The 72,089-nt window shown below is 34.8% G+C and overlaps 1 protein-coding gene and 1 long non-coding RNA gene across 2 annotated transcripts; one reads left to right on the forward strand and one right to left on the reverse strand.

Annotated features, from left to right (window-relative positions):
* Positions 1–3,764: 3,764 nt before the first annotated feature.
* Positions 3,765–41,434, forward strand: LOC134855541 (uncharacterized). The gene is made up of 3 exons (XR_010164503.1): positions 3,765–4,463; positions 39,705–39,925; positions 40,526–41,434. It is a non-coding gene; the product is annotated as an uncharacterized LOC134855541 (long non-coding RNA).
* Positions 41,435–41,531: 97 nt separating this feature from the next.
* On the reverse strand, positions 41,532–56,326 carry LOC134855540 (coiled-coil domain-containing protein 42 homolog). Its single transcript, XM_063872082.1, has 5 exons — positions 56,009–56,326; positions 55,524–55,608; positions 42,758–42,955; positions 42,350–42,530; positions 41,532–41,948 (listed from the first exon to the last, which is right to left on the reverse strand). The coding sequence occupies exons 1-5, from the start codon at positions 56,122–56,124 to the stop codon at positions 41,572–41,574; spliced, it is 957 nt and encodes a 318-aa protein (XP_063728152.1). The 5' UTR covers positions 56,125–56,326; the 3' UTR covers positions 41,532–41,571.
* Between the last annotated feature and the right edge of the window lie 15,763 nt (positions 56,327–72,089).

Raw genomic sequence — 72,089 nt, forward strand, 5'->3', positions numbered from 1 at the left:
TGTATATTAATTGGAGCATGGGAATCAGAAGCTTTTCAAGCAACAAATCACTGGCTAGGGAAGGGAAAGGGCACTGTAAAGAACGTTTCCACCGCTTCGACACACATGAATTGCGCATTGTAGATTCAACTATTATCAAACAGACCGAAAAACTGTTGTCACCTGGTACGTTTCGTTGCTTTTATTGAAATATTTGATTTGTTTGTTTCGGACAATTAAATCGGAGAGGAACTTTAGATTGGGGTGTGTTTTAGTTTTTTTCCACGCGAAATCAGGAACCACGAATAATCTTTGGAATGGGAAGAGTATTATATCATATTACAGCCCATCCAGCCGTAATTGGAACCAATTATAAAAAAAATTTCTTACTTGTGTCGAGAAAGAAGTTTTTCAGTTTCAATTTATTTCGAGATTTTTAGGCTAGCAAAACTTGATTTTACTAAACCGTAAAGTTTATAGCGCTTCTTAGGCAATTTTACCAAAATATAGCGAGGCAAACAATGTTTTTTTTGGATAAATGATGTCGACTATGCCTAATTCACTATATTTTGTTACTTTTGTCTAGTTTTTTTTGTTTGTATCACATGGCGACCACACAATGGCGTCATTTTAAAAAAATACATTTTGTGTTTTTTGAATGAATATGATCAGAAGATTCTTTGCTAGTTGCTCAGCAACTGGTCATCCTTGTTTTATTTAGCATCTGCTTTTTTTTTCTTCCAGATGGTAGAAGTAGAATTTTTTGCTCAAAAATCTGTGTTCAGTAACAGGATGAACGTAGTTCAGTATCTTATATAGGTCGCTATATTTTTGATTTATTTTTCGTTTTAGCAAAACTGTTAAAACTTGTTCAGTCTGATTTTTTTGCGGTTCATTTTTGATTTCTTTATCAGATCAGCTCGAATCTGTTGTTAAAAGCAAGCCAAATTTAACTATCGAACTACAAAAGTGTTAAGTCACATAAAACGTGGTCTACTTCTAATTTCGAAAAAAAGTTAACTTTCAGATCTCCCAGCGAGTTGCTTATTTTACCTATTGATGCAGTTTTAAAATTGGGATAATTTTATCAAAAAAGAATCTGTCGTTTTTTGCTCTAAAAATTTCGAATTATTCTATGGCCACTTATTTTTTTTTTTGCACAACCGAAAGTTGAGGTTTTCCAACAAAAAACAAGTCAGTGTTCAGTGGTTTTTAAACTGTTTACTTGCGTTTATTGACTTGACTCCTTTTTTTTTACTTAGGTACAGTTATACTAAAATTTTTTTCAAATATTTAGCTGAGTTGTTCAAATCTCTCCAACTGTCTGTTGACAACGTTCAGTATATACAAATGTTAAGTCAGTGCTATTGAACTATGATTTCTTCTGATCGTTTTTTTTGTGTTTTCCAAATTTACCTCAAATTTAGGAGAAATGAGGATCCACAGTTCGGCATGTATAAATTTGGTATCTGTGTAAATGATGAACTATGCTTTTTTAATCGTTTTTTTTCTCGTTTTTTCAAATTTACATCAAAGCTAAGAGAATAACTTTTGAAAAACCAAAAAAAAACTGCACGACTTACAAATTGGACTACACAAAACTTTTTATTGCCCTGAATTTTTCAAGCGTCCACATACGGAAAAAAGAAACGCATTAATTCTTTTTTTCAGGTATAGGGAAAACGGTTCACGTTCAAGTTGATTTTTTGTGGTCTCAAATAGTTCATTTACTTGAAAACCCATCACGTTAAAATTCATTGTAATTAGTTAAATACCATGTAAATTACTTTACAAATGAAGAAATAGGATTATTTTATCTATAAATTTTTTTGAGAAATTTACTAAAATTTCCGTATTCCTCGCGGCCAGATCGAAATCCAAACAAATTTTGTTTTGTATAAAACAAGTTTTTACCCTACGCGCTCGTTCGTTCACATTCACCCTCCCCAAGTTTACTCCTCAGCCCTACAGTTCACCTTCACTCCATGCGCCCTGCAAAGGTGCGGAATGAAGGAGCAATTGTGCGGTAGAAAGGGTCAAACGTGCGGGGTGAAGGGTTCAATATCTTACCATATACCAATTTAAAAAATTTCAAGTTTAAATTTGCAGAAAAATTTTGTTTCTTTTGTGAAAAAAATTCAGCCTGTACTTTTCATAGACAAACTCACTACCTACTGCTTGCCATTTTTTTCTTTCAAAAAATAGTTTCTATACTTGAGAAAACATGTGTCTTGTATTCTGATTTTTACTAGATTTTTACACGTAAACAACGTTTCCTGTAAATTTTTCATTTGCTATATTTTTGAACCTTAACAATTATCAGGTTTTTTCGGACTTAACCCAGAGGTGACGCCGTCGCTTTTGCACCCTAAAGTCCGGGGGTCAAATCTCGGTCAGACCTTGTTTTTTAATGAGTATGCAATTGAAAAAAAAAATGTCCGGTAAAAGTTATTTTGTCGGGCTTTCGTTTATCTGCTCAAGTTTTGTCGGCTTAATTGTCCCTTCACGGATTTTTCCTAAACTGTAAGCAAGTATCATTGTAGTTGCTTTTGTTGTTCATTATAGTTTTAGGGGGAATTGAATAAAAGAAAATGAAAAATCTTTTTTTTTCGGCTCAACTGGTGTCAAAGATGGTCGTCTTTCTTTCTGCAACGTAGGTTTTGTCTAGTTGCTAATTTAAAATTCAATTGAACTGCATCGCAAGTTTGCCTAGAGTTTTGTTTGATAAACGTGTAATATGATAATGCTTGATATTAGATCTTGATATTTTATTTTATTTTTCTTGAGGCGCCCTGAAAACATTTATCAATTTTTCCAAAAGTTGAAGTTTTTCTGTAAAACTATTCTGCCAATTTCCAAAAACGTTTACAATTGGAATGACCGCCATGGCATACTCCTCTGTGTGCTTGCATAATCGCCTCGTCTCTTTTTACTTTACCCCTGTCTACAGTCTTCGAAAAATTCGGTGGGACAAATTTTCGACCCCTGTTTTTCATTTTTTCCTTTTCTAAAAAAACAACCTTCCCAAATGGGAGATTTTTTTTTTCAATAAGCAGAACGGATTCGGAAAACTCCCCTGCATAATCGGCTTTTTCCTTAAATTGTGCGTATTTAATTGTCTGATACGCATTTTTCTTGTATGGAATTGTATGCTTAGCTTTTTCTTGTATGGAGTTGTATGGGTAGCGTTTTTCGTAAACGGATGTCAATCCGAGTAAACTAACAGCATCATTGGGGCGAATCTGATCTGTAATTGTGTGCATTTTTTCCTCATATGAAATAAGATAAGATGAAAAATGGTTTTTCAATAAACGAGGCTGAAATTCGATCATGCGTACTTAAAGTATCAAAACACAAACAACATTGATGGAGTCAAACAAACATACTAAGCAAATGGATACTATATTTAGTCGAATAAACCATATTGGTCAAATAATTATTTTTAGATTGAAAAGAAGTTTTTAGTACGAAAAAAGGCGCAACGAAAGTACGAAAATGGACGAAAATGTGGTTTTCATTCGACATTTAATAAATAACTTATTTACATCGCGATTCCGCAAATTTTTCTTATTTTGCAATTCGAGAAACTTTTAAATTTAATCTTTAAGTCAATATCACTTTTCTTTTTGTAGCTTAGATTTGTGTTTCGGTTCGTCGCATAATTCCGATTCCTACTTAGTTGTAGAAAAAACAACACGGTTTAATGTTTTTACTTGTCGGATCAATGAGATAAACTGCGAAATAAACAATAGCCAAACATCTGGTACAACTTCAAAGCATTTTTTTAAACTTTTTTTCTAGTTTTATTAGTTTTTTTTATTTGTTTGCAACATCAGATATTTTAGAACAAGATATTCGACTCGTTGTTCGACTTTGAACTACAAGTTGATGTTTGAAGCACTTTTATTGGTTAACTATACCAAATGTACTTTCGACTAATTTCAATATTCGAAATAATGATTACTATTTTGGTTTCGATTAAAAATTAGACCCGAACTTCGCAGAGTCTCAGCTACTTTATTATTCTTATGCAAAGTTTGAAAATTATTTTTAAACAGAAACAAGTTATGCTACAAATGCAGCTGAAAAATAATTCAACTTTTAAAAAAAATAGCCATTTTTTAACTTTCAGTAAACTTGCATTCCACTAAAAAATTCAAAATAAGATTTGATTCGTGAAAACCGTGAAACAATTTTGCCACTCAAAATTTTTTTTCTTACCATTTCATCAATCTCAACGTTTTGAACCAGATGAACGGTTACGTCATATTCTTACGACATACAGTGTAGATTACATCATTATTCCTGATTGCATCATACAACAATGATAGTGAAATTTAGTAATGCGACTGTGGACGCCCACACACTCTCTCTAGTGGGTGCAGTGATTGAGGCTGTCAACCTGCTTTTACAGTTCATATCCCACAGAAGTATTTGGGGGGTGGGTAATGAGATGACTTTTGGACCCTGGAAAACATGTATAGGTAAAACGTTAAGTAGCAAGTTTATGAATTAGTTCAAAACCTAAAAATCGCGATTTCTTGAGTATTTCTTGAGATTAATTTTCGGGCTGAGGAGATCGACTCATAATTCGAACAAAACAATCCAATGATGTCTGATTTTCAACCCAAATTAGGGTTTTTGACTTTCAAAGCCAAAGTACCAAGTGAATGTTCTAGACGTAAAAAACGGCCTTGTGTCGCAAAAACAGAGCTTCCTTAACAAAAAATCTTGCATGTGGGCAGATAACACAAATGGAGAATCCTTCGGCAAAATTTTTAAAGCTCACTGATGGCTCCTCTGCGCTTTGATGGAATCACAGTTAAAACAGCCGATTTTATTCGACCCATGATTTTATTCGACCCATGATTTGGCCCTGTTTGACTTTTGTATCGAGTGCAAACCTAAAAATGCTTTTTTGATTTTGTCCACTAGTGTATTTGCCTAGCAGTATACTGGGTTATTTGGCTTTTTGCATGTTTTACTGCTTTGCAGGAAAAAAATCATGAAAATTGGTTTTCTAAACTACGGTTCGAAAGCTCGAAAGTCACTTTCGAATCCATAACCGAAATGCATAGTCGCAATCCAAATTCTAGTCGCACAAATCTGGACGCAATATTCGGTCGTTTTCAATGAAATGTAGTCTGAAATTGTTATTTGTTGATTTTTAGTTGCAAATATCTGTAAATTTAATTTCTGGTCCCAATAACAAATGAAAGCTACAGCAGTAAAATTGCAGTTTTAAAATACAAGAATTTAAAGCCGAACTCAAAGTTGATTTCAAATTGAGCGCCCTGAAAAATTTCTAAAAATGGACTCTGCCGGTGGTCAGGTGAAAGTCTAGACATACCTGGGTTTTTGGACCTCTAACCTAAAAAGTCGAACAATGTCAACCAGAATCGAACAATTTCCAGTAGATTTGAACAAAGTCTCAAAAAAGGCCGACAAAGAGGCAAACGTGAAACTCCTAAGAAAAAAATATGGCTCTTTTCCAGTTTCCCCCTTTCAAAATCAATTTTGAAAAGCTTAATTAACGTTGTCATGGTGCCGTGAATTTTGGCGTGGTGAACAAATCGACAACTGTGAACAGATTTGTCCATCATACTTTACAGCGTAACATCAAGCATTTAGCCGTAAAAACACGTAAAACAAACATAAATCTCGGTATTTTGAAAGGGGGGACTGGAAAAGAGCCAAAAATATTTTTAAATGAATTTCAAGTCGAAGGCCAGAATTAGTTCAAACCTTTAAGACTTTGTGTTCAATAATTATGTTAAAAGCTTCAAGAAGTCCGCATGAACAAAGAATAACGCTCATGTTTTTATAACTAGAAAAAATTCTGATTTTGAAAAAATCAGCGGTTGAAATATGTGGCCGGAATTTTTGACGAGTTTAAGTTTATTTCAATGCTAAAAAACAATGAAATAATTGAGATGCAAAGAGATAACAAAGAGAAATTACAAAAAGCAGTTCTGGCGACGTACACTTTCATTTTGATTTTTACTCTTACAAAACGAATTGCGTCCAAGCACTCTTTATGTTATCAAGCTGTAAAATAAACATTTCTCAAATTAAATAAATTTATGAACTTTGTTGTCGAATTTTAATAACTTTTTAATAAGTTAAATTATTATTTTGAAAATTTTCGCAATATTTTGCGCTTATTTTAACTTTAAAAAAGCATCAATCGTGTTTCCGTCGTTGTCAGCTCTGCTCTGTTCCAATTAAAAACGAATGCAAGATCTTGCGCACTTCCCGTAGGATGTGTATAGATTTTTCCTCGATACTCTAGGACACGCCCCCACTTCGCAAGTGTTTGTATCTGGTATGTATGACCAGTGATTGAAAGAATAGCATCTTCTCACATAGCCTGTGTAATATTGACAAGGTTCGTCAATTATCTCTTTCAGATGACTTCGAGTATCCACTAAGACGATGAGACAAAGCGCCGAAAAGGCAGTCAAGGCGAAAACAAAATATCGAGCCATTGGGTGAAATTTTCAGAAGTTTGAAGATCTTGTATTATGATTTTTTCAAAAATATTTTCTGTTGCCGAGACTTTTACCGATGAAACAAAAAAATGTTGATTTTTCGAGAAATCACATCTTATTATATATCAATTGCCGCCTTTTTTAAACCGCAAAACTGGCGCGGATGCTATCTTTTATAAACTATTTGCAAATTAAGTTCAACTTGTATCAACAAGCTTTTTCTAATTAGTCTAGCTAGCCAGATGCTGTTTTTAAAAAGTTTGTTGTTAATTAAGTTCAATCAGTAATAACATATACTTTTAGAAAAAATCTAGCGACAAGAAGTAGCCAGATGCTTTTCTAGTAGATTAGAATTTTTGACCACAGTAGCCTGTTAATAGGAAATCAATTTTTTCTACTATTGTTTGAAACTTTGAATTATTTTGGATCCTTGTCAGCTCCATGAACATTATGAGAAAGAATGTTAACATTGTTCAAAATTCTTGTTTTATATAAACAAGCATTATGGAGATGAAAGTAATTTGGTTTTTTCATTTTAACTAGTATTTTTTTCTCGAGACGCTGTGGATTTTTTTTGCTATTTTCGGGAAAAAAATCTCACAAACTACAGATATATTTTTAAAATAGATGAACCAAATGAAAAATTGACTACTCCCCTGCTATTCCCTTTTCACCTTACCGCACTCCCTACAACCTCGGAAAAATTTCAGAGTTTTTTTTGGCTCAAGGTCAATATTGACTTAAGGTTTCAATCGAGAGAATATGTTGTACTAATTTTCTATGCATCAACTGTTATGCTCCGAAATTTGTAGACGAAAGTTACTTTCTCAAAATACTGCCATTTGTTAAGATTTTGACCGTTTTGTGATACTTTCTGACTTTTTTGGGTTATTAGTCGACCAAATTTGAGATTATACTTTTAGTCAAAAAAAATTTCTAAAAATTTATTATGATTATGCGGCTAAATCCTAATTTCTTGAAGTTTTTAACCTTTACAAATTGAAGTTAGCATCTAGTAACGTATTAAAAACATCAAAAATCTTGCCTCAATTCATTTGTTTTTACTCTTGAGCGACTCTTAGAATAGCCGCTTACGCTTTCATAGCGCAAAACATCCCGCACTAGCAGAGTTGGCAGTTTTCAAACCCAAATGACTTTTCAAAAAATCACAGGTTTAAAATCTATTGAGTTTGAGCTGAATTCATCAATGGCTTTCAGATGGTATAAAAAGTCCGCCTAAAAAAGGTTTGTTAAAAAATTAGCCTGGAGGAAAAAAACGCCCTTTCGTCAAATATTACGTCATTTTTTGAAATTTTGAACAATGCCGGAATCGAAAGCGCAGTCCGACTCTCGTTAGTGAGTCAACCACAAACACAAAACAGCAATCATGTAACTTTGTGATTGCTAAGATGAAGTTAAAAGTGAAGAAGCCAAAAATATCATTTTGAAATATTTTGATTAAATAGGATAGGATAGGTACGTACAAAAACGGAAAATAAGCTGACAATTAGGTCTTACATAAGGTCTCAATCTAAATATAGAAAAAACACACCGGTTACTTTTCGATACAAGTAAATTTTTCTGTATCTAACCACACTATATACAGTAGCAAGGGTAATCGATCCGTTTTGAAGTTAAGCACCAAACACTATAAAAATTTAAAATTATTTTCGTTTTTTTTTGGGAAATCTGGCATCGCTTGGAAGGAACCCGTTTCCAGTGACTTCGTCCCTTTAATCTGATTTACGATTAATCGGTTGATCAACAAAAAACAAAACTGCTCGTATCAGGGCGAAGCCCTGAATGTTCCGACGGCCTTTTAAGATCTTTGGATCTAAGAAGCAGAAATGACATGAAAAAATTAAATGTAAAAAAAGATAAAAAATTAAGATTGAGGTTTTTTGTGAAAATCATTCCCCCACAGTCCATAAAAAGTACAAAGTGAAAAATTTTGGATCTAGTAAGAAATCAATTAAGGCGAAAAAACCTCCTTCAACCAAGTTGGAACGATTTTTAAGGCGGAAAAAATCTCCGCTTACGCGTTAATAGCGCATAATAGATTGCTCGTTTATTGTCGCAAATTGGCCAAAATTGCAATCTTTAAACGCCCATAATTTTGCAAAAAAAGATCACAGGTGAAATATTTTTTCAAACTTCCTAAGCTCAAGACAACACTATCTTTTGAATGATATATAAAATTTTGGTCAAAATGGCTAGTTAAAAAGTCGAACTTTGAAGAAAAAAACCACCCCTAGCAGAAACGTTCTGTTACTTTCGTTACGAAAGTCGTAACAACAAGGTATTAAAGTGGGCCATCCGGTTGTGTGGGCCGCACCCGTCACCTACTGTTATGATGCTTCTGCATCGCGTCTCAACGCTACGCTTTTCAGTACAACTCGAGAATAACTGAAAAGAAGTAGCTGAAGCAAAAAAATCTTCCAATACTCGAGCTAAAAATTGCTTTTGTCGAATGAAATTTGACCGAAACTTCATTCCACGCACTGCTGGACAGACAGCACTAGAGTAATTTTCTGTATTGTTACACCCGTTAAAAATGAAATTGCGCTCTGTTAGTAGAGTCAGTGGTTTATCGCTCTTATGCAACTCTGAAATATGAACAATTCTGCAAAATAAATCTTTTCAAAATAACTCTGCAAACAGCGCAACGCTGATCACCAAAACAACAATACTGCTCATATCAGGTCGAAGCCCTGAATGTTCGGATTGCCTTTTACGGTCTATGGAGCAGTAATAAGATGAAAAGTTCGAATGTAATAAAATGAAATTAAAAGTTTATTATAAAAAAATTTAGATTTTTGAAAACATCACCCCACACGCCATATTAAGTACAAAGTGATAGAATTTGCTCCTATTAACAAACTAATTTTTGCATGTAAACCTCCTTGAACCAATTTGTAATAATTTCTAAGACAGATTAAATCTCGCTTAGGCGTTAATTGTCCCAAAATGGCCAAAATGGCAATATTTAAACCCCCATAACTTAACAAAAAATGATCACAGGTGAAAGATATTTTCAAATTTAAGCTGAGGACAACATTAATTTTCGAATGATATCAAAAAAAATTTTGTCAAAAATAGTTAGTTTAAAAGTCGAAATTTGTCTGAAGAAAAAAAAACCACCCGAGCACAAATATTCCCTTACTTACGTTACGAAAGTCGGAACAATAACACTACAACAGTTAGCACCTCGATCTTTCTACTAATAATTTTGTGTTTTATAATGGCATAGCTTGAACACTAGGTTACTGCTTGTTTTTTTGCGTCAAAACTTCGAAGCGACTAAAACTTGGGTCTGATTCTATAGAATATCAGTGGAAACGGGCCACATTTTTTCTAAAAACTGCAGAGGGGTAATTTTGCTGATACCACCAAGCAACTACAATTTAGCAAAGCTTGATCACAACAAAGATGGGCTACTGCAACTCTTTCTATTTCTCGTTGTTGCTATCACTCGAGCTCAAAGACGACTACATAGCTCACCACAGACGCATTTTTATCGTCAGATAGTCATTAAAGCAAAAAAACATACCGTGACTGAGCACTCTTGTCCCCCCCCCCACCTTGCCGAAAGTCGTTTTTCTTAGTTGTGTTACGCGTTATTATTGGTGAAGCCGTGATGTTACGATCGAACAATCTAAATAGTCAGTTTGTTCAACATGCGAAATTTCATTACTTTTTGACAGCGTTGAAATAGTTTTTCAAAACTGAAATTCAAAAGTGGGCCGTAAAATTTGTTCACTTTGTCCTAAAAAGGGTCAAAACAATATCAGCGGTTAGTCTAATTAAATGTTTTCTGCAGAATTTTTCTGATTTCGTTTTTTTGAACTACTTCTAGTACTTTCCTGCGAGCTTTTGGAATGTTACTCATCAACAACGGTGGTATCTAATTTTTAAACAGTTTCCGTAAAAAATCTGTCAACTTCTTAAGTCGGGTTCTTCAATCCTCTCTCAGGAGTCATATGCATTGCTCATCGTTTTTCGCTACTTTTTTTGAAAAAAAAAATCAAAACTCAATATTAAGTTAATTTACTTAGTTGTCAAATAATCCAAAACAAGATGCATTTTTTATTTATTTATTAATAATAAAATTTGACGTTTCTGCGATTCGCAGTGGATCAATGAAAGGCACTGCGGCCTGTCTAAACCTTGTCCGTTTCTTCTTTTTCCTTACATTTCAGACTGAGTTCTTTTGATGAGCGGCGCTCTTTTTTAGCGACTCAAGGTCGCTTTTTTGCAAGTTCTCCATTTACATTGCAAGTTATCCTTTTTTCCTTTTTTCAAATTATCTTTCAGTAATGAATACATGCTTATTCTCATTTTTCATCTGACTTACTCTTTCTTGTCGGAAAAAGCACTGTTTCGATTGGCATTCGTTTGTTCTCTGGTGAAATTCCCATTTTTATTCTGAGAAACACGCTATTATAAATCCGCCATAAGTTGCAATTATCATCGAATTGTGCACTTCTTTGAGATCTTGACTCTTTTCAGAGAATCACCAAAACTATCGGAACAAAAAAATGTATCAGCAACCTGCAAGCCATAGTGAACCAGCATTTTCAAAACGAAAAAAAAACTCAATTTAATTTTTTTTCTAATAAAACTGGATGTAAAATTTATATCTAATTTTAAAAAACTATATTGTTTTGTATCCCATTCAAGAAAAAATTGTCAGTATTTTTGGATGAAAAACGCGACATTTTGTTTATTTTATTTATCAAAAGGGAGAAAAAGGGCTCTGTTTTCAAAATCGGTGGATCATTATTTTCACTGGTCCAAATAAAAAACAACGACAAAAAACTACTTAACTGAATGTGAAAGCCCTTTTACATTCCCCCAAATTTTTCTGGTAAAAATTGAGGTTGACCTCCAAAAATTTATTATGCAACTTATTTGCAGTTGTTGGTTTAGAAAAAGAGCTTAATTTAAGAGTCCACCCAGCACATTTGGTTCTTACAAACTTTGAGGGGGAGCGCGCGCCAAAAAAAAACGCGATTTTTTTATCAACATTTTTCAAAAAATGCCCAAAAACGGCTTTTTTGACTGTTTTTTCAAAAATTTGCCTGCCACGCAGAAAATTTAACAAAAATAGGGGCAAAACAGTGCTTTGGGAGCGCTCGAAAAATCAATTTGGTCGACCTAAAAAAAAAGTCGTCAAATATTTGGATTGTTTTTCGAAAATCCGCCCCCCCTCGAGAAAATCCTAGATCCGCCCCTGGTTAGCATGCTAGCTAAATTCAAAAGCATGCTACCCGTGTAAAAAATGAAAATGCAGTCAGTTAATGTTACAAGCATCACTGTCGATTTTTTTTGCTAAGACTTGCATCATAATTTATTGTATCATGAGCCTGCATCCAAGTATAGTTTCAGGTATTCGATTTTAAGGGATTTTTATGCAGATTTTGTGATGGTTATAATTGACTTTGATTACCAAATTTGGGTGTTTAAAAGATTTATAATTGATTGTAGTCGACATAAATATATATTTTAAAAACAATCAACATCTTTTGTTACTTCCAAGCTCTCTCCCACTTGGCCTGGAGGCAACGCAGTTGTTTTGCATACTAAAATTTGGAGTTCAATTTCCAGCAGGACTATTTTCAGTATGTAGAAAATTGAAAATTTCTTACACTAGAAAAATGAGCTCTTTTCCAGTTCCCCCCTTTCAAATTACCGAGTTTTATGTTTGTTTTACGTGTTATTACGGCTAAATGCGTGATGTTACGCTGTTAAGTAACAAGAACAAATCTGTTCAGAATTGTTGATTTGTTCACCACGCCAATTTTCATTGCATTATGACAACGTTAAATAAGTTTTTCAAAATTGAATTTGAAAGGTGGCGGGAAACTGGAAAAGAGCCGAAAAATGAATGGTCGGATTTCGAATTTTCTAGGAAACTGCGCTCCCAAATCTAAGATTTTAGGTTCAGTGGAGAGATCAGGTAGCGGAAAGCTCCCTTGCATAGGAGGCTACGTCTACATTTTTCTAACACAAAAATCAAGTGTTTATTTTCTGACCAATTTTTGAATTTTTTTTGACTTTTTCAAAAAAGACCTTCCTCAATCTGAGATTTTGGGTTCATTTAAAAGAACCTTTTGTGGGAAGCTCCCCATGCATATGCGGCTATGCCCAAAATTTTTATTACAAAAAACTGAAAAAATTTGATTTTTGACGATTCAAAAAACGACAGCAAAATATGAGATTTTGTGAATCCAGAGAAGGAGTTGTGGGAAATTTTCTCGCGTAAGCTTCTACCCTCAACTTTTTAACACAAAAAATCGGCTCTCAGAAAAACTCAAACTTCTGAGTTTTTATTGTTTTTGAAATTTTTTGACGTTTCTCGTGAACTGACTTCACAAATATCAGACTTGATTTCAATAAAAAAGAGTTGTGGGAAATGAAAATGCCTCTGCATGATTGACTATGCCCTGTATTTTTTACTCAAAACTTTTGGCGCTCGGAAAATTCAATCACCGTTTTTTTGAAATAGTTTGACATTTTCGTTTTTGCATTCAATCTAAGTAACAGGTTATTTGAATCTCTTCTACTTGAGCGAATGGTCCAAAATTTTTTGGAGAAAGCTATGATTGAGTAGCAAAATTATCGATTACTAATTGATTACTATTTGATTTTCAGATACTGTTCCTCAATTAAAGAAAAACTGGCTGGAAAATCATAATGTAATTGATAACTAACGCTTGAAACTGGTTGCAGGCATCTCAAAAAAATCAGAAAAGTTCTTCTAAAAAAATCTCAATTGAAAGTTTTCTTAGGATGTAAAATGACCCTTTTTGCAGTGCCTAACAAAATATCTGATGGTATATTTCACAAAAATGGAACGTCTTTTTGTTACGGATTTTTATTGCGGTTTATTGAGTTTCACTGCTAACAAGCTAAACAAAAATATAACAGCCTCGACATAAAATACAGTAAAGCAGTTTTTTCAAAATTGAATTTCTTTCATTTTCGGTAAAAGTCGAGCTAGAAATGGCAAGGACAACTTTCACAATTTTCTGGGCTCTTTTACAGTTTTCTGGCATCTTTCACTCAGAACGAGCAAAAACATACTCTTCAACAGTAAAATCATAGTTGAAGATGGCCTCGGGCAAAAGAGTTGCAATCGGGCACTTCGTACCTTCAGGTCGGGCTCTTTTTACCTCGGGCATCTTTCAATTGTTTTCTATCTAACTACTAACAAGAGCCCTCTGTATAAATTAATAGCCGCCACACAAAAACGGCTACATTTTTCGAAGGGGTGGGTGGGTGGAATGGTAGAAAATTGACTGCATTTGGGGCTATTTTTCCTTTTCAACCCACCTCACTCAAACATGAACTTTATGGTCTAACAAGTGGTTTTACGAGGTTTATTATGAAGACCAAATATGTTTGTCATGGCCTAGTTAGTCTGCATGTCAATTTTCATGACAATCGGAAAAAAGTGAACAGTAACTTCATATATAAAAAATTGCAGGTGGGGGAAAAGGAAAAAGAGCCGCATTTGGAATGTTGACATTACTGGGGAATTTGGAAAGGAACCATATTTTGGAGCAGCAAAGGAAATCAAACCATGTACTTCTGATGCAAACTCGCAATACATTAAATATAAGTACCGCTAAATTAAATTGCTCGATGTTAGGTTGGATTTGTGCGAGAAAAATGTTTTCAGACATCAAGCTAGAATATCAAAAACGTTCATGCTCATTCAAACAAACGGCTCTTTTTCCTCCCCCCCACCTCACACGAGCTTCAATATATTAGTGTAACGAGTAGGTTTACGAGGTTGAGTATGAAGACCGTATGTATTGGTCGACCGTAGGTAGAGTATGAAAATATGTTTGTCGTGGCCTTATTAGTCTGTATGTAATTTTGCATAACAATCGGACAATGACGTGAACAAATTTACATGTAAAAAATTGCAAGTGGGTGGAAAAGGAAAAAGAGCGAAGCAAACTTAACCACAAACTTTTTAGATACGTTTAAAACATCAAAGGATCAATTCGTACCATTAAAGCACAAACCCACCCACCAACCTATAATAGCCCCTACACTCTGATTTTACTATTATAATTAGTTATAAAATGCTGGATGGGAGGAGGGGCATTTATGGGGAAAAACCGCAAAGTTTGACGTCACTCTTTTGATCATTCTTTGCTCTCTGTCAGTCGATTATCGGTTTTCGTTGATAGATGTGCGCCCCCATTTTTTATAAGACGTGTACAAGATCTTTCTCTGCGATGTTCCACAAAATCCATCAGTGCATGTGTTTGTTTCTGGAACATAAGACCAGTAGTAAGGGTCCCGACACCAACAGCTTAACTCGCCAGTGTATTTTTGGCATGGCTCATCGATGATTGGGCTCTTTTTCCTTCCCCCCCACCCACCTCACGCCAGTTTCAACTTATTAGTGTAACGAGTGGTTTTACGAGGTTCAGTATGAAGACCAAATATGTTTGTCGTGGCCTTATTGGTCTGTATGTAAATTTTCATAACAATCGGACAATGTGGTCAACAAATTTACAACTAAAAACTTGCAGGTGGGGGGGGGGAAGGAAAAAGAGCCGATGATTGTTGGCTCAGTTGACCCAGTTGAATCATAGTATTTGATGAAATATGCAAATAAAAAGGAAGCAAAAAGAAAAAAAGCAAGCATTTTTCTTTATGTCAATTGGTTTCGATATAATAACTGGTCTCTTTTTCCTCCCCCTCACCCCCCACCTGCAAATTTTTACATGAAAGGGAAAAAGAGCCAATAACTGAAGTAAATATTGGTCGTGTCAGTATTTTTAGCTGCAACCGTTTTTTTTCAGAGTTTTAAATCTCAGTTTTTGGCTCGTTTCCCATCCCCAAATATCGCTTTACTTCGAAGTATAAAACAACGCAGACGAAATATTTTGGAAAATTGCAACATCAAAAGCAAAACTAATCGGAACACATTATATTGCATTTTTTTACTGAATGATTACGCAATAGGCGAAAACATGCAAAACAAACGGATTCAATCTGCCTCCAACTTTGAAAATTGTAGATCCACCACCTATATCAGTTTTGTAAAAACCACTCGTTTCATTCTAAATTTAATGCTCATGGGGAGGGGCGTGGAAAAAAATGAAAGTGAGTCCTGTTCATGTTAATAACCCCCGCACAAAAATCGATGCATGTGGAAAGTTGACCTTATTGGGAAAGCTGATTGCGCTTATATAAGCAGCTTTGTTATAATTTTTTTTTTTGCTTTTGTCTTATCGCTAGGTTTTTTGTCTTATCAAGCAGAAACTTGAAATGTTACACTGCAAATAGCTTGAAATCTAATTTTGAAATCGAAATCCAAAGAATGGGCGTGGTTTCGAGCCGACGTGTAATAGTTAGAGACCCTCGTTACACCATAAACTGAAGGGTTATTCTTGAAAAACGCCTGAGAATATTGATTGCAGGCCAATGATTTTGTCGAAATCTTGCACTATCAACTCAGTGCAACTTGAAGATTTGCTCTAATTTTCACATACATGCGCAAAACCGAATTCACTTGAATGTTTTTTTTTCTAAATTTTATCGCTTTGATTTATTTTTCGGAATGAAACATCAATCAAGTTGTTGAAGTTTCTTTGTTTTTTTTGAAAAACTGAAGGACAGTCAATTTTTCTGGAAAAAATGGATATCATCTGTGCCTTTTAACCTACTCTCATAGGATTTAGCCGTAAGTTTAATTCTCAAAAATATAATATTTGCTAGGCTTTAAACGAAAACTATTCATTTAGATCTGAGAAAATCGGGAAAATGGGTGCAATTCATTAAGTTATGCCAAATCGGATGTTAAAAAAATTCAAGACAGCGGCGTATCTAGGGTTTTCTCGAGGAGGGGGCGGATTTTCAAAAAAAAACTGAAAATTTTGTTGGTCTTTTTTTTGAGCTCTCCCAAATCAATTTGAAGACCCCGTTTTGACCAAATTTTTTGCACCACAGGCAAATTTTTGAAAAAAAAACGGGCCAAAAAGTCACAATTAGGACTAATTAATTGGTGTCTTGACGACCTTAAGGCAAATTGGAACATACATTACAAAGAGCTTGAACAGTTTTCTAGTTTAGGTGAACCAATTGATCGTACAATTGGGTTGATTGTTATTTTCTGCTTTCACTTTTTAAATTTTTTCTCGAATTCAAAAAACGAAAATCCATCAATTTATGATGAATTTTATGATGATTTGAACCATTTTAAAATATTTTTAGCGAGAGCAATTGAACAGATTTTTTTACTCTTTTTTGCTTTTACCCCAGCCGCGAAGTTTTTATCATTTTTTTTGTCTATTTTATCCGATTGTTACAAGACGTCACATGCGCACTAATTAGTTTCTTTTAAATTTGCTTGAATTTTATATTTAACCCTGTAAGTACCTCCTTTCACCACAAAGCTAATTAGTTTTTCAGATGGAGGAAAATCTGATTTTTTTATTTTTCATAAGCAAAGCATCCTTTAATCCCCAATTAATATAAAGTTATTTTGCAACAATACAAGTTAGATGGAAAAAAGGAACAAGCCAAAATCATATGCCCGCCTTGATCAAAAATGCTACTAATAGGCAGTTTTCAAAATGAAAATTGCTAGTCTTACACTTTTCTTGCATTTCCATAAGGACATTAATTTGCATGAAAGGTCTATGATGAGTGATTTTTCATATACGGAAATTTTATGAATAGGAGTTTTCCACAAACCAAAAAAAAATGATTTGAAAAAAAATTAAATTCTCAAAAGTTTTGGGTTGTGTTTGCAACCAAACACAAGTGGCAAACATCTGGGTCACTCAAGAGTAGATTTAACAAAACTGTAACTATCTTACAATTACAAGGAATGAAAAATCTGCCGTAAGTTTCATAGTTTTGTCTTAAACAGATCTTATAAAGATAGAAGGAAAGTATCGAGCTTTTATAATTTGGCAATTTTTTCAAATTTAAATTCTTAATTAAACATGCATTGATCAAAGCATACAAACACATGCCATGCAAAATGAATACAAAACGGATACAAATTTGATACATTTGAACGTTTTTGAAAAAAAAATATCCTGAGAAACGGAAAAAAATCAACTTTTTTTCTCAAAAAAACATATATTTTTTTTTCAGAAAATATTTGTTTGAGTAAATTCATTACTTTTTTTTGTTGCTTTTTTGATGTTTTTCTTTTCAATATATGAAAATGCAACGAATGGTGTGCGATAACAAAAGAAAGTTTTTTGAAAATTTGAGGACTTCATTTAGCAAAATATTTGAAACTTGTATTATTAGTTTTTTCTTCGTAGACTTAGTTTATGGAATTGTATAGTTAGCCTTTTGGTCTATGGAGGTCAGCACGGGTGATATTATTTTCTAACTAACCAATCAAGGGTCTACACTGAAACCCAAGTATGATCAGCACATTGCAATGCGAACAAGTATTTCAACGCGGCCCATTGTATTGAAATTTTCTTATGCTGAAGTATTTAACTTTTGTAAGCTGATTTGCGCTGATATAAGCAGCTTTGTTATATATTTTTTGCTTTTGTCTTATTGCTAGGTTTTTTGTCTTATCGAGCAGAAATTTGAATTGTTACACTGCAAATAGCTTGAAACCTAATTTTGAAATCGAAATCCAAAGAATGGGCGTGGTTTCCAGCCGACGTGTAATTGTTAGAGACCCTCGTTACACCATAAACTGAAGGGTTATTCTTGAAAAATGCCTGAAAACATTGATCGCAGGCCATTGTTTTTGCCGAGATCTTGCACAATCAACTCAGTGCAACTTGAAAATTTGCTCTATTTTTCACGTACATGCGCAAAACCGAGTTTACTTAACTGTTTTTTTTTCTAAATTTCATTGCTTGGATTTATTTTTCGGAATGAAACATCAATCAAGTTGTTGAAGTTTCTTTGTTTTTTGGAAAACTGATGGATAGTCAATTTTTCTGGAAAAAATGGATATCATCTGTGTCTTTTAACGTACTCTCATAAGATTTAGCCGTAAGCTTAGTTCTCAATATTATAATATTTGCTAGGCTTTAAACGAAAATTATTCATTTAGAGCTGAGAAAATCGAGAAAATGGGTGCAATTCATTAAATTATGCCAAATCGGATGTTAAAAAAAATCAAGACAGCGGAGTATCTAGGGTTTTCTCGAGGAGGGGGCGGATTTTCAAAAAAAATTGAAAATTTTTTTGGTCTTTTTTGAGCTCTCCCAAGTCACTTGAAGACCCCATTTTGACCAAATTTTTTTGCGCCACAGGCAATTTGTTGAAAAAAAAACGGGCCCAAAAGTCCGTTTTTAAGAACTTTTGGAAAATGTTGACCAAAAGTTGCGTTTTTCGGAGCGCGCTCCCCCTCAAATTTTTTATTTTTTGGCGCCGAAGGCGCCTTTAGAAAAACTTTTGGGTCATTCGGCCAAAACGGGATGTATCAAAATTGTACAAAGGGGGGCCCTTTGGGTCGGTATGGGGTCGTAATAATCCCTGAGGGAGGTTTCCGCCCCCTCCCCTAAATCCGCCCCTGCATCAAGACTACTATTTTTTCGCAATATTCCAAAGTAGAAGGCGTCGATTTTTATTTGGAATAGTTTTTCAATTTAACTTTTTAATTCATAATCCATAACTTGCGTAACATGCGGTTATCAATTTTGATTTTTTAAAAAATATATGCGAAAATTTTTTTTTAGTGTTTTTAATTGTTTCGACAATTACACCCTGGAAAAGTCATTAAGAATTTTGGTCTCAAATGTATCAATATTGTAGAATCTTTCCTCAGTTTCCTTCCTTTTTTTCGGGCTGTCTTCATCAAGGAGCGGAAGTCTTTTTGCAGCTTTGGTACCAGTCGTATAGATTTTTTCAGTTGTTTTCAACAAATGTTGGTACAATTATTTATTTCATGAGCTTCCGTCATGTGCTTTCATCCATTTGTCAAAAAGTCAAAAGGAAATTAGGAAGTTGTCCAGTCGATATAGTTAGATCGTTTGGCCACCGACAAAAACCCATACAAAAAACAGCACTATCTCTGTCTTGTTTTACCAGCACCGAAGTTTCTTCGACTGTTTTTTAAAAAGTTACAATTAATGTTCATAAATTATTAAAGATGATACGCTCAAATTGTTTTTCAAAATTTTTTAAAATTTTTTAAAAAAGATTCTTTAATATTTGAAAAAAAAAATTATAGAAGCTGTTGTGTCTAATTTTTTGTTTTTAATAAAACTTCGTGGGTCATGTTTTTAAATGGACTTTCTAGGAATCCTATGGAAATAAAATTAGTTTTGGATCAACCGACTAATCCCGCCCCGGTATAATCCCGCCCAGGATTGCTCATTTGGATTAGAAAACCAGATTCATGGTCACAGTTGAAAGTTACTTGTCCAATTTCGCAAATATTGGCTGCTATGTTCCTTTTTCGTGATGTCATCAGGTAAAGCTTCAAAAAATGGGTCTGTCATCTTTAATAAAAGTCAATAATTGTAAAAACAAAGGATGACTTAATATGAAATAACTGTTTTTGCTATAGGTTTCTCGTATTTTTAAATAGTGCGAGTCAGTTTTAAATTATAGCTGGAAACTATTTAAAAAAACAGGTTCCTTTACGATATCTCTTCAGCTACTTTTGAATGACTAGATTGAAAAGAATTCCTCTACGAATGGAAAACCCATTCAATAGAAAAGCACAGCTTCGGCCAATGCATAAGTTGGAAGGTTTACTTAGTCGATGATTTTCAAAGGCAGTGATCTAAATGGAAAAATAATTTTGGTAATTTTTTTGTATCTAAGTCCGTTAGCAAAAGTTATATCGGAAAATACGTCAACTTGGTCCATATTTAAAATATTGATGCAAATCGATATGAATAAACAAAAATTCAATTCTCTTTTGATTTCAAGTTTGATCAGTTTATTTGAAGTTTTATTTTTGGTTAAAATGATTTGTTAGTTTGACTATAAATACTTTGATTGAAACAAACAATTTGACCGTTAGGACTTTGACTTATCTACCATTCAGAAACTAATGAAATTTTTTCTGGCATTAGGGTTTTTTATAGTTATTTTCACTGAAAATGAATCTGATAATGTTTTTTATCCAACAAATGGTACTACATGGTCGTCTGTTACGTTCGATATTCCAGTGGAAACAGCTGACATCAGTTTTTGGCCTATTTGTAGGAAAGAAAGTAAATTTTACTGTCTCTCCGACTTCAGAAGTGACAATGATGGTATGAATCCAGCTATCGATTTTCAACGTTTCAATAATTATGTGAATCGTGATATACACCGGAAGTATATAGTGTTCAAAGATAACGCGAAACTAGCTTCTGATGAAGCTTTCGAGCAAATGTATCGTCGACACAATTTTTTCGTTAAGTTTGAAGGATGTTGTTTCGGCCAATTTTACAGTTACCATGAACATGGACTACAAGGTTTGAAAATCACACCACAAGAATATTTATCTAACTTGACTGATTATTCTGAAGAAAACAAAAAACTGAATTTAATCTGGTCATATTATCTGGAAGATTGTGGCGTTAACATTATTACTAAGATAGGCTTCGGCAAAGGTCAATTGAAAAGATACCATCATAGAAGACAACTCATTTTGCATAGCATTGACGTTCCTTACCGTCTCAAAATTGGCAAAAAGTGGACTCCCGTTATCCCATATGAGAATCCTGAATTTTTATTGACTTTTCAGTGGTTCAAGAAGAAAGATTTGTGCAGAGAGCAGCCTTGGATCTGTTGGAAAAAATGATGGAAACCCTTGAACTGAATCGTAACTTGCTGTAAACTCTAACAACAAGGCCTTTAAGGAAGAATAGATATTTTTCTTTCGATTGTTATGCAAAATGAAGCCTCGTAATAAATTTTATTTTTTTTCCGGCGATTTGAATAACAAAATTGTACATTTCTGGTCTCATTTTTTTAAAATTGATTCGGCGACATGCGGGCGCATTTAACAAAATCACGTTTTGGAGTACTTTAAAATATAAGGTCTCATTAATCTGCTTTCCTACGACTACGGGAAAAACAAATTGATTTGATGAACAACAAATCAATTGAAAAATTATGCATAGAAAATTTTGTTTTTAGAATTTGGATTTTTTTGGAATTTTTATTACTACACATCAAGTCAACACAAGAAAATTAGGTTCTTCTGTTGTTTTAATAAAAATTTTCCAGTTTTAAAGAATATGAAAAGGCCGGCAAGAATAAGGAGACACTATTTTTTGGATCATGGATCATTTGTCAGTTAGCAAAAAACAAAAAAGTGTCAGTTGGCAAAAAATATCACGTCCTGGTCAGATGTTTATTCACTGGCCTAGGAGGTATGAACAAAATTTCCAATTCATTTAGAAGGAGATGTTCTTTTTACTATGTTGAACTTCTGAACGTGTTATTTTCTTATCGAATTTTTTATTTTGATTTGTTTGATAAGCGTTTTTCTGGTATGTGATTGTATAATAAGCAGTTTTTTTCATTGATTTGAATGATCAGCGATTTTTGAATGAAACTGTACAACAAACTGTCCCTGTATTAAACTGTTTGTTAATTTTTTTACGGAATTACTTATTTTACTTTGCGTGGAACAAAAAAACCTATTTTAGCAAGGAACTTCTTTTGCGTGAAACAAAAAATTGAACCTAATCCGCTCTAGTTATCTGGAAGTTTGTGATTAAATGTTTTCACTATATGCGGTAACTGTTATGTTACAAGTTACCATCATCAGGTGAGGACTCAGTTTTCACAGTATTGACGTAAGTTATTGTCTGAAATTTGAAATTCAAGGCTTACCCATATTCTGTCTAAGTATCCCGACCAAGTTTGGCGTTTTTTAAGCATTTTCTGATCCGATAGTAGAAAAAGCTTTTTCATGGGATCATATGATGAGCAGTTTTTTTGTATTAAATTTAAGTGGTTAAAGGCTACTAGCACTATAATAGACACTAGTTTGTCATTTTCATCGTATTCAGTATCCATAAGTTGGTCTGGGAAACTTGTTATGCACTGATTTCAGCAAAAAAAAATTCAAACCTGACTCTCTCAGAAATGCTGAAAATATTTTTAAAAATAAGATTGGCCTTATCTGGCCTAATTGTTGGGACATTTTTAATGAATTGGATCATATTTATTGAAGTAAAAATAATCAATTTTCTGAATCCAGCTGCACCAGAAAGATCAAAACAACGTATCAAATTTACTAAACTGCATTTTTTACAGACTGGGGCTGGGTTAAAATTTCTTGGACCAAAAACTGATTAAAGTCCTTTTGTATTTATTTGGCGATAATGCATAACCAAACTAACTGGGCTGAGAGATTATGAAAAAGTTCAAATTACAGGAAACGAACGTTCCATTGGGAGACCAGCTTCCTCATCAGTGAGGTTTCATTATTCGAATTTTACCAGGATTGACTCTAAGACTATTCGTTTTGAACCATCTGTCCACTTTATTTAACGAGCTATCAAAGTTATCCCAACAATTTTTTGTTTCAATAAAACTTCATGTTTTCAGTGAGTCATGTTTTTAAATGGATTTTCTGGGAATTCTATGGATATATAATTAGTTTTGGATCAACCGTTCAAACCCCCTCATGCTATTTGAGAAGAAAAATAATGGATTTTTATAAGTTAAATTTGAGTATGAAGCACAAAAGCTTCATTCTATTTAGGGCTTTTGTGTAACCAGCTTGGCTCATGCGTAGATTCTTGTTTGAAGATGATGGGCATGAAATTCAAATTATGCAAAATTATAGTCGAGTCTTATTCGCATTACTCTTTTGGGTTAAAAAATCCAAACTAAACTGCTAGTGGGAAAGGTGCTTCTCGGCATTTTAAAAACAAAACCGACGAGGACTATGTAATATTGTTTGAAAAAAATCGATTTGAAATTTTTTGATGCATAATACTCATTGTTCGTACCCGAACGTATAGATTTTCAGTTTTCACACCCGTTCTTTGAAATTTGGATGGAGTTCTAAGTTAAAGTGAAAAAAAACGGGTCTGTTTTTATACAAAACACTAGCCATTTATAAAAAATTCTCTAAATCAGCTCTCTATTTAAACTTGCGATGTTCATTTGGATTAGGATACCGGATTCATGGTCGCTGCTGAAAGTTATTTGTTCAAATTCGCAAATATTGGTTACCTTCCTTTTATGTGATGCTATCTGGAAAAACTTAAAAAATTGCGGCTGACAACTGTAATAAAAATCAATAGTTATAAAAAAAGCTGGTTATTTGATAATAAACAATTGGTTTTGCAAGAAAATAGATTATTTGTACTTAGAATATTACGAGTCAGTTTTAAATTTTAGCTTGAACACCAAAAATTATCAAAAATCCCGTATCCAAGTGGGTTTTTTTAATTTTTAGATCGGGAATAGGTTGTGAAATGCTTAAATAACGCTTGGATACTTTAAGGATTGGTTATTTCACATCTAATTTCAGATCTGAAACTTTGTTTTTCTTGGTTATTTCAGATCTGAAATTTCCTTGATTCTGACACAATTTTTGCTTTTTTTTTGTATCTGATAGCTTCTGCTAGCTACTTGCAGGAACTCAGCGGTATCTCAAAAGAGAGACTGTCAAAAAAGGTTTCCTCGAGCATGAGATTAATATTGGAAACGCTTAAGTAGAGAATGAGAATATAAATTTGATAGGCTTTCAAACAGTTTTCTAAAGTTGAACAAGAAATTTAGTTCAAAAAGAAACTGTTTGTGTTGTGAAGCTGTTGGTTTGTTTTCTAAATCGCTAATTAATCTAAACATAAATGTGTATTAAAGAATCATCAAAAATTTTAAACTCAATTGTTTGCTTGAAAAGCAGAGACTATAATTCAACAAAGGGTTTCGCAGATCTAATTTCAAATCTAAAATTTTTTTCAAGGTTATTTCAGATCTGAAGTTGTCTATTTCAGATACGTTTCAGATCTGTAATTTTCAAACTCTTATCAGAATCTAAAACAAAAACGTATGTGAGAAATTAATTTTGTGATCACGCACTAAAAAATCCCCTGGGTACGTGCTCAGAGATGAACTTAATTAGAAAATCCGCCAAATAAGTTTGTTTTTTCAATTTTGACTTGCAACTAAAGAAAACTTAGAAAACTCAGTCGTTCAAAACACTGTAGTTTTTATTAGCAGAACAAATTGAGCTTACTAGGCAAGAGAAAAATGGACCAAACCTGTTTTTGCACAAAAATTTCATCGACAATTTTGCTCTCTTTTCTAGTTCGTTTATTTGAGCTGAGCAGTTTTTAAACAGGAAATAAAAACAATATAATCTGTTCTGTTTTTTTTGGCAGTTTCTACTTCATAAATAAAAATGTATGATAAGCAACTTCGTTTGTATAAATTATGAGAAGCATGATTGTATGATAAGCATATTTGATTGTAATATAAACAATTTTGTTTGTAAAAATATAAACTTCGACACGAGAAATTAAGGTTCTCTATCGTTGTTAAACTTAAAAAAAATCAATTTTGTGCAACAAATTAAAATCTGAATTTGTTGATTATCCAAATTTAGTCAAAACGATATATTTTTGTGTTATCTTAAAAATGACGAGATGTTTAATTGAAATATAGTGTTTCATGTTGCATGACTAAAAAAAAACAGTTTTAATTTGCATTCTAAAATTGATTTTCGGAAAAAAATGCTAATTCTCTCGGAAAACGCGAGGCATTTTAGTAATTAAAAACATTACCATAACCAAAAAATTGAACGCAATATTCAAATAGTTTTATGTTTTGGTCCCTCAAACGGCTCAAAAATTGATGATATGATATAAATAGCCAGTTTTTTCTGCCTGTGGTTTCGATATTAACAAAGTCAATATTCCGTTTCAATAAGCCGAAGACTGAGCACTATTTTCATGAGGCCCTCTTTTTGCCTTTTGGAAAATATTTTCTTCACCATTCATTCCATTTGCAAAATTTCTCACTTCAGGAATTTTTTGTGTGCCACAGCTGAATGGGTAAAGTGATTCCATGTAGATTTTCTTTTCAAATTAGTTATTTTGAGTCTCCATGGAGAAGTGCCTAAAAGGTTTATTCAGAATATGGCTGGGTGTCGATAAAATTTTTTTCTGGAAACGAGCAATTTTAAGGGTTTTGAAGAAAACTTATGCTTTGAAAAACTTCTTTTTGGCTTTGTAAGAGAAATTGTTTTTTTTTGACAAACTAAACATATCTAACCAAAAAATTTAAAAATGACTCTGGTCTCACGTGAGAATCAGGGTCACTTTTGATTCTTTTGTTTGAAACAAATGTAGCTGCACTACGTCATTTTGAACAAAGGTTTAGGAAACTGGCACACTTTTAAACATTCAGAAAAATGTTATTGAGCATGGAATAGATTTTGATTATGAAAGTGGTGCTAGCTTGTTATTAAAAAACTCTACTCTATAGTCTTATGTGATCTATTGCGAAATTGCTTTTCAATCAAAATCCACCTGAAGCTTGCATTTTTTTGGAACGTTTTTCTTAGTATGGATTAGCATGACAACGTTTTTTTTGCCGAGTGTTATGAAAAGGAAAAAAAGAGAAATATCAATATAACAAACGGCTCTTTTCCATTTTCTGCCACACTAGAAATTCAATTTTGAAAAACTGTTTTCATTTTGTCATAATGAATGCGTTGCAAGTTAAGGGTTACAAGTTAAGCGGCTCTTTTCCAGTCCCCCCCTTTTCAAAATACCGAGTTTTATGTTTGATTTACGTGTTATTACGGCTAAATGCGTGATGTTACGCTGTAAAGTTTGAAGAACAAATCTGTTCACAGTTGTCAATTTGTTCACTACGCCAAATTTCATTGCATTATGACAACGTTAAATTAGCTTTTCAAAATTAAATTTGAAAGGGGGGTGGGGGAAACTGGAAAAGAGCCAGTTAAGCTCGTTTCACGCGCATAATTGAGAGTTAGCTAAAAAAATGAAAATGTGTCATAGGGGAAATTATTTCAACAACATTTATTCAGCTTTTCTGGAATTTTTGAGAACTTTGTTCTTTAGTGTGAAACTTGCCATTTTTTGCATCTTATTTTGAACAAAATCATGTACCCTATAGGCGTATGAGAAAGTGTTTTCAAGCCAAAAAGATACAAAATAAATTATATTTTATTCGATTGGTCTTCATTTAATTTTAGAAAGTTTTTTCATACAGTATACTAACTCAAATCTCTCAAATCTTCGGCAGATTATAAACAGAAACTTTGTTTAGATTATAAGTTTAGTCACACATATAGTTTCTGTTGGCTCTTTTCCAGTCCCCCTTCACTTTTCTTGAAATTAATTATATGAAAGTCTTTTTAAAATGATGTTTAAGGTTAGAAACTGTATTAAAACGTGTCAGCGTGAACAGGTGAACAATTTCCACAACATTTTCAACATGCAATTTGCCATGTGAACAATTTTTGAACATCTCTATTTTGTAATTTAACAATAGGGGAATGGAAAAGTGCCTTCTCTTGTATCCACATTCAAGTTTTCATTTTTTGCGGCTTTGTTTTTGTTTCTTTCCCCTCAATGAGCGCATGTTTTCATGCAGCTATCGTATGAGTCATATTGATTTAGTAAGTTTTTGTCCGGGCAGGTGTTTTGACATGTGTTAAGCTTAGGTACATATTTCCATGTAACAAAACTCAACATACGGCATCCCACTGGATTGTGTGTACATTTCCCATTGGCCCATTGTTTTCCTTCGGCCAGATTGAAAACGCTCTGAACCAGAACAAGTGAAAAAAGAAGATACGCAGACATCTTTGCTCAATCGAACCGGTGTAGGTATTATGTGGTAATACGCTGATTTATTAGCTTCAGCCGTTTATACTTCGATTTTTTTTTAACTGCTCCTGAAATTTAGTCAAGTAAAAAATTACTACCTGTTGATGTAAGAAATCAAAATTGTGATTTTTAATGTATTTTATCTTTGGCGTGTTTCCCGCTGTTAATGACATTTTTCAATGAATGACTTATTTTTCAACATATTTTTCAACCGCACCCTAGTTTCCCGCTTATTCAACGAAAATTTAGACAAAAAAGTAGCTCGTGATAGAAAAGTGCAAAAAAAATTGAATGACTCTTTTCCACTTTCCCCACAAATGGATTTCAGTTTTGTTAAATTATTTGGCTCTTTTCCCGTTCCCCCCTTCAAATTCAATTTTGAAAAGCTTAATTAACATTGTCATAATGCAATAAAATTTGGCATGGTGAACAAATCGACAATTCTGAACAGATTTGTTCTTCATACATAACAGCGTAACATCACGCATTTAGCCGTAATAACACGTAATACAAACATAAAGTTCGGTATTTTGAAGGGGGGATTTTTGAGAACTTTGTTCTTTAGTGTAAAACTTGCCATTTTTTGCATCTTATTTTGAACAAAATTATGTACCCTTTGGGCGTATGATAAAGTGTTTTCAAGCCAAAGAGATACAAAATAAATTATATTTTATTCGATTGGTCTTCATTTATTTTTAGAACGTTTTTTCATACAGTATACTAATTCAAATCTCTCAAATCTTCGGCAGATTATAAACAGAAACTTTGTTTAGATTAACAGTTTAGTCACACATATAGTTCCTTTTGGCTCTTTTCCAGTCCCCTCTTCACTTTTCTTGAAATTAATTATATGAAAGTCTTTTTAAAATGATGTTTAAGGTTAGAAACTGCATTAAAACGTGTCAGCGTGAACAGGTGAACAGTTTTCACAACATTTTCAACATGCAAATTGCCATGTGAACAATTTTTGAACATCTCTATTTTGTAATTTAACAAGATGGGAAATGGAAAAGTGCCTTCTCTAGTATCCACATTCAAGTTTTCATTTTTTTGCGGCTTTGTTTTTGTTTCTTTCCCCTCAATGAGCGCATGTTTTCATGCAGCTATCGTATGAGTCATATTGATTTAGTAAGTTTTTGTCCGGGCAGGTGTTTTGACATGTGTTAAGCTTAGGTACATATTTCCATGTAACAAAACTCAACATACGGCATCCCACTGGATTGTGTCTACATTTCCCATTGGCCCATTGTTTTGTATCGGCAAGATTGAAAACGATCTGAACCAGAACAATTGCCAAAGAAGGCACAAAGACATTCAATGTTTTTCATCTGCGGCGTATTGCCCGCTGCTAATGGCATATTTTTTCAACTGAAATTTAGTTTCCCGTTTTTTCGACGGAAATTTAAACAAAAAAATTAGCTAAGCTCGTTATAGAAAAAGTGCAAATAAAAAGAAAACTGAATGGCTCTTTTCCACCTTCCACACAATTGAATTTCAATTTTTTGAAATTATTTTTACGTGTCATAATGTTATGAAAATTTGCATGAAGAACAAACTAACTATTGTGAACAAAATTGTTATTCATATCTTACATCGTGACATATTTCTTGTCCTATTCCCCTTCCCAAAATTCTCAGATTGTTCGCAGATTGGTAGTTTCCAGATTGATAGGTTCCTAAAATAAAATTTTTAATACTAATCACAGTTTTATGCGTACATAATCTTGAATGATCTAATTTTCCTCATTTACAAAAACTGTTTTTAAACTAATGATCAAATGTTAGCATGCATAATTTTCAACGCTCGTTTAAAGTGCAAAAGTCGATCAGCCCTTTTTTTTACAAAACCTCTGAGAAAATCCATAACTGAGACACAGCTGCAAAACTTCGGGCACTTTTTCCTTTCACCTTCCCCCACCTGCAAAATTTTACAAGTAATTTTTGTTCACATTGTTCGATTGCTATAAAAACTGACATAAGGACTAGTTATGTTATGAAAACCCTATTTAGTCTTCATAATTAATCTTGTAAAACCACTCGGTACACATTAAAATTCATGTTAGTGTGAGGTGGGAGGGGGCGGGGGTCGGAAAAAGAGCCACATTTTAAAAAATACAAGACTTCAATTTGAACACTTTAATCACACCAACCAAAAACATTGAAACGCTTTCGGTGTAAAGGTCTTTTTTTTTCAAAATTAGTTGAAATTTGTTATTTTGCTCTGTGAATCGAATAAAAAGTTCTGATGGTATAGGAAAACGACTTTGAATATGGAATAACATATCTTTAGAAGAGTTGTTTGCCTAATCTAACCTTGCCACTAAATTGCCTTTTGCAAAATGAAAACATATTTAATTTTCTTCTTTTTATGGCGTGAAATTAACGTTGATTACGCTTCATTCAAATTGGATATCAGTGAGAAAATGACTAAAAACTTCTAAACTTTTGTCAAAAATTGTTTAAGAGAAAAAAAGGAGACTCAGAAAAGGACCACTTTTGATTTTCAATTAACAACAATAATTTTAGGAAATTTTTGTAGTCCAAAATAAAAAAAAAAGAGAGAAACGGAGTGAAGGTAAAACATTTTCAACTTTTCAAATTTAAGGTTATGTAACAGATCTCAAGAAAAATTGTTTTCCATGTTGTGATTCCTTCATTGTTAGCTGCAAAAACTGCGATAACTCATCTTAATTGAGTTCTAAGCTGACTGAATAAGGTGTAACACGAATCAACTTCTAACTAAAAATCAGTATTGCTGTTTTTTCTTATCTCAAAATGTTCCTTTTTTACCGAGAAGTGATTCTTTAAACTGCTTGATGTACTTCCAGAAAAAAAAAATTGAATGATTTCAGGGAGGAATTTGAATGATATCAGGGCAAACAACCATATAAAGTCTCAGCGCTCTTTTCGCATATAATAAGCTTTGCTCAAAATGGAACAGCTAAATATCAAAAAAATTCGAGTTCCTTAAATTAATAATTGTATTCGGATATGTTTTTGTTAACGTTTTTTTAACTCTTTTTCCACATCTCCAACTTGGAATTTCATTTTTAAAACTTATTTTAACAATGTCACAAACATTGATGTAACGAGGTATGGTATGAAAAACGAATGTGTTCACAAAAACTATATTTTTTACATTACGAGGCCAAACTGTGCATTTTGTACATTGTAAATGGGTTCCGGAACAGGCCAAAATCAGATTTTCCGCGGAATCCACAACATTGTTACTTTTCTTTGATCTTCTTTGCTGTTTTGGATTCCGCAAAATAAATAGCTAAAACACTATACTGCATAAAATTGCTCCCATAAAACAGGCCCCAAAAGTTTGCAGAATCCGGAACAGTTTGTGGAATCCCCAAACAAATCATAATATGAGTGTTCAGTAAATTTATGCTGTCCTGGAATCCGCATATGTAAGTGGAATCCGCAAATTGTAAACGAAATCCGCAAATTGTAAGCGGAGTCCGTAAATTGTAAGTGGAATCCACAAACTGTAAGTGGATTCCTCAAATTGTAAGCGGAATCCGCAAATTCTAAGCGGAATCCGCAAAAATTTGCGGAACCCACTTACTTTTGCGGTATCCGCTTAAAGTTGCGGAATCCAGAACTACTAGCTATTTTCTCCTGTTGCGGAATCCGCGACAAAACAAATATGCCGACAAAATTTCCGTTACAGGTATTTGTACGCGGAATCCACAGATATGTTGTAGGTGGAATCCACTTACATTTTGGAACAAGTTTAAAAATTAGTCTCTGGAATCCGGGAACATATAGACACAAAATTGCGCTCCTATCCAGTGCACAGTTTGGCCTCGTAATGTAAAAACATGCATAAAGTCAACGTATTTTGACAACGCAAAATTGGTTGTTCAAAGCCTATTTTTGGGGGGGGGGAATTGAACAGGGTTAGCTCTATGGAAAGAGTGTTAAAAAGTAGATTTTATACTTTTATTTTCGTTTAGTTTTTTTATACGTTGAAAAAAAATAGTGGATCTCAAAACAGCCAAAGTTTGAGTTTTACTCACTTTTGTTGCTTTCCTTCAACCTGCGAGTTTTCACAATTTTTTTTGTCTTCTCCGAATGAGTGCTACAAAAATTGGCATGCAGAACAGTTGAGCTATATCGAACTTGTTTTGGTCAACATACATAACCTTGTAATGCCCCTTTTTACGCTATGAAACTGAAGTTTATGTGATGTGGCGTAAAAAGGAAAAAGACGCCTTTCCTTGTCGCTCCCGATATCTCGGATACTTTTAAATTTTAATGTCAAACCACACAGAAGAATAGATTGAAGATAATAAGTTTCTGTTTTCAAACCTACGGCATACAACTTACTCCTCATAAAAAAAATTCTGAAGTTATTTTTTGCTCGTCGCAATTTGGCGAACCGAACTTTTTCAAATTGACAATTTTTCAGAAATTAATAGAAAAGTATAGTTAGATTTTATTTTTATTTTCAGCTTTTTTCCATCCTCTCTCAACATAAAAATTTAGTTTTGAAAAACTATCATTTTTTCATCTTCACAATGCAAAAAAAACCTGCTTGATTGAAAATTTACTTATTGTCTTCGATTTTTGTTATGTATGCTTCCATATCATCGCGCTTTGAAAAGAGACATTCTGGTATATAGGGAACTAAAAAAAGATTTTTGTTAAACTTTTAGTCGATGAAAATGTTCGATGAAAATTATGAAGAACAACTATGTACACAATTGTCAGTTTGTTCACCATGCCATGTTTCTCTGCATTATGACAATGTTAAATTAGTTTCTCAAAATTGAAAACCAAAGGTGGTCGTAAATTGGAAAAGAGCCTGATTCGTTTCTTTCGTCCCATAACAACACACGAAAAAATAATACAAATTTGAGAGAAAAAGTTTTTTTTTATTCTCGTTGGAAAAGCTAGGTTTCGCTCATTATCTTATAAATATGAAAAACAAACGAGAAAAATAGGAGTTTCAATAAAGTAAAACAATGAAAAAACTCTCTATCTGAGATAATTGGGCAACAAGAACGACACCTATTTAAAAGAGATTCCACTTTTCGGAAATTAGCTATTTGATCTTGTTTTTTTTATTAAGTCAATATCGTGGTCAAAAAAACTTCTACTACACTACACTACTTCAATTAAGTGAACAACGAAAACTAATTTTGGAAGACTTTATTTTTTCTGTGGGAAGTTTGTCTTCAGATAAGAATTTATGCTCAGAGTTTCGACAAAGTAAAACTGGTACAATTTTGGCTCTCTTCCACTTAATTATTACCTACCAAAAAATCTCTTTTTCTTGTTTTTATACTTGTTTATATGGCTACATACGTGAGCTCACGATGTAATGTTTGAAGACTATTCTGTGCGGAAATGTTAATGTCATTCTTATGCCAGTTTTTTGCCTTATGAAATAATTCTATTAGTTTTTGAAAAATGATATTGAAAGATGGGTGCGTGGAAAAAAGTCTCTAAATTTTATTTTTTCTTTCTTAAATTTAGCTGCGTTTTTAGTCTGATATTTTGTCAAAATTGCGTGAATTTAGTTTGCGGTTGAAAAACAATCCTCAATTTGGAAGCTTGTCTTGTTCTTTCAAAGGAATGCATGTTGCAGAGAACAAAATTTGCGCAGAATTTTGACCCAGTTATTTTTCTACATTTTTTGCATAACGTAGACGGAGATTTTTGAAACGAAGATAGACGATGTTTGGCAAATTTAAGTCAACGAAAGTCTCTTTAACATTACTTAGTCAACTGCTAAGAAAGTGTCTCCAAAGTGAAGCAAGTGTCTTTTTATCTAGCCAAACTTCTTAGAAAAGGTTAAATCTCCAATAAATTGCAGCAAAAAATGTTTCGCTCTTTTCGATTTTCCCCCGCATTTATATTTCGTTTTGATATTTTATGGAAACATTGTCAAAAATATAATTAAATTCGGTGTGATTAGAAAAAATAACAATTGTGATAACAAATTGCACTTTTTACATCGTAACATTAATTCATAGTTACATGTACAACAACATACAAAATAGGAAATGGATGGTGCGGGGGGAGGATGGGAAAAACAGTCTACCCGGGTTGACTTTCCATACACCGAAAATGCTTATCATACAATTCCATGCATCAAGTGTGTGGAGAAATGCTTGTCATACAATTTTCATACAATTTCTAAAAATGGTTGAAAAAAGACATAAACATATTTCTGTGGCTGTTTGATTCTAATAAAACACTCTGGTGATAAAAAACCGAGATTTTCGTTTTTTGAAGTGATTGAGCCGTTAGTTAAGGGGACACTTTTCCAGTTGCCCACCCCTTGTTAAGTTACAAAACTAAGCTGCTCAAAAATTGTTCACACGGAATTTTGCATGTAAGAAACGTTGTTAATTTTTGTTTACCTGTTCACGCAGACACGTTTCGATGCAAAAATTGTTTCAATTAGAAAATTGGTTTAAAATAGATTTTTAAATATTGGATTTCAGAAAAAAAACAAAGTGAGGGAAACTGGAAAAAAGCCGTATAGATAACTTTGATAGGTTGATAGATGCCAAATTGACACTTTATGGTGTTTAACGTTGTGTTCGAGTTTAGCTCATAAGTATTGGTTCGTTTTTGGCAAAACTTTCATCTTTGTTTTGATTTCTGATCCATTTTTGCCTAGTATTAGCTCAATTTAAAAAAAGCGTTTATTTTTTCTTTTTAACCGTTGTGTCAGTATAACAAAAATCAGCAGTTTATATTGGCAAGAAAAGTAACAATACTGCTTGTATCTGGACGAAGCCTTGATTTTTCTGACTGTCTTTTAAGGTCTATGGAGTACTTTAGGCTTTAAAAAATGGTGACACGCTCAACAAAAATAAAAATCATCAACTTGTACGCTCTGTAAAGTACTAAGTGATATCTTTGCATATAAAAACACTTTTAATACTCAGAATCCCCTCCCCCATTTTCTCAGGGATTTGACCCCTTGCCGACCCAAAGGCTCCCCCTTTTGTACCATTTTGAGATATCCACTTTTTGGTGACGGACCCTAAAAATGTCTAAAGGCGCCTTAAGCGCTAAAATAAACTAGTTTTTTTGAGCGCGCACCGGAAAACCGTGATTTTTTGGTCAAAACTTTCCAAAAAGTGCGTTTTTGGCTCGTTTTTTCAAAATCAATTTGCTCGACCTTTAAAAAATAGGTCGACAAAAATATTGATTTTTTTTGGAAAATCCGCCCCCCCCCCCCCCCCATCGAGAAAGTCCTAATTCCGCTGCCCTTACTCAGAACTAAAATTTTCTTTGTTGCCTTTGTTTTTCTTCAGTTGTTGTTTGCACATATGTCAGTACTAACGTCGCCAGTTTTTTTTTGTTGCTGATTCGTCAGTTATTGAACGCAAGTTTTCACACAGCTGTTGTATGACGTGTATAGATTCTTCCTCTTCGGGGTTGGGCATACATTCGCACAATCATTCCATTCTGGAACATAGTGCCAATGTCCGCTACTGGAACACAGGTCACCATATCCATTGAAAAAACAGGGTTCGTCCACCACATTTGCCTGGGTCATGAAAACACTCACAGTCAGAGTGCATATGAAAAGAACGTACAGAAACATTTTTGAGTATAGTTTCGAGGAAAAATATTAAAATCAGAAAATCAGCCGAAGTAAATTATTATTCAAAGAAACTCGCAGAGACTCCTTAAAATTGCATTAATCTTTTTGTTAATTATGTAATTTTACCCCTTTCCTCTTTCAAAAATTGATTTTCAGACAAAACTATATGGATGAGAGTAAAAGAGTCCATTTTTTGGCTTTCTTCCTTTCCCCCAACATCGAATTTTTACAAATTTTTTGTTCACCTTGTCCGATTTTTGCAAAAAACGGCATGTGACTTATTGGGCTTTGACAAAGTTGTTGGTCTTCAAAAAAAGATATTTACTCGAGAAGGGGTAAATGTAAAAAGGGCGCTAGTTTTTATAGTTGCTTTCACGAAGTGTTAGCTAGGTGTATAATTTTTTTTTGCCGTAAATGATTACACTTGTGCATTTTTACAGATATTTTTAGGCCATTTCTCTATTTTTTTGCTTATATATATATATATATATATATATATATATATATATATATATATATATATATATATATATATATGATGATTTAGTCACACTTCGGCTGATTTTTCAAAACCTTTTCTTAAATATGAGTCAGTTCAATAATCGATTCAGCGTTGTTCTGAAAAATGAATTATTTGACCCAATGGCTTGTAACTAATATTTGATCTCTTTTCCGCGGGAAAAATTCTGCAGAAAAAAAACTTAAAACAAAATTTCACTTCACTGAGCAAGAAAAAACGATAAGTGGCACTTTTCCAACCCGTCCCCCATATTTGAGTTTCAGTTTTTAAAAAACTCTACGACTTTACGTTGTCAAAATGTAATAATAATTTGCATGGTGGGCTCTTTTTCCTTTCCCCCACCTGAAAAAATTTACTAGTGAAATCTTGTTCACGTTCTCCGAATGTTACAAAAATTGGCATGCAAATTTATTAGGCCGCGACAAACTTATTTGGTCTTGATGTTTAACCTTGTAAAACGCCTCGTTACAACATAAAATTCATGCTTATATGAGGTGGGGGGGAAAAGGAAAAAGAGCCGCATGGTGAACAACCTAACTTTTGTGTACAATTTTTTTTTCATTCATATCTCACATAGAGCCATACATTGAGCCATAATAACACGTATGACAACTGATAACAAATTAAAATTGGCGGGGAAAAGTGAAAAAGAGCCGCCAGTGGTTTCGCAAAGTAAGTAAGATTCGACGATACCCAAAACAATCATCACCGCAGCTTATACATCCACTGAAAATAATGTTTTGGGTTCCTTTTGTTTTAATTAGTAATTTTATTGTGTTATTGAGTAAAACATCTGCTCTTCTCCTGTTGCTGTTTTTTTAAACTAGTTTTCTTGTTTCAAGAACACATGATATTTCGGCTCTTTTCCAGTTCCCCTTTTTCAAAATACCGAGTTTTATGTTTGTTTTATGTGTTATTACGGCTAAATGCGTGATGTTACGCTGTAAAGTATGAAGAACAAATATGTTCACAGTTGTCGATTTGTTCACCACGTCAAATATCATTGCATTATGACAACGTTAAGTAGCTTATTCTTTTGAATGCACCTTTTGCACTTCTTGTTTATGTCGGGTTGGGGACCCGAGGAGAAAAAAACCTCAAAACCCTACAGAACAATTCCCATTTTTCCTGCTAAATTATTTTTTCTCGCAAACAGTTATAAACAAAATTTACTTGAGAGTACCAAAACATCTACACGTGCAATAGAACCAACAGAAGGCGTGGAGGTGCAGCTGTTTTTTTTTGAGAAGAGGTCTCACTGGTGAAGTTATACTGAAAAGTTTAACAGAAAAATAATTCAACTACTAATAACTCGAACTGAAATAAAAAAAAAATTTATCCAACAATTCCATGTGAATCATCACAACAACCACTTGAACTCTTTCTTGAGACGCTGGTAAATCATACAATGGAGCCTTAACTACTCAGAAACACTGAGCACTAATTGGGTGGGAAGAATTTAAAATGTTAAAATTAAAAAATGGTCAGTCTGAAAGTTCGAAAGAAAATCTCAATATGTGCGACCTGGCGCTCAAGTCAGTGTTGAATCGAATCTGGCAAACTGAACATTCAGAGAGCACGATGGAGCTAGTTTTTTGTTAACTTTCAAGCAGAAGTTTCAGCATAACAAACTTCTATCACTCATCAAAACAGTTTTTTCTTGAAAAGCGTAGTGTTTGGAGAGGAAGTCCAAGAAACAGCTGCTAGCTTTGGCCGGTCATGGGAAAAAATTGATGATGATAACTGTAAACATTTTTCACTTGAAATATAAATGTAGCATTGGAGTCGTTGCACCAACTTTTCCATTCATAACTCTCAACGAGGCTTTCATTCTACTCAAAAATCAAATTTGAAACACTCTAGATAAACTGTTACCAGTCAAACGTGTAAATACGAAAAAACACTGAGTATACGCACTTTTTTTACAAAGTCCTACAGAAGCCGCAAAATGCTTGTATCAAAGATAACGCAACAAAATTAAATCAATGGTAAAAGACTCGCTTAATAGGTACAATGAGACAAAAACAACAACAACAAGTTTTTTCGATTTTTTCAACATTTTGAAGGCAACATGAGTAAAAAATCCGCTGAGGCTTTAAACCAGTTTTTGTGATGACATTGGACCAAAATTAGATTAATGTCTAAATAGGGAGTGCAAATTTAAGTGTAAAAACAGAAAATGTTACATGTTTTTTTAATCTAAATTGATAGAACTAGAAATTTTCGAAATCATGGTTTGCAAAACAAAAAGAGCCGTGATTGCTAAGGAATCGCAGGTTTTTTCATTTAAAAAATGTTCACGACGATCTGTTTTGTTTAGTCGAACACTTGAAATAGAGTTTTCTTCCGATGCTTGAAACTTGCTAAAAATAAACCAATTCACAAAAATGGAAAAAAGACACAAACACAAATTACAAGTCAATTTCACTGCTATTAATTTTCGGAGAATTTTGGATAAGTATTTGAAAAAAATGATACTGGAAGATTGTTAGGTTTCTTTACAAAAATAAAATACGAATTGAGAGAAAAAACGTACCGATGACAGATTGAGAGAAAAATATGTTTTTATTCTTAAATCCTATCTCGAGAACCGTTACCAATTTGTTCCACTAACTCAACTGATCAATATACCAAGATGGAATACTGATTCCTGACTGTACCTCAAAGTGAATCTCGATAAACTACAAAAACAACAAATTTTTCTATCAGACTACTCATCAGGAAAACAAATTCAATGAGATTAGATCGACGAGACAAAAATATACAGACTTTTCTGAATCTATGAAAAACATTTTGATGGAGTCTGAAAAATACTGACAAAAGTTATAAGAAAAGAACGTACAAGTAAAGATGTGAATCATTTAAAAACACTGAATGAAATAAGTTAGCATCTAAACGCGATTCATTCTAAACGTGATCTGTAACGAAAGACTTTAATGAAAAGAAAATATGTTGGCGAGTTAGATTTCTCTTCAATAAGGTTGTCAATTTAAACTATAAGGTTTTGTTAAAGATTTTGCAATGCCCAGCAACTTAAGTAGAAAGTATTGTTCAAAAATCAGAGACCTATAAATACAAGATTCTGATTTCTGTTCAAAATTTTTTGGTAAAAACTGGGTTGAATTTTTTGACGTTCGTTTCATTTTAAGAAATCATGAATGAAAAATCTTTTTTTTTTGGTTTAGATCTACATCAACAAAAACTGTTTATACAAACTTTTAGGTTTCAATCGGGTTAAAAATAAAAATATGGACTCCGCTTTTCCTAATTGCTCCCAACTGGATTCTGCTAACAGGCATGCAGCCTTACCTTGCCCATTTGAATCGGCGCTCCAAAAAATATATATATTTTTTTTGTATACACGAATTTTCTTAATGATTATTATAAACTCAAATTTGAGCACCAAAAGAGATTAAAGGATCTAAGAACTTTTTAAAAACAGTCGAGTTGATTCCGAGTGCATGAAATTCAATGAACTTCTCAGACAATTAAAGTCTTAAATTGAGTTTTGTTTTGTCAAATATTAAAAAAAGTACTTTTTCTTTTCTTGCACATTCAAAGTATCTGTTCACGATGTAGGCGATCAATATTGTCAACAATCATCAACTCAAAATAATTATTTTTCTGATGCTTGAGGGCTATATCAGGTATCGGAAATTTTTGATTGTGTTCGGGTCAAAACTACTATTTTTCGTAAGTAGCGTAGAGCAGAAAAATTTATTTCGTTTCGATTTTAATCCGCAAACGGGTTTCTAAATTGCTGTTCTTTTAAACTATTGGCTCATGATTCTTCTTCAACTGTTTAACAGTAGCGAAAAATCAATTTGTTGTTTGTTCGTCTTTCGGAGAAAGTGATGGGTTGTTTATGCTTCGGGTGTCCTTTTTAATCAGTCAATTTTTGACTTTTAACTTTGGTTTTTCGACGGTTTTCTATAGCAATTGAGAGAGCAAAGGATATTTTACTTGTGATTTTTTTGTGAACATTTGCGGGGTTTGAAAGTTTCTAAGTTGGCCGATTTAGGATAAATAACGCGTGATATTTCGCGCTTTTTTAACCAGCAACTGCGGCAAATTAACTCGTTCCATCTTGAATTGAAACTAATCGTAACTTTTTTTTAGAATGGAAGACAGTTAAATTCTCTTTGCATGTTACAGGGCGTGTGGGCGGTCAAGAAAGAAAAAAAAACTTTTTTTTTCAAGTTTTTTAGAGAAATCCATCAATTTTCCAAGCTATCCAAATGGCCCTCTCAAGTGCAGTCGGAACGCTCGGATAAAGAAGAATTCTACTTGGTTTTGTTTTTATTCAAGACTTACTGCTGTCAAAACGCTAGCAATTTCATCTCTTTTCTTTAGATTATGGACGTTTATTCAACAGCACTTACTGGCACGGAGTAGGCCAACAATGTAACCACTCCGACAACTTCGACCAGCCTATAATTGTCATCATAGTGTGTCTCCTACTCTTATCTAACGCCATTGGGTGTTGTATCGTGACTGTTAATTTGTTCATTGTTCTCGGAAAATGGCAGGGAATCATATCGAGAAGTGTTCTGGTCGGGCTCGCTATCGCCCAGGTAAGTCAAGAAAGCACGATCAAACTGGTTCTTTTCCATTCCCCTCCCCACATTTCACACTTTTTAGTTTTATAGTTGATTCACGTGTTATTATGGTTTAAAGCGTGATGTTACGATGTAAAATATGAAAACTAATACTGTTCACAATGATTGGTTTCTTGATTTGTTCGCTATGCCAAGTTTGATTACATTCTGACAAAATAATGACAATGTTAATGGTGTGAGTGGATGTTGGGGCGGAGGAGGGGGGTGGGGGGGGGGATTGAGGGTGGTAGACAAAAGGCGGCGCCAAACTCATTGCCCTTTCTTCTTCGCCCACTAAATTTGTTTTTGTTCTTTTCCTCTTCTCTCAGTTTAGTCGCCCTTCCTTTGATTTGTTGCTACGACTGCTCAGTTTTCTGGAGACATCATCAACAAAGCTTTTTGCTCTATTTTCCAATAGTTTCGCATTTTTAATTTACCATCTTTCTACACTCAACGACTATAAACTGATATATTCATCACTTGTTCTCTTTGGGACAAAAAAAAACAGATGATGGTGGGGATTCGAACCCCTGACTCTAAGACAACGACTTCACCATCTAATTTTTTCTGTTTTAGTTCTTATTCTGTGTTATCTGCTCTTCGCTCGGCACATCCGAGTTCACTGGCTCAACAAGCGAAGCTCATGACAGATCAATGGGAGTAGATCTAGTTCTACTCTGGATTGCTTCAATTCTCTCTGTGCTTCAAATTGCAAATTCAACTATCAGTCTCTTTTATGTTAAAGAGATAAACTACTGACTATTGATTCGATTCTGATGAGAGAGAGAGATGAAAAAAATATATTTGAAAAAAACGACACACTGAAAAAAAAACTCGAAATTTCTAAAAGGTCGATTTTCTCCAATACATTTTAAAAACCTTCAATATTTTGGTTTGGGATAATTTTAAGTTTCAAAATATGAGTTGATTTTGTTTCAATGTAAAAATTGCTAAGCATGGAAAAAAACTGGCACCAGGAAAAAAAATCAGTTAAACCCATCATTTGCAGTGACAATCGTAGCTTAATCCAAATAAATTTATATTAATTTTTTTCTCCACTACTTAGGCTCGACCGCACAACCAACTAAAGCAATCAAATGAAATTTTGATCACAAAAATTAGAAGGAAGTTTGAACTCTAGTGTTTTTTCCACACACACTTACACACACACACACACACACACACACATACACACACATACACACACACACAAAAGAACAACATTCCTTATAAAACATCAAAAAATGAATTTAAAAAGATTTTCACAATAAACTCCTTTTGGTATAAACGTTTCAGCAGCACTTAACATCTGATCAGAGATGAAATCAGAAAATCAGAAAAAGTAGAAACTAATGGCAGCAGTCAATCAGGATTAACTCAAAGCTAGTTTTTTTATAATTCTTTTTCAATTTTTTAACCAAAAATTAGATTATGCGATTACTAAAACTTGACGCAATTACTAAAAGTTACGAAATTCGATTTTGTGTCCTTGTTATGTATCGGTGTGGTTTTTCAAATTTATATTTTTATTTTATTTTTATTTCTCTTGAAATCAACCTTGTTTTTGAATTATAAAAATGAATTATTGACCATTGTTTAGATTTAACTTCAGAAGAGTTCGACTAATGTGACGTGGTCGTCTGTCCTGTTTGCGACTGTCCCTCTTGCTTCCGAATTTCAGTCGTAATCTGGCTCAAATCCTGGATAAACCGGGATATCTTTTCCAGTTGCGTATCCGAATCCGTCTCGTCAATCGCTGGCATCTTCAACTGAGTGTTAACCAAGTTGAATAAGTTCAGAGTTGCCATCCGGATTCTTCCTAGTTCCAGGGTCTTCGAAGCCGCGGTTGTCTGGATTTGGTTCCAGTTTGCTTCCAGATGAACTGTTTTACTCTTGGCTTTATCCAGATCTCCTTGCATGAATGACAAATCGTTGTTGTAGCTCATGATTTCGTTTTGTCTATCCTCGGTGAACTTTGCCAGATATTGACGTTTGGACTCTGTCATTAAAAAGACCTTTTCCAGATATTTTTTTTTACAGTTGTTCAGTTTCGAAAATGCAAAACTTGGCGACTTGCAATTTATCTTACAGCGACTGGAAACATAAAAATCAATCAAATTGGACATTTGGTTTCTAGTTTTAAGTTTTTCAATCTTATTTTATAGTGAATTTGGAGTTAGAATCAAGAAAAGAGATCTTATGAACAAAACAAGTCTCTAATGACTGCTCCTTTAATCAAAACAGACCTGATTCTTTCAGGTGTTCACATGTTTTGATTACATACGTCTTTTTCGAAGCTTTTATAGGAAAAGCTAAATGAACGACTTGTTAGTTTTTACAATAGAAAAAAGAATCTGAGCAATAATTTTTAAGGAATGAACTGGAAAAGAGCCCGGTTCCCTATTAGGTCTTGGTTGTTCTGGTCCCGCTCAAGTAGGTCCTGGTAGGTGGAGCTCAGTGTCTCGTACCGCGACGTAATCTCCCTCACTTCCGAGAACTCGTCGGAGGTTTCGAGAACTGCGTCCATGTAGCTGTGGAACTTCTTGTGTTTGTCAAGTGTGTCTTGAATCTTGTTCCGCTCCTGCATCAAAAATTAGATTAAAAAATCATAAATTTCTTGAAAAATTTTGAATTTTTTGGAAATTTTTCTCAAGTATCTTTAAATTTACATAGTTTTTCCCGCGTTTATCAATAAAAAAATGTTGTTTCTTGAAAATTTTGATTAAGCTTGAGCCCTGATTCGAGAGTATTTTTTTGTTAATTGATTGCTCGATGTTTCTTCATTTGGTATTTTTTGATTAGAATAACCAAAATAGTTCTTTCCTGTTCTAAAACTGCAATTTCATCCATTAGCTGAGTATGCTCTTTGTTCTTAGACTGCTTCGCTGTCTTCTCGTCCTGTGCTTTCTTCAGTGCTCTCAGTCTCTTTGAGTCGTTCTCTTTCAAGAATTTGTCGAACTTGAGAAGACTTTCTTTTAGTGTGCATTCTTTTCTCTCCAGTTCCTCCTGCGGGAAAAAAAACCGATTGAAGCAAATAGTTTTCAGGTTTCAAATAAAGTAGCAAAGGAATGTAGGAAATAATTGGATAAAAACAAAAAATATGGACTCTGATTCTCCAAATTGCTCTCAAACGGCACCTTCAAACAGGCTTGCAGCCTTAAGGTGACCATTCGAATCGGCGCTACCAAAATAATGCATTTATAATAATTTCTGTAATGTGCCTGATTCGTAATTGAATTTATTATAAATATTATAACTTTTTTGAACACTTTTAAAATTGAGAACAAGAAAAAATAGTAAAAAGAATAACGAAGATAGCTGTGCAAGTAGCTCAAAACTTTCTCAGCATTTTCATTGAAAACTTCGAAAAAGTTTTTTTGTTTCCTTTTGTTCAAATGAAAATCGCGATGAGAGATGTTGTGACCAAATGCCTAGAACCTACCCATTAATCATAAGAAATTTCCCCTATGTCTAAAAGCTTTTAAATTCAATAATAAACCAAATTTCAAAGCTTTTCATAGTGAAAAAAAAATTTCAAAAACTAATTTTACTGGAGTGCACCTCAATTTTCAGGGATCAACTAAACTTTTCTCGGCTTATCTTTTCATGTAAACCTGCTCGCTCCAAGACTACTGACAAAAAATTTGACGAGGAAAGTTGACAGCGTGCGAGGATCAATCCGAATATTGTCCAAGTTTCTAATGAGTAAACTTGCACAAGAAAAAATTGGATTGAGTTTCTCGAGTATTACTAGAATGTTTCAAACTCGTCGATAAACGTTTCAATCAAAATATAATCAACTCTCATAATCTTTCCATATGGAAATGGTGCAAACTGTTTGGTCACATTAGTTCATGTCAAGTTCAAACGATTCTTTTTTCATTTAAATTCGGCTGTCCAAATTTTATAGTTTATCGCAACTTTTTTTCTCTAAAATTTGATGAAAACCAGTCAAAAGGCAGCCGGAATAATCGAAGCTGTGCCTGAAATTCGAGCAGTCTTGTTTAAATAACGTCTAATACTCAAAGTCACAAAACGGTTTGAAAGTAATCATGAAGGTCAGTCAGTTAGTAGAAGTAGTTTTTGAGCGTAATTTTTGAAGTGGTACCTTGCATATAAAAACTTCAAATTTTTTTTTGTTTCTATTTGTCCAAAAGAGAATCGCGATGAGAAATGTTGTGAACAAATGCCTAGAACCTACTGATTAATCATAGGAAATTACGCCTATAACTAAAAGCTTTCAAATTCAATAATAAACCAAATTTTTAAATTGCCCAAGTCGTGAAGTTTTTCAAAGTGCAAAATAAATTTAAAAAACTAAATTTACAGGAGTGCATTTAGATTTTCAGTGGTCAACTAAAGTTTTCTCGGCTTATCTTTTTATGATAAACCTGCTCGCTCCAATTTTTGGTCGTAATTAGATAAAAAAGAGAAAAATTGTCAACCGGCGTTTCTCTGATTGTAGTATCGATATTGAAGAAGTCTGAAAAATATGTGTTTTTTGGCTATTGACAAAAATTTTGATGAGGAAAGTTGACAGCGTGCGAGGATCAACCCGAATATTGTCCAAGTTTCTAATGAGTAAACTTGCACAAGCAAAAATTGGATTGAGTTTCTCGAATATTACTAGAATGTTTCAAATTCGTCGATAAACGTTTCAATCAAAATATAATCAACTCTCATAATCTTTCAAAATGGAAATGATGCAAACTGTTTGGTCACATTAGTTCATGTCAAATTCAAACAATTCTTCTTCATTTAAATTCGGCTGTGCAAATTTTATAGATTATCGCAACTTTTTTTCTCTAAAATATGATAAAAACCAGTGAAAAGGCAGCCGGAATAATCGAAGCTGTGTCCTGAAATTCGAGCAGTCTTGTTTAAATACCTTCTAATACTCAAAGTCACAAAACGATTTGAAAGTAATCATAAAGGTCAGTCAGTTAGGAGAGGTAGTTTTTGAAGTAGTACCTTGCATATAAAAACTTCAAACGTTTTTTTGTTTCCTTTTGTTCAAATGAAAATCGCGATGAGAGATGTTGTGAACAAATGCATTGAACCTACTCATTAATCATAGAAAATTACTCCTATGTCTGAAAGTTTTTAAATTCAATAATAAAAAGGGATTTTTAAATTGCCCAAGTCGTAAAGCTTTTTAAAATGCAAAATAAATTTAAAAAACTAAATTTACTGGAGTGCACTTGAATTTTCAGGAATCAACTAAAATTTTCTCGGCTTATCTTTTCATGATAAACCTGCTCGCTCCAATTTTTGATCGTAATTAGATAAAAAGTAGAAAAATTGTCAACCGGCGTTTCTCTGCTTGAAGTATCGATATTGACGAAGTCTGAACAATATGTGTCTTTTTGCTACTGACAAAAACTTTTACGAGGAAAATTGACAGCGAGCGAGGATCAATCTGAATATTGTCCAAGTTTCTAATGAGTAAACTATCACAAGCAAAAAATGGATTGAGTTTCTCGAGTATTACTAGAATGTTTCAAACTCGTCGATAAACGTTTCAATCAAAATATAATCAACTCTCATAATCTTTCCAAATGGAAATGGTGCAAACGGTTTGGTCACATTAGTTCATGTCAAGTTCTAACAATTCTTTCTTCATTTAAATTCGGCTGTCCAAATTTTATAGATTATCACAACTTGTTTCTCTAAATTTTGATAAAAACCAGCGAAAAGGCAGCCGAAATAATCGAAGCTGTGTCCTGAAATCCGAGCAGTCTTGTTTAAATACCTTCTAAAACTCAAAATCACAAAATGATTTGAAAGTAATCATGAAGGTCAGTCAGTTAGGAGAGGTAGTTTTTGAGCGTAATTTTTGAAGTAGTACCTGGCATATAAAAATTTCAAACGTTTTTTTGTTTCCTTTTGTTCAAATGAAAATCGCGATGAGAGATGTTGTGAACAAATGCCTAGAACCTACTCATGAATCATAAGAAATTACGCCTATGTCTAAAAGCTTTTAAATTCAATAATAAACCAAATTTTTAAATTGCCCAAGTCGTAAAGCTTTTTAAAGTGCGAAATAAATTTAAAAAACGAAATTTACTGGAGGGCATTTAAATTTTCATAGATCAACTAAAACTTTCTCGGCTTATCTTTTTATGATAAACCTGCTCGCTCCAATTTTTGATCGTAATTAGATAAAAAGTAGAAAAATTGTCAACCGGCGTTTCTCTGCTTGAAGTATCGATATTGACGAAGTCTGAACAATATGTGTTTTTTTGCTACTGACAAAAATTTTTACGAGGAAAGTTGACAGCGTGCGAGGATCAATCCGAATATTGTCCAAATGAGCAAACTTGCACAAGCAAAAATTGGATTGAGTTTCTCGATTAATACTAGAATGTTTCAAACTCGTCGATAAACGTTTCAATCAAAATATAATCAACTCTCATAATCTTTTCAGATGGAACTGGTGCAAACTGTTCGCTCACATTAATTCATGTCACGTTCAAACAGTTCTTTTTTCATTTAAGTTCGGCTGTTCAAATTTCTTAGATTATGGCAACTGTTTTTTCTCTAAAAATTGATGAAAACCAGTCAAAAGGCAGCCTGAATAATCGGTGCTGTGTCCTGAAATTCGAGCAGTCTTGTTTATATACCTTCTAATACTCAAAGTCACAAAACGATTTGAAAGTAATCATGAAGGTCAGTCAGTTAGGAGAGGTAGTTTTTGAGCGTAACTTTTGAAGTGGTACCTTGCATTTAAAAACTGCATTAAAACGTGTCAACGTGAACAAGCGAACCAGTTTTTACAACATTTATTACATTAAAAAAGTGAACAGGTTTCTTTTGTAATTTTTTCCAGGGGTGGGAAACTGGAAAAGAGCCGAGCATGCAAACAACAAATAATTTTGTAACATGCAATTTGCTGCATAAAAACTAGCCGTAATTGATTTGTTAATAGGAGCAAAATCTATCACTTAGCACTTTATATGGCATGTGGAGAATCATTTTCACAAGAAAAATGAAATTTAATTATTTTAAATTATTTTGATTTTTCTAACGTTTTTTTGCTTCTTAGACTTTAAAAGGCGATCGGAACATTCACGATTTAATTCTGATACGAGCAGTCTTGTTTAAAGCTTAGATTGAAAAATGTGAAAGACCTCGATTCGCAAACAAACCATTTAACAAAATTTAACAAGCAAACTATCGTTAAAGAGTTGAGCTCATCAGGGTGTTAGTAGAGTGAAAAATCTTAAATTAATCAAAAAAGAACTCTCACAACCCGATACAATGAATTTGAACGATCATCATTAGAATAATAGTTTATAATGAAAATTGAACAAAGATTTCTATAAGGAAACAAAAAAAAACTACTGCTCGTATCAAGGCTTAGACTTGAAAACTACGACTGCACTGTATTTTCGATTCAACGCTTTTTGTTCAATTTTTACCAAAAATGTTCGGTCGAAACTGTCCAAAAAATTCAAATAGCTTGCTCTTGGTCTGTTTGGTTCGTTTTGATATTTTGTGTACGCTTTAACGGGACAAAATAAAATGAGCGTTAATTATCTCAGTTTGATTGGTAGACGTCAAAGTAGTCTCGAATTCAATACCCTATAACTTTGCAAAAAAGACCACAAGTGAATTATTTTTTTTTCAATTTTTATACCCGAGTATCAATATCTATCGAATTGTCAAAACAACTTGGTCAGAAGTTACTATTTAAACAATCTACAGAACAAAATTTGCTACTAGGATCGAAAATACCATTTGAAATTATATGGCGTGTGGGGGATGATTTTTACAAAAAATCTCAATTTTTTTTTTAATTTTCATTTTTTTTACATTTAAATTTTTCCTTCATAGATAATAAAAGGAAATCGGAACAATCAGGGCTTCACCCTTATACGAGTGTTCTTGTTATCTTTTGAATATCAAAAAAAATACGGAGGGATCAACTCGAAAAGAGATGAAAAATAATTGAATTAAAGAGATGAAAAATAATTGAATTAAAGTAGTCATTTTATTAGAACTGTGGTACCGCAACTGGTACTGCATTTGCAGTAACCATATAGTGGCCTTGGACATGCTGTTCATATTGTTATCTCTAAATTATATTGTCCTATTATGTAAACCAAGGTCAATTACTACGTGACCTTTATTGCAAAAAATAGAGAGCTTGTCTCTCAGATCTGTGACTCCGTACACAGTCGATCTCGGATAAAGAAATCCAAAATAAAACAAAACGGTTTCAACTATTAAATTAATTCTGTGAAACCAAATCCGTTTTCATTATAAACCTCAGAGGTTCTGTTAGTTATCACATGGCGCAGCCAGCAGGATCCGGTTTTACAGCTCAAGACAATAGGACCGATCTGGAAATCCCAGTATTCTGGGCATCCGCAAACTCAGATCCACCTTGGAATTTTGAAACCTGGCTTGATCAGTTCCTATTAGCTGTTACGGTTAAAGAAAATGTGGATCCAGAAGTAATGTTAGAAGAACCCAAAACTGTACTAGAAGAACCTCTACCAACTCCAGAACCACCAGCGCAGAACGAGGATGCCCCTGCAATAGCAGAGAGAGAAGCCCGGAACAGATTGGCTCGGGATAGAGTGGTTCAAGAAAATGAAGAACGGGTATTGAGAGGACCCAGAGTGGGACACAATGTATTTTATCATGAAGTTGGAAAACGGTTGGCATCGAGATTATTTCTTGCTTTGGGCGCTGAAGGGAAGAAAAAATTTATTCAAAAGAATCCTCACACAGAGATATCTAAACTGGGGTTTCGGGATATAGTTCATTTAGCCAAAGTCTCATTTGAGAAGACGAAATGTATTACTTACGAGAGATACAAACTGTTCACACGATCCCATGAACCAAATGAAACGCTAGAATCTTTTCATGCGGCGTTGACTGCACAAGCAGCAAAGGCGGAGTTGGGAGCACTGGAAGAAGAACTGGTAAGAGATCTATTTTTTTCCCGGATGAAAAATGTTGTCCTTCAAGACACATTAACTTTTGAAGCATTTTCTCCCGAAGAAGTCTTAAAGCATGCGATAAAATTCGAACACAGTAAACAAACTACTCAAGCATTCCAAAAATCTTCATCAAGTACAAACGTCAGGATTGTTCTCAAATTCACAATTGAAAATCAAACAAGAACCGATTATGGCAATTGGGAACAAGGGCTATAACTCCAAACGACAAGGTCAAAACCAAAATAGGAGAAGAGTATGAGAACAAAAATACTATGAGAACAAAAAAGCTAAAGGAGATCAAAAACAATGCACGAGATGCGGCAGAGCGTTTGGAGAAGGTCATTTAAAAAATTGTCCTGCAATGGGTAAAACGTGTAAGAACTGTAATAAACCCAATCATTTCGCCAAAATGTGTAGATCCCAGCAAGTTAACGAAATCACAAATGAAGGTTCTAGTTCAGAAGAAGAATGCAATTTAATACAAACTTTTGATTCATGCGACAATTTTGAGATAATGGCCGTAGAGGAAGATCTCACTTCCGTCGAAAACATTGAAAAATACATCAACAGACGAGTATTAGCGAATATTTTCGAGGATAAAAATTTTCAGAGGGAATCGTTGACAAAAAAATATGACAATATCGAAAAAATCGAAATTCGGAGGAATCCAAAATCTCATCAAATTAAAGCATTGAAGGCTCTGGTTAAAATTGATAGTCATATTTTGAATATGACTATAGACACGGGTAGCCCAGTATCGCTTCTGAATTGGACGACAACAAAACAAATTTTGGAAGGACCCTCATATTCAAAATTTATTCCAGCAGAAAAGTTAAACCTGCTCGCGCAGTTTGTGGATTATAATAAACGACCTATACTGATATTAGGAGCGTTGAAAGCCAATCTCCGTTCGGCGGGTTGGGAAGTGTCGGGAGCGATGCTACTAGTCGCAGAAAGACGTATGCGATGTATACTAGGTCTAGATCTTCAAAGTAAACTGGGAATTCAGACCACTCAAAAATCAGCTCCAACACGAAGATCCAGGTTTGAGGTGCTACTGTGCGAGCAGTCAGAAGGTTGGAAAAACTTTTTTTATATGAAATTCAAAGACCTATTTGATAGACAAGGGGAATCAAAAAACCATACGGGAATACAAAATTTAAATATCCTTTATGTCCGATTCAAGAAAAAGGTAGGAGAATTCCTATACACATTCAGGATAAAGTTCAAGCAGAGCTGGACAAATTACTTGCAGAGGGACACATCGAAAAACTAGATAAATGTACAAGCGATTGCTTTATCGCTCCAATTGTCATAACAGTCAAAAAGACAACTCTATCAAATTAGCTTTGGATGCGAAACCTATTAATGGACAATTGTATAAAAATAAATATCAGATGCCCAATGTGGACGAACTGATCGATGGTGTTAGCCAGATTATCACGGCAACATCAGAAGGTTCTCTGTATTTCACCGTGTTAGACTTAAAATATGCCTACAGTAAAATAAGGCTAACTGCGGAAACAGCAAAGCAATGCAACTTCAATATTGTAGGAGGCCAAGCAACGGGAACATATAGATTTCTGACAGGGTTTTACGGGCTGGCAGACATGCCTGCCGAATTCCAGAAAGCAATGGATAGAACACTGAACCACTCAAAAAATACCTTTTGTTTTCTGGATGATATTCTAATTGTTTCAAAGGGGGAAGCTAAGGATCATGAGAAATTGGTTCGCAATGTGTCGCAAAAGTTGGACAACGAAAATTTCGCATTAAAAATTACGAAATGTGAATTTTTTTTCAGTCCTCAGTGAACTGGTTAGGCCATAATTTATCGGTACACGGTATAATACCAAAAATTACAAAAACTGAGGCTATTGCAAATCTCCAACCCCCCAAGTCACTGAAACAACTCAGATCGTTCATGGGTAGCATCAATCACTAATCTAAATTCATCCCAAATGCGGCTAGTTTAACTGAAAAACTTCGACCACTACTGAAAGAAGAAAATGAAAAGAAGAAAATGAAAAATGTTCGTTTACCAGTGAAAAAATTGGAGCGGGACGATCAAAACTCAGTAACTTTTGAGGATATCAAAAAAGCAGTAGCTAACATCGCTTTATTAAATAATTACGATCCGTCAAAACAAACCAGAGTTAAGTGCGATGCAAGTCACAGCGGCCTCGGGGCTACTCTTGACCAATGCTCTAACCAAAACGAATGGGTACCGATAGCATTTGCATCCCGGTACTTGAATTCCCAAGAAAAAAAAATTCACAATGAACTCGAACTGCTAGCAGTAGTTTGGGCGGTAGATCGCTTCAAACATTATTTACTGGGGAAAGAATTTGTCATAGCAACTGACCACAAGTCGTTAACGTCTGCTTTGGCGGAACATAGATCGAATAAAACGTATCAATCTCGACTAACCAGGTGGGTTGATCGATTATTACCGTATCAATTTAAAATTACTCATATTCCGGGAACGGATATGGGTATCGTTGATTATCTGTCAAGAGAGCCCAATGGGGAACCATGGCCGGAAACAGAACTTGACGAGAGATTTGTAGTGACGTCTATTGAAAGTTTCCATAAAGCACTCGACTGTTTGAACAGTCGGTTTAGTGAAACAAATCCAAATAGTGCTATTAACATTCTAGAACATTCTAGAACACAAAGAGAAACTAGCTACTGTAAAGACAGCTCATCACGCGGTTGCTATGACAAACAATTTGTTCAAAACTGGACAAAGCTCGACCGGAACGAAAACGGTCAAAGTTTACGTTTTCAAAAAGATCAGAAACAGAAAAACACTTTGGACAAAATAGCTCGCGAGAAACAGTCGGTCAATATCTCACAATTTAACAAAAATTCAGTCAGAAAAAAACAATACTAAAATTTCACAACGATCAGCGGAGATGGAGCAAAACAAACCAGGAAAGTCAAGGAAAATGATAATCAGACAGAATGGAGATCGGAGAGAGGACGAACTGACAGAACAAGTGACGGAAACCACCTTTTGCCGAACACGTATGGTGAAGAGAGGAACTGCGTGCAGTAGACAAGACGACTCAGACAACTCCGATTCAGATGTGCCCCAGGTTGAGTGGAGGACAGTAAAGAAATCATTCAGGCCTAAAGGATAGAAAGAAATAACATCTGGAAATGCAGCAGGAAATGTCGAGACAACTCTAATGTCATTTTGGGACCTCATGGGGCAGAAAAATCAGATAACCCGAAAAGCTTACTGGAACTAGAAGCACGGACAGTTCTTGATGACAGAAACAAATGTGATCAGACATTGGAAAAAAATACTCAAAGAGAGAATCCCCCAATCATAGAAGTAGACCTCACAGCTGAAAGCCCCTCAGAAAGTCCAGAAGTCAGCATAATCAAAAAAGAGAAGACAGGTCACAACTCCAGAAGAATCAGCTCGCATCAAAAAGAAACGAGTACAGAAATCAGCCTTGACAATCTCATCAAGTTGTTCGATAGAAGTTTATTAGCAGAATTGATATCAGAGGACGCTTGGATGGACAGACTTCGGCGGGTGATTGAGAGGAATGATCGTCATAGTTTCGAGTTGATGGGCCCGTATACCAATCCCCTCTGGCATCAACTCTCTGTAGTGGACGATTGTATACTGGTGGACAACAGGCTAGCTGTCCCCGAACAATTGCGCTTAGCAGTGCTGAAGAGGATTCATGGCGGTCACCCAGGTCAGGAAGCGATGCTCGATGTTTCGAAATACCTGTGGTGGCCGCACATGCACAAGGATATTGTCAATCTGGCGGAAGAATGCAGAAGCTGCACTCGCTATGGTAAGAATGCAAAATACATCATCCCAAAAATGCTACTAAGCCTCTTCCACTGCTAACGCAGTCGGGTCAAGAAGTTCAGTTAGACTACGCCGGTCCACTCGAAGACTACAAAGGAAAAAATATATAATTGCTGTTAGCAATAGATAGGTATTCTAAATTTCCATCGGTAAAAATCACTAAATCAACAGGGGGAAAATCGTCGAAAAAATTTCTTCGCTCATACATTGATATCCATGGGATACCAGAATCAATTCGAACTGATCAATTTTTCGGTTTCAAAGGTAAAACGATGAAAAAATATTGTTCTGACAATAACATTGAACAAAAATTTTGTCCAGTTGGAGATCATCGCGGATGCGGATTAGTGGAACGCACTATACAAACCATCAAAAGAAGACTGGGTGTAATGCTACTCGATGAAAACGTAACATCAATAAAATTATGTCTTAGTACAATACTTCGTGATCTTCGTTGGAGTAAACAGAAGACAATAAAATGTTGCCATTTGAGGCTCATTTTGGGAGATTGCCTAAAACAGAATTTAAAATTCTCAGTGATAGGTTTTTACGAAATTCTGATCGTTTAGATAAGGAACACCTGGAACGTTCGGCGCTGACTGCCTCCCAACTCAAAAAGCGCATTGACCAGTCTCGGGAAAGTCTGAAGATTGTCCGAAAAGGACAAAACAGCAGAGACGTGAGTCCACTATTTAAACAACAAGTCGACTCGGCTCAGGATCGGGCAAGAGCGCGGGCACTAAAAGAACTCCTAGAAGCCAATGCCAGATGGAACCAAACACGACGCGATACATCTGCAAATGATTTAAGACGCACGGTAGACGAGACGAGTACTATCAACCCCGAGTTACGCAAAGAAATGCTGTACTCGTGGGAACGTGGTTTTATTGAGGATAAACCAGATTTGTCCACTAACCAATGCCATTCGTCACCAATCTTGATCAGAAAAGATGAGGGCAGGAAAAGCGGTAAGGCGCTTACGAAGCCATTGAAAGGAAGAGTCGTGGCAGAAACGCCCTCCACTGTCAAGACAGCAGCAGGGTCCATATACCGAAAGAGTGACATTGCCAAAGTCAAGGTTGCTGTTCAAGACAAGGATAACAACAATAACAGACGTTCTCCAACAGGAGAAGAACCCAAGAAAAAGCTGCAAAAACAGTCAAAGCGGCAGTCTGATGAACAGGACGAGGCGGAGAATAGTGGATCTGACGAGGAATTACTGCTAGAGCAGCGAATCATAGATCCATCGGAGGCAAAACGAAAATTTCAAGGCAGCCCTACAGTGGTCACGTCAAAGGATACTATACAGGGCGGTGGCCTAAACTTAGCGGTTCGAAGAGCCAAGCCAAATTTGGCCGGTCCATTCTCTAGAACACCCAAGACGAAAGGGGGCACAAGCTCAAAAGATCCCCAACCAATCATTTCACCAAATAAAAGTGCTGCCACGGCAGCAGAAGCTCATGAATCTCAAGCGGAAATTCAAGCGGGTTCGTCAAGCCCAGGAGGCGTACAAAAATCGACTTCTACTCCGCATAGCAGTACGAGAAATAAGAAAAAAATATCACGCAATACATCTCCAGAAACAATTTTAGACACATTCAACAGTAAAGATCTATCGGCAGCTGATTGGAATCGTTTAGCTGACCAAGTGTTCGAAAGAGGAGTACAACGTACGGCGGCAGATATATTGCAATCTAAAGAAGATGGGGAAGATGAGGAAGAATCCAATAACCCTCCGGGGTTTTCGGACGAATCAGAAGTCGAAGAAACATCGGTTCGTAAAAGCGGAAGGTCCAAAAAGGGACCGACTAGATACGGGAATCCGATTAAACATTCGGTGAAGTCGATTTCTTACCATAATGATCTCTTAGACCTAAATCAGGCCGCACTTGAAGCATACCGAATTAAGTTAGCGAACTTCAAACCCGATGCGTCGAATTCGGTGGAAACAAAATTTGGTCTGCTAGAAAAACACCTTTTCAGGAGAAAGTTCGGCAGCGAGGCTCTCGACATCAATCGTTCCTGGAATGCCGAGTGGCGAATCCCATTACACTTTGAGGAAGAGCATGAAGAAAAAGATGGAAAATGATTCCAAACCAAAACCAACAGAGAAAAAAACTCTTTAAATTGAGTATTAAAACTCTTATTCATTATTATTAAAAATTTTAATAAAGTATTATAAAATTTTCTTGGCCGAGCGGGGTATGTGGTACCGCAACTGCTACTGCATTTGAAGTAACCATATAGTGGCCTTGGACATGCTGTTCATATTGTTATCTGTAAATTATATTATCCTATTATGTAAACCAAGGTCAATTACTACGTGACCTTTATTGCAAAAAATAGAGAGCTTTCTCTCAGATCTGTGACTCCGTACACAGTCGATCTCGGATAAAGAAATCCAAAATAAAACAATACGGTTTCAACTATTAAATTAATTCTGTGAAACCAAATCCGTTTTCATTAAAAACCTCAGATGTTCTGTTAGTTATCACAAGAACAAACTAGACCACTGTAATTTATTTTAAAATCAACAATCTTTTATGATGTACAGTTTTTATTTTTTGAGATAAATTGATTCAGTTGGAGTAAATTGGATCAAAGCATTACTGCTTTATCAGAGATTTTAAAAAAGTCAATTCCAGGTTGAACAACTAAAAAGTTGCTTTTTTCATTTTTTGAAATAAATGTTTGAACAAGCAGAGGGGACGGGAACATTAATGGTGATACTTAATGATGAAAAAAGAAAGCCGGTACGATAATGTTGTGTTGTACAGCAGCTTACCTGTCTTTGTTGTAGGGACTCCATCTTCATCTGAAATTCTTCCTTCTGGGCACTCAGTGCCTGCTCAACCTCTTTCATTTCACGCCTTCAAATATAAACGAATGTTTTTCTGTTTTACGTGTCAATAATAAAAATTTTCTGAAGGCGCCTTTGGCGTGAGTATATACTAATTTTGAGGGAAGAACGCACGCCAAAAAAAAACAATTTTTTGGTCAAAAACTTCAAAAATTTTGGTCGGAAAATTTAGCGCAGAAAATTTGGTCGAAATAGTGTCTTCATATTGATTTTTTTAAAACCCCCACCCCCTCGAGAAAATCGTAGATCAGCCCCTGTTCATAAACCATTAATTAACTATGAAAAAACTACCTTCATTTTCTTTAAAAAAAGGTTAAGGCAGAGGAATTTTTCTACAAACATTATAAGAAGTGAACTTTTTAGTGAATAGTCAACGCGGGAAAATTCGACTCCCACATTAAACTAGGTACCTCTTCTCAAGTAGTTTTGTGGCTGGAGTAAGATGGTCATCTTCCCTCTCAGGGATCTTAACCAGTAACCTCTCCTCGTAAGTGGTTCTGAAGTACTCTTCCAAACTGAACGGCATCTTCACAAAGAACAGTAATTACAAAAAATAAAAATTAAAACTGCAATTGTCTTTTAAAGTGGCTATTTCAACGAATTGTAGCTTAACAAGGTTTCTTTTTCAGATTTATAAACAGGTCTGCAGTAGAAAATCAAAACACATAGCATACGATTTTAAAAAAAAAACAATTTAATTGAACTGACACAAATGCACCTTTTGGTAGTGTACGTACTGGTAAATGATTTATATGTTTTAACGATAATGATGGTGCTGTTTCTGATGTGTTTTCTGTTATTCAAACGTGCGTGCGTTTTTATGCACTGACTATACGTTTCGAAAAAAACAACAAGCACACGGCTTCAAATTAAACCTATAGGCCGGAGTGAAAAAAATATATATCTGATTAAAAATGACTGAAACTGAAAAAGTATCAGAACTAGAAAATGAAGCGCAGTTTAACTGATATCATGTCATATGTCAATTAGCGTACCTGTATCGCGTGATTGAAGTGTGAAAAAAGCAGGTTGTGAAGCACACTCTTGTAACCCCCACCTATTGTTACTGAATAGCTGACGCTTATATCTGGTGATAAGAAAGACTAGAAAGATCCCATATTCGACATAATTACCTATGAATAAAACTATTGGGCGCTTTTTCTCCAGATTTCCCTTTCTTGGCAACTGCGAAATGTGTTTCTCGGATTGCAATTACCGTGTCTTTACTTTATCGCTTTCTTACTATGGCCCTCTAGCAATTAAAAGCTCCCCCATATACAAAACGGTTGCTCATCTACCTGCAACTTTCTCTTCTAATTTTTGTTCAGGTTTTTCAATTATCATGAAATATCAATTTTTGCATGAAAAAATTCTGATATTTACAAATAAAAAAATCCACGCACATTTTTTTCAAAAAGAGGAAAGAAAAAGTACTAGCTGGATATTTTCTTGTTTTTAGTTCATAGCAGATAACATAAACTTGAAATGGTCCAAAAAAAGTACAGCAGCACGAGAATGTATAAACAGGTGAGCAGAAAATCAAAGTCTCTTGAAATCTCGTTAATGCTAAAAGTCAAAATAGGGGTACGCGTGGCGAGTTCGACTTGACTGACTCCTTGGTGGCCGGCGTATTTCCGCCAACCTTAGGTACGAGAGCGCGCAGCGCACGAGTACAGTTTACTTTTAACGAGCTACCGCGAGTTTTTAAAGTTATGCACATAACTTTCAAATGCACAATAAGTTTCAAAATGACGATCTCGGAGAGCAATCGCTATTTTTCCTTGGGTATTTTCCATTGTGACTGGCTTTCTAAATTAAGAAAAATAGAAGCGCAATTTCTATTCATTTCTTATTGGGAGAAATCCCATTTCTTTCCGGAAAAAGTCGGGGAATTCAAAGGAAAACAGAACAAAATTAAAAAAATTTACAATGTTTTCAAGCACCTTCAAACCGTACCGTATATTTTTTGGTCCCACAAGCCGGATGACCAAGTTCGAATCCCGATTGAAAACAAAATTTTTTTTTTCAGATTTTCAGTTTGCTCAGCTCGCTTATTTTATAACAAGGAAACATTTCAAAATTGTTTTTTTTCCTCTGCTCACAAAGGTAGTTGGTTCAGTGTACCCGTCGCCCACCCTACAAATGAGTGATTAGGATTTAAACTCAATCCGAGGGAATACAACAGAGGAGTCACTTCGTGTCCCAGACAAGATAGTTCAGTTCTGTTACTCAAATCTGAAAGCAAGAGTTACTGAACGAATGCAAACAGCAAAATGCAAGTAACATGATTAGTCCTCGCGTCTTGACTAGGTTGTTCATTTAGAATAAATTGACTTTAGTATAAAGTGACCATTCGCTTTGTCTTCAAACCATTTTTTCATTACTGGTCAAACATCCAATACTTATCAGCAAACAAGTGAAAAAGGCTAAGATCCTTTACATCGGGACGGCAAACTTTAAGCCTAGATTCTTACTAATAGACTACTCAGCATAAAGTTGACTCCAAACTGCAAACGGTAAATTTGCACGCTGCAAAAATTTGAAGTAAGTTTTTTTCTGATTTTTTTTCTGAATTTGTTTCGGTCAATGGTTTCGATTCATCAACCGATTCAAAAAGCTTATCTAAAAGTCGTTTTTAGGTTTAGATCAAAAAATTGTTTATTCGGCTACTTTTGCGTAAAATTTTGATATTGAGCAAAATGTCTTGTAGGGTGTCTTTCTACCGGTTGTAAGTATTTTGAATTCGTTTGATCCAACCAAAAAAACTGGATACCAAAAAAACCAGTTGCTAGTATGCTTGCTCCAATCACAAACTCTGAACTAAAGTAACCTTAAAATGATCCAATGCGAACAGTTGAATTAACAGTAGGAGATTCTCGGTATGTAACTCCGACAATCTTTAAATTTGGATTTTTAATTGGTTATAAAAACCACAATTTGTAGCTAAAAACACAAGAAGCAAGCTCACAAATCGCAGGTAATTGTATAAAACAAAATTCTTTTGTCTATATGTCAGACTCAATCAAGTCTGAACCAAAGTAGAGAGAAAAAGCAGCTAAGAAAGGTCAAATCAGTTATAGACCATCGTGTTTACATCTAAAAGTTCCGGGTGTGGGGAAATTTGAACCCGAAGTTGAACTGCGCAAGAAATTTTATGCTGACATGCGCGAGAGACTAGTCACTTGGCCGCACGGTCATTAGTTAATAATTACTTTCACCTTTTCGTTTAATGCCTTTATACTTTCAACTTGAGCGTGACGTCATCCGCCCGCAAAGACTGAAAGGGACGAGCTTAAAGGTTGGTTGGGTAAGTCCGCTCGTAGCTGTCCGAATGATGTTGGAATGTGCGCATCCGTTTTTACCGTTAGCAAGCTTAACGAAGTGAGCGAGCGAGATTGTAATAAAGTCGCCCGCTATCATGTTCAATCACCCAAACCAGAACTCGCATTTTGAGAAATATGTCAGGTTTGGTGCTCCTTTTCGCTAGCTTGTTAAGTAAAGGGGGCAAATTATCGCAGACTACGAGACGAGATAGCGTCAACATACGACTGACTTTTACCATCTGTTTTTAATTCGAAGAAAATCCCATGAGAGAGCAAAAGAAGAATTGCGGCGTTTTCCTTAAGCAAAAAATGATTGGGGCTTACGCTTCTATATCCCGCGAAACAGTATCTTCTGGAGTGATTGGTCTTGATTTGAAAGCATGCACAGCGAATCAGAGTGTTTTCCAGACACTTTTTCTGTCACTCGCATGCTGCCTATTTAAACGGAGCAAACGTTTAATGCTATCGACGAGGCGCGCCCAATAACTGATATAATGCGGTGCACAGAATGGATTAAGTTATCAGTCTATACCTTCATGCGCAAGAATTTTGAACACATAGGGTACTTGATACAGGCAATTAGTTCTATTTCTACAAATACAAATTTGTTTCCGTTATCTAATCAGAAAGTGCTGGGTGTACCACGACACGAGATGAAACGTTCGAAGCGCATGACACATGAACTGTTGTCTTTTGATGACAGAACTTCGAGGTGAACAGACCCTTTGGTGAGTTAAATTAAAAAAATTTAAACCCATGTTTTAACTGCCTCTTCAAAAGGAACGTAATACGGTCCAAAAAGACCTAGCCTGTGAAAGAAAAATGTGGCTGTCCAAAGCTTTTTACATTTAAAGTATGCCAAAATCTGTCTAACTGTGATTGTTTTCCGCTTTTGACATGTAACACGATGGTTTTCAGTCTCCAACCCTTGATGCAAATTGTCAAGGTTGGACTTCCAAGCTAATAACCGAAAAAAGTGGGGTGAACTATCAAACGTGACGTCTGATGAAGCCAGTGGACTGATGGATACCAGCCGGACACAAGAACAATGAGTATGTGGCAAAACTGATGTTGCTCTTAATGGGTTTACCGGTGGTAAAAAAAATTTTCGACGGAAAATACGTTGACTTGAGCAAGATGTTTATGTTTCTTCTGCGAAATATGCAGCTCAATAGCATCCTTGATCTCGATTCTGTTGCCCCAAAATTGTGCATATGACGGCAGCAGTCTTAACATAAAAGCATGATTCGTTCATACCTTAAAAAGAACCGAGTTTTCCCGGTCAAATCCTGATCCAGAAGGTTGATTGAAACCGGCCTGTGAATCGGGCACTTATGTTCATCGATCCGCGCAAGTTTTGTGCGAGATTGTGATTCACGCATGTATATTCCGTTTGGATGGCTGATTCAGCAGCAGTTTGTGCGATTTTCTTCCCTTTTATTATAAAAAACACGCTCTTCTTCCCTTTTTTTATAGTTAAGTTGAAAACAGAGCTTGACTTATTCGTCCTATCTGGTTTTTCACTTACAGCATGTTGGGTCATCTTCTCTTTACAACCTATCAAACTTGGTCTCCTTTGGCTTTCCGATACGCTCCGCATCTAATTCCTCTAATTGAAATTCATTTCGTTGCTGTTTCTAACTTTAAAACAATTCTAGCTCACCTGGGAACTTCTTCTGACCGCATTTTATTTAAAACGCCGTTAAGTTGTTATCTCACTAGGGGTCATGAATTCCAGTACGGCTGTAAATTGATTGAAATGTTGGCAAGATTCTTTCCTTTTTTGTGCGTTAAAAATCTTAGAATATACTTTTGATATTTTAGACGCACTGCCTCCAGTTTGAGATGACGATTTAGACCGAATGTTGCCAGCTACTTCATCTGTCTGAATCTTCACTACCGTTTCAATTGCTACTGTAGTTTCTAAATTCAAAAAACACATCAGCCTCCTGTAAAAACTTGCTAATGGTCTACGCTAGTTTGTGGAGCCAAAGATGTTGTTTGGTTATGTATTTGTCAGGGTCTACGGCTTTTCCAAACAGTTGATTGATTTCCTCAGTTAATTCAACTGCTTGTTCCATTAAAAATTTAGATTTTGTGATTTTTTTCTCAATTTTTGACTGGCAAATTTGATTTTTTTTGAAATGTAATATAGTAAAAGAGCATGGAATTTGTCGACACTCAAAAATTACTTATTTATGTTTATTTCTGTTCAAAGTTATATATGAGTCTTTCGAAAAAATGGAACAATCATACGCCCTTGAACAATCATAAGCAAGCTCGAGAGAGGGATCGGTATACGAGCGGAAACGATGACTCGGTGATGAGGAATGGGACAACTTGCAAATTAGTTAGATTGGAGACAATAAAGATACTAGATATCAAGGAACTATGTCTGATGTGATCCTCAATTAGTGAAACATGCGCTAAAAACTTTGAAACCTTGCCCTCATACTAAGCAAGTTACCAGTATTTTTGTCACCGAATGGTTGGTTTTCATGGGCAAAAACTTGACATGTAAAAACTCTGCGTTAAGCCTGTCTTGTTCGGGTTTACGGTTTTTAAAGTGTAAACATTTCGGCTTCCTACGGGTTTTGAGGGCGCTAAGAATAGCACTGTAAAGTCTAAACAAGAAGCCAGGCCTTAACTCAAGACGAGTGGGATTTTGAAATTTCTTGTATTTTTCAACGAGTAACTGGTCTTAAGACTTACTCTTAGAAATAAAGTACTGGAGTACGTTAACTTTGAGAATAGCTGTTCCAAATATTTTTTTCCTTCATTCTAAGTACCGCCGTCTTGTTGGCATTGAACGATTGTACGTATATTCTTCTTGGACCGATCTATCAAACTAGTAAGCTGCGCAGTCAATATTCTACAGTTATTGTTACTACTATATTTGAAAGCAATTAAAACTGAATAGACTTCTGGGAGTCCCTAGCGTTGAATAAATAACTTAAATAGAGTTTCGTGAAGCAAGTCTTTTTTACGGACTTTTGCGACAGTGTGGAAAGTATGCGATGCGAGCAGTATAACTAACCAGCTCCTACTATGAATAGTATACGCACATCAAGTTAAGTCATCTTCCAATAAGGGTTGAGAAATAAGTAGGTTGGTTGAATTCCAATAATTCCCACTGGAAAAACCTTCGGCCAACACTTTTGAAGACTTCCATGCGACCGCACACTGATGACTTTCGGTCAACCGCACACTCTGACTTTTTCGGCCAATTGCACTCTCTGACTACATTTGGCCGACTGGACAGAATGGATATATTTGATGGCCTCAGGCCAAACGCCCATTTTCGGACAAATGAGCACTAATTGACAATTTCGAGGAAACAGCTCACTTGAAATTTGTCTTAAGATTTTTGTCAAACTCTATGACAACTTTCGAAACATTTCACCTTAAAATTTCGTTGCAAAAAAAATTGTCGGTTTCGTGACGAATATTGAGGTTTTTAACAGTAAATATTAACAGTGACTATTAACAGTGAAATCTACTCGGTACTATAATCGAACGATCTTTGAATTTGAAAAATTTATTTGATCATAACAGTCACAATTTGTAGCTAAATTTTCAATTCAAGCTCTCAATACACTAGTTTTTGTATTTGAGAGCAATTGGTCTTTTTAGAGGTAGAACTAATCAAGACTGAATCGAATTAAAGAGAAAAAGTGTTTAAAACTGTCAAACGGGGCTATAGCCTCTCGTACTTACTATATAAAGTTCAGGGTATGGAAAGGAATTCGCACGCAGCTGTCAGGCTTACAAGACTAGTCTTGTGGCCGCACGTCATTAGTTCTTTTTTACTTTAACTCCATCGTTATAACTTTTTTATTTTCACACTTGAGCGTCAACAACTAGCTTGCCTTGAGCCGGGGTGCAGTTATTCATTATGTGCAACATTTACGCTTTTTTTAAGAAAAGAATGAAAAAATTTTTTCAGTATATTTTGTACAGATTTGCTCTAAATTAATAGGGTTTTAATCAACAGCTCGACAGTTCAACCTCCTTCACAGCCACTGAAACAAAAAGCTGCTAATCGATTAGTTTTAGTGTATTTCAGTGGCTGTGATGGAGTTTTAACTGTCGAGCTGTTGACAAAAAGTCGCGCTTGATCCGGATCCAGACCCAAAATGCATAGTTGCACAGAGAGTTTGAGTCTGAAATGCCTGGACAAAAAGTCGCGCCGCGGGTCGCGCTGCATGAAAATCCAGACCCATATTACATAGTCACGCCTGGAGGTTGAGTCTGCAAAGTACGGACGAAAAGTCGCGCCCTGGGTCGCAAAGATCGCGCCGTTGGTCGAGCTGCATCCGGATTTAGACCCAAAATGCATAATCGCGTCGAGAGTTTTGAGTCTGGAAAGTCTGGACAAGAGTCGCGCCGTGGGTCGTGATTGTCTGGACGAACCAAAATTTGGTCGCGAACGTTTAAAGATAAAGTCGAGAAAGGCTGGGCATAGCAAAAACTGGTCGCAAGGGTCTGGACATGAAGTCGCGCCGTGGGCCGCGATAGTCTGGTCGTACCATAATTTGTTCGCGAAAGTCAGGACATGAAGTCGCGAAAATCTGGACAAACTAATATTTGGGGGCGAAAGTGTCCAGACTTGATGAAGCCTCTGATCTGAGCTGAAAAATAACCAGTCTGTGTCAGGTATCAATCTCAGCCTGCGTCTTGTTTTCCGGATCTCCAGTGAGCTCGAACACCTGTTAAGTTAGACCAAAATGTCCGTCTAAGCCAAATATTTACTTAGCTGTAATTTTTTGGAACTGCTTTTTTATTTTTATCATTCTTTCTTTTAAGAGGACAGTTTAAGTTACTTGGCAACTTGTTTCTGCTTTCGGCCTGCCTACTTTTAGTAATATTTTGGGAATTCTGCCAAACACTTGCCGGAATTCCGCACTTTATTTTGAGTCTTGTTATCTTAGGACAGCCGGGATCTCTTTAACTGTCCTCTCACCCTCCCTTGCCCATACCCCCTCCATCGGTACCTAGTAACGAATTGCCACCGCTATAATGAATGGATCCAATGGCGAACAATGAGTGGGTTTTCTACCTCGTAACGAATTTCCCCTCCCTTTGCAAAAGGGGGAGAGAAAAGATAAAGACATCCGACTGCGGGAAACAATCAGCCACAACTCCTTGTTATGTTCATTTGTCGCGACGAAATTCCTGGTACGATCGTTGTTAGTGCTCAGAACCGAGCAGAATAATTTTCTTGCAAAAAACGTAAGAGGCTCTCGGATGCAACAAAAGCCAATAAAGCTAGAAATCCAGGTACCTTGTAGTACTCTCAATCTCAATCAGGTACCTGTAGTACTCAAGCCATGAAAAAGCCTACAATGCGTCTAAAGCGATTTCTATTGAGACAATGATAACAAATTTAACTAAAGAATGATTTTTTGGCCAATTTGATGATAAATTGGTGCAAGCTAGCCAAAACGAGTGCTGATTGATTCTCCTAAGGTCAGATTTAATCAAGGTTGTACCCAATAAGAGCGAAAACACGGTTAAAACTGTCAAATAAAGCTACATATCAACCTACTTACATGTTTAAGCACCACAGGATTTAGTGGGAGCGGGTGGGTCCTAAAAAAGGACCTACAAAGATTTTTTTATTTGAAAATCCCTCCTCATGAAAATCCTAGATCCGCCCATGTGTTTTTAAGAGTTGCAGCGGGGGACAAGAAATCGGGCCTACAGCCTTTTGCACTTCTATATTTAAACCTTAGTGGCACCTCTACATACCCGGTGTTCAATGAAAAAAATAGCGTATATTTGCGCTGCAATGACTCCCTTGGTTTTGATATTCCAACAAAATCAAAATTATTGTTTCGAGTTTCAAAGAAAGTGACGGAAAATTTGTGCTCGGGGTGACTTTTTTTCTCTCCAGACAAGTTTCGACTTTAAACTAGCCATTTTTGACTGATTTTTTTTATCAGCCAAAAGTATTGTTGTAGTGAGCTCAAACTAAAAAGTAATTCACCTGTGATATTTTTTTCTTGAAGTTTTGGGGGCTTAAAGATGGCCAATTTGGCCAATTAGGAACACTTATTCCTTGATATACTTAGCACTATTAACGCTTAAGCGGAGATTTATTCCGTCTTAGAAACCGCTCCAAATTGGTTCAATCAGGTTATTTGTCATTAATGAGACGTTAATATAGAAGTGAATTCAATCATTTTGTATTTTATATTGCTTGTCGGTCCAAGACTTAGAAGAAAATCTTTAAAAAAACGCTCTCTCGAAAGTTTCGTCATTTTTAGTCAGTTAAGACTTATTACATCGAAAATAAACTGAATCATATCGTTCCCGCCGAGAGTTTCAATAGGTAATAACCAATTATATTCAATTTTCGAGGCCAAAAATGCTGCCAATATGATCGATTATATTTACACTTTGGGATTATTTAATCTTATAATCCATTATTTTTAGAGAAATCAAATCAATTATTATCCGTTTAAAATCCAGTACAAAGGAGTTTAATGAATAATAGTCTCTGTGAATTTCTTCCAAAAATTATGCAAAGCTTGCAGTTTTTTCTATAGCATTACTCACAGCGTACTCAATTTCTAAACCCCTTTTTTTAAATCAAATTTTGCAAAACCATATACCTTACATTTTAAACCAAGGTCTCCTCAATTTTGACGCCCAAGTTGAACACGCCAATATTCACACCCACCCCAACCAGCCCACACACACACACACACATGTTTACACACTTAAATGCACACCTACTGCCACCTCCACCTAACTCCTCGCAGCCCACTTACCCATATCCATACTATACTCCGGCCCCCATCCCCACCTACCGTACCCCCTCCCCCCACACCTTCCCACTCCCACACATACCCCCACACATACTTAGATTCCATCAGATTCTTTTTAATCAAATATAAACAATTATATAGGATTAATATGAGTTCTATTTTAATTGTTTTATAACTGATTATTATAAAACATTATGCAATTTATAATATAACAGAGATTAAGGGAGACAGACCATAAAAATCCAATATAATCGGTTGTTATCTATTGACTCGTTGCTTGTTATACCTTTTTGTTTCCTATGTAAAACACTTCCAAAAAACCTAAATTCCACTTATTTTACATTTTTGAAGAACTTATCTATTAGTTTTTCTGAGGACGTGTTTCTTCACTCGTTTGAAAAAACGATAGCTTTGAGACCAGATAAACTTGCTGTGACGCTTGTTTTGTTAAATTGTTGAATATAACAGTGTTGAATATGTTGAATATAACAGTAAAAACAAATTCAAAAAAGCTAAATTCCCCGTAATTTGCGTTTTGTATTTTTTTCAATAATATTTCTGAGGATCAGTTTGTTCACTTGTTTGAAACAGTGACACGCCAATATTCACACCCACCCCAACCAGCCCACACACACACACATGTTTACACACTTAAATGCACACCTACTGCCACCTCCACCTAACTCCTCGCAGCCCACTTACCCATATCCATACTATACTCCGGCCCCCATCCCCACCTACCGTACCCCCTCCCCCCACACCTTCCCACTCCCACACATACCCCCACACATACTTACCCTCCCCCTCCCACAATTTTTTCACATCCCCATGAGTTTGGGGGTGTAAAGTTCTATAGTTAGGAGGGGTAAATGTGTGTGTGCGTGTGTGTGTGTGTGTGTGTGTGTGTGTGTGTGTGTCTGTGTGTAGAGGGGGGTAGGAAATCAAGAAAATGGAAAGATGAAAACAATACAGCTTTCTGCTGCAGTCATTCCACTTTTTAACAATCGCAACGTTCCAGTTTTGAATATTTCATTTTAAAACTTCAGAAAATCTAGGCTCTTATTCACAAAAGTCGATTTTAAGCCATTATAACCTATCAGATTCCATCAGATTCTTTTTAATCAAATATAAACAATTATATAGGATTAATATGAGTTCTATTTTAATTGTTTTATAACTGATTATTATAAAACATTATGCAATTTATAATATAACAGAGATTAAGGGAGACAGACCATAAAAATCCAATATAATCGGTTGTTATCTATTGACTCGTTGCTTGTTATACCTTTTTGTTTCCTATGTAAAACACTTCCAAAAAACCTAAATTCCACTTATTTTACATTTTTGAAGAACTTATCTATTAGTTTTTCTGAGGACGTGTTTCTTCACTCGTTTGAAAAAACGATAGCTTTGAGACCAGATAAACTTGCTGTGACGCTTGTTTTGTTAAATTGTTGAATATAACAGTGTTGAATATGTTGAATATAACAGTAAAAACAAATTCAAAAAAGCTAAATTCCCCGTAATTTGCGTTTTGTATTTTTTTCAATAATATTTCTGAGGATCAGTTTGTTCACTTGTTTGAAACAGTGACAGTTTTGAGATCAGATATATTTGCCACCACGCTTGTCTTCTTTTAGCTGAAAACGCCGCGGGATGCCTTATTATAGCTTTCGTCGCGGTTTCATATGTTAAATATAACAAAAATACAATTTTGAAAAAAAAACTAAATTCACTTTTTTTTGCAATTTGAAGAACGTGTTTATGATTTTTCTAAGGACCAACTTGTTCACTTGTTTGAAATAGTGAGTGATAGCCTCGACCAGATAAATTTGCCGCGACGCTTGTTCTTCTTATAGCTTTTGTCGCGGTTTTGCTGTTTTACTGGAAAAGATTTTTTAATTACCGAAGATGGAAACTATAAACTAATTCAAACAAGAAGTAGCTCTAACTGTTCCGACTTCCGTTTGATTTTTTATTCAGACCAATTTACGGAAATTGACAGCGTACGGGTATCGATCCGAAAAATTTGGGATTGTTAAGCGTGTAAGCTTGGATTAGGCCAAAAAGCGGTCGGCATAGCAGCTCAAATTATACTTTGATTGGTTATTCGTAACTTTTTTGGGGGCTTATAAATTGCCAATTTGACCAAAAACGAGCAATATATTTCGTGCCAGTTTCGCGTAAACGGAGATTTGATCCGTCTCCGAAATATTTCCAAATTAAATTGAGGATTCATATTTAGTCTATTTAAGGTTTTGCTATAGGCAAAACACATAACTTTGTACTTAAAAAAGCATGTGGGGTTGATTTCTTTAAAACAAATTAGAAAAATTTATTTTCAGTCTTTTTTCAGAGCGAACACTATTCTGTAGAACTTAAGAGGTAGTCGGATCATTCAGGGCATCCCCTTGATACGAGCATTTTTGTTTGACTTTTTGGAATAAAAATGAATTTTTCAGAACCCTTTAAACCCACTAAAACAAGTCGGTAGCTGAGTTGAAAAAAAAAACAATATTGATCCAATGTCAATGGATGGCTACAAAAAGGCAAGATTTTTGTTAACTTTTTTGTACATTCTCTATCAACTAGGTTTGTTTTGCAATTAAAATTCAACTAAATGCTTTAATTGAATTATCAAAAGATTTTCTTTGCTAATCGCGATATTCTGACAACATTCCTCGGGTGAGAACTGATTCAATTTGTACTGATTCAAAAGATTATGTAATCCGGTCTATAAAACAAACTTACTGTTTTATAGGCATTTACCAGTAGTAAATACACAATTTTATTTGACGTAACAAACCATATTACAATAATTGATTGAAGCATATTTGCGAACTCGAATGGTTTGCCCTCTCACGTCATACTGTTGGGCAAGTTCCTGGAAAGATAAAACAAAAGCAGTTGAAACCCGCGAGGCGACAATATGTAACAGGCAACAATTCGCAGCAAATGACAATTTGTAACAGTAGAGTCAGCCGGGGGCACTGATTACGCTCAGTTATCCTCTCTTTCGCAATCTAAGCGCAGCGAAGCGAGCGTATTCTACTTGGCATTGCCTGGTTACGAACTGTTGCTCATTACGAATTTTCGCCAGCTATAAAAATTGCGTGTAATAGATTGTTCAAACCATGATATTAATTTCCAGATCACCTGATTTTAAAAATATGCAAATCAGTAAGCAACTGTGTCAAAAATTTTTTGATTTTAGTTGGTTACTTGAATCTTTGCATATTTACTTGTTCATCAGCGTCGAAAAGTTTGGGTAAATCAGTTTCAAAATTTACCGGGCTTAACTTTTTTATCATAATTTGATAGGTTTTTCGAAAAGAGTCAGACTTCTGATGATTGAAATCAATTTTTTTGGTAAGTTTCAATTATTTGATTATGAACAGGAGCAGATGTAGGAGGGGGAGAGCAGTTTTTCATTTTTTTTTCAAAAATTTTGATGGAATTTTTTAAAAGTCGATCAAATTGATTTGTTGAAGTCTACCAAATCACAATAAGACCTACTTTGATCAAACGTTCTGCACCGGGTGCTAGGGATTTAGCAGACCAATCTTATAGCAGACTCAGCACACTTATAAAGTCAAATCTTCATAATCAACCATGTAAAATCACTCCTTAGACCATAAAATCGATGCTTGTGTCAGGTGGGGGGCGGGGGGAGGGGGGTAAGAATAACCTAATTGTAAAATCAAAACTTATGATAAATCTAGATTGCGAAAATTTGATTACATATTGTTTCTGAAGAATATTTTTTCAGCAAACTTATCAAAACAAATTGAATTCGAGAAAAAAATTAACCGGAATTAACTTCAAGGAAAAATAACAAAAAATGATATATAGAAAAGATTTAGCAACCCAGTTCAAGATTTTGCCACAAGATACAATTGAAACAAGGAATTTTTCTAATAAACTGAATTTAGTTGAAAAAGAGATTCAAACTCCGGTTTTTGCCAGATTAGCAATTCTCATAAGTTATCAAAATTGGACTCTCTTTTGTCTTGATCCAATTGGCAAAATTCATTTCAGAGAAAATTTTCTTTTTTTTTCAGCACACATGTGTAGTATTCAATATCCAAATTTGTTCTGAATTTTGATCAGTTTATGGTGGTTGCAGATCGAATCATGATTAATTGAGGTAGAGATACGACTAAGTAAAATTAAAAGTGAAACGGTTATCATAAGTTTCAAATCACCGCTCAGTTAACCTCATCAACGCTCAAAAACATCTAAAAAGCAAAGATTCAAAATGATTTTTTCAAAAAACTTTTTAGGGACAAATCCGCAAAAACTTGCCTAAAAATTGACCTGTCTTTAATTTTTTGTTTTGTCTTTCAAATTAAATTTGGCCTAAGCTTTGGCGATGTAGTTTGATTTTTTTCGAGCAAATGCAGACGTTTAAACTCTAGTTGGGTTTAAAATTTTAGGCGTAAAACTTTTTTAGTTTCAAAATTACTAATACGAGGATGAATTCGGTAATTTCTGTGGAGAGGGAGATTTTTGTTTGGGTCTGAAACAAATGCTAGCTATGACTCAGCAGGGAAAATAGCATCTGAAAGTTTGGATGCGTCAATTCTCAGACAATTCATTGTTCTGGTGCGAGTGGGAAAATAAATAAAATTTAAAACCTTGATTCAAGTACGTTTCTAAGCTTATAGTTTTTAATCACGGCAAACTTGATAAATTGTTATTCGAAATTCTTTTACATTTATAGTTGATTTCTCCAGATTGCGTTTGCTAAAAGGACATCAATTTTCTTCCTCTGCTTAGGATAGCGGAATTGACACAAAAAAAACGTTGAACGAATTCTTGGTTTGGAAGTGGATTTCAAATTATTGATTCCGCAGCGGAATAAAACAAACTAAATATATATTTGGGATAGCTTTGATAACACACCATTAATTTTTGCAGATAGTTACAAAAATGAAAAACCTGTGAGTTTATTTTTTTCAGAATAAGCATTTTTTAGAATGCTTTTTTTCCTGTTTTGATTATTTGAAACAGCATTTTAGCGTTGTTTACTTCTTCTTTGATAAGTTTAGTTTTGTAGGTTTGACAAACAAGTGCCATTTTTACCATTTGAATGTATGAGAAATGTGTGATTGTTGATTGTGTTTTTTTTGTACCGACCATTGACATTGGGGAGGATCTTCATTTTCGGGTATAGCTTAGATCTTTTTTGTTTTTTCTTCCATGCAAATCAGGTGATATATCATTTTAAAAAAAATTTGTGGTTCGAACGAAATAGAAAAAAAATTATAGCTTCAAAGATTTTTTCAGCGCTATTTTGGGATTAAAACTTTATCAAAATTTTTGTGTTTGCTTTTAATTATGATTCTTTCTTGCGCTTTTGTACAATTTGTCTGTTTTCATGTTTTAGTAACAGTCACGCTCATGCTTGAATGAAACCGACAATTTTCGGGTCTCATTTCAGAAAAAGATATTTGGTGCAAAAATATGCTTGGCTTTTTGTTCCGACTTTCGATACGAAAGTAACGGAATATTTGTGCTCGGGGTGGGTTTTTTTTTTCTTCAGACAAACTTCGACTTTTTAACTAGACATTTTTGACGGAATCTTTTTATATCAGTCGAAAGGTATTGTTGTCTTGAGCTTAAATTTGAAAAGATATTTCACCTGTGATCATTTTTTGTAAAGTTACGGGGGTTTAAAGATTTCCATTTTGGCCAATTTGGGACAATTAACGCGCGATATATTTCGCGCTATTAATGCGTAAGCGGAGAGTTAATCCGTCTTAGAAATCGTTTCAAATTGGTTGAAAGAAGCTTATTTTCCATAATTGATTTGTTACAAGGAGCGAAATCTATCCTTTTGTACTTTATATGGCGTGTGGGGGGATGATTTTCATTTAAAAAATTCAAATTTCAGAAAAAATTTTTTTTCGTTTTGTTTTATTTCATTTAAATTTTTAAATGTTATTACTGCTCCATAAACATTAAAAGGCGGTCGGAACATTCAGGGCTTCGCCCTGATACGAGCAGTCTTGTTTCAGTTTGTTTTGCTTTAAAATTCACCCAGCGCCTTTCTACAACATTACTTTTGGACAAATGGTAGCGGGTCAGAATTTGACAAACAATTCAACAGAAACCAATACTGACCTTGAGTACAGTCGAGGAATGGCCTTCTCAACAATAGGCCGTGATCAGGATGCAAGTAGCTCAGACTGTGGCAAACTGTTCAGACCCCCAACCGGCTCAGACTGTTGCCGGAGGAGCCGGTTGGTGGTTCTGTACTTGTTGCACTGCAAATCTAAATAGCAAAAAGACAACATCAAATGCAGAAGACGACGAGGAGATGTTTTATAATCCAGTTTTAAGCGACGAGAGGATGCTAGCTTTAAGTGTGATGACAATGATCCGCTACG

This window comes from Symsagittifera roscoffensis, chromosome 10 (assembly GCF_963678635.1).
Source record: "Symsagittifera roscoffensis chromosome 10, txSymRosc1.1, whole genome shotgun sequence".
Taxonomy (NCBI): domain Eukaryota; kingdom Metazoa; phylum Xenacoelomorpha; order Acoela; family Convolutidae; genus Symsagittifera; species Symsagittifera roscoffensis.

Bases quoted from the DNA above. Each gene is read 5' to 3' on its own strand.
- LOC134855540 (XM_063872082.1), bottom strand. From the start codon at position 56,124: ATGCCGTTCAGTTTGGAAGAGTACTTCAGAACCACTTACGAGGAGAGG. The intron at 55,609-56,008 runs GTACCTAGTTTA...TTATATTTGAAG, and splicing joins ACAAAACTACTTGAGAAGAG to GCGTGAAATGAAAGAGGTTG. The intron at 42,956-55,523 runs GTAAGCTGCTGT...TTTTTCCCGCAG, and splicing joins AGTCCCTACAACAAAGACAG to GAGGAACTGGAGAGAAAAGA.